Raw genomic sequence first — 72,089 nt, forward strand, 5'->3', positions numbered from 1 at the left:
GACACTCTCCTGCTATTATTTCAAAATCACAACTCCCCAGAGTCATTCAAACTAATTACTTCCCAGTGCTTCTGGGGCCCTACGTATGAGGCAGTGTGTCCACATTAATGGAGCCTGCCTTGGCTAATTTCAAGGCTTCCTCGCAGTGAAGGCTCCCTATTTTGATTTTGTTATTTCGGAAGTTATTATTTCAGGTTTAGTTATTTTGAAATAACTTCTGTGTGTGGACATGCCCCTAGTGGCTTATGAAAGCCTAGGACTGGGTCTCAGGAAAACTCGGTGCAGTTCTTGGCTCTGCCACAAATTTCCTGTGTGACATTAGCCACATCACTTAGCCTGCATTGTGATCTATGTGTGTTGTGTTCCATTCTCCCACACTTTGTCTTGTCTATCTAGCATTCATATGTAGCCCTTTTCAGCAGTAGGCTTCAAAGAGCTATAAAAGAGATCAGTATTATTGGCCTCAGTTGACAGATGGGGAAACTGAGGCACAAGGAGGGGCCCCCAACTTGCCCAAGACTACTCAGCAATAGAACTAGGAATAAAACTCAGGTCTTGCCTCCCCGACCAGTGCTCTCTCCATGAGGACACACTGCCTCATCGACGGTGAAATCTTCAAGGCCTGACATTGCGTTGTGGCACAGTACGTAGCGCAACAGACCTCTGACTTTGGGTTGGGGTCTGGGGTAAGGCTGCAGTAATAACATCCCCCACCTCCCAGGATCTTGCCCCCACTGCTGAGGAGGCTCCCCCGAGAAGCAGTCACCTGCGGTACATCTCCAGTTCAGGATTACGGAAGCAGGCCAGGTAAACCCGTTCTTATCCTTCGTTCCCTGCTGCTGAGCGAGTCACGTGAGGGGAAATTTCTGCTCACCTTCGGGCTGGGGCATTGCTTAAGTGTGTCTGAATGTGTTTATGACGCGAGGTTGCAGGCTAGAAAAGATTTATGAGGCCTGGCCAGGCGCGGGCGTGTTTGTGACATGATTAATGCCGCGTTCCCAGTACTGAATCAACAACAGCCTCCAAATATTGTCTTGGAACTTGCCAAGCTAAATGTGCCGCCCCTACTCATCCCAAGAACAGTAGCTGCTTGTGTACTACTGTATTTCAGCAACTAGCGAGGCATCCCACGACCGACGGGGACAGTGGCATGTGTGAGGGAGAAGATAGAAAAAATGGTGGGCCATCTCAACCTTTGATTTAAAGACTGATGTTGGTCACTTCTTTTTGGAATCTAGCCAGGTCTTGAGCAATCCTGCTTTCAAGGTGTAAGTCCCCCAGGAAGCCAGGGGGCAGGTAAGAGACTGGAGATAAGCAAAAGAGAGAAAGTCAGACCTTTCATTATAAATTAAGGAGCCGCGGCAGACGGAAAGGAAATCTTTATTAAGTGGTAGGCAGACAAAGGTCTATCAAATCATGACTGGAAAAAGTTATTTACTTATTCCCACAATATAAGAACCAGGGTTCACCAAATGAATTGAGTTGGCATCAGGTTTAAAACAAACAAAAGGGAATTTTTCTTCACTCAGTGCATAGTCGATCTGTGGAACTCCCTGCCGGAGGATGTTGTGAAAACTAGGACTTTCACAGGGTTCAAAAAAGAGCTAGATAGATTAATGGAGGTTAGGTCCATCGATGCCTATTAGCCGGGATGGGTAGGAATGGTGTCCCCTAGCCTCTGTTTCTCTGGAAATGGGTGACAAGAGAGGGATCACATGGTGATTACCTATTGTGTTCCCTCCCTTTGGGGCATCTGGTATTGGCCACTGTCAGCAGAAAGGATACTGAGCTAGATGGACCTTTGGTCTGACCCAGTTTGGCTGTTCTGACATGGGAGGTGTGTGCTTAGGGCAGTATGTTTATGGAAAGCAGAGTCACTTTTCTACAAGAGGCTCTCGAAGGCCGCTTGTTCAAACGCAGCACGTGCCTGTCTCCTCGTCCCATTTCCAGGCTCTGAATTAGGGAGCCAGCCAGCTTCACTGAAAGAAGAACCGTTTTCTTCCCCCCTCTCATGACTGCTTGGTCTAATAATAATAGTCGCTAATTCCATTCTTGGGAAAGAATGCCTTGGCAAAGGGAGTGGAGAACATGTCAGCAGATGGTAGCTAAATGGTCCCATGTACAGGAATGAGGGCAGAATAGCAGGCTTCCTTCTCAAACAATATCTTCTTGGAATATCGTTAAAACGGAGAACGGGCTGGACTGGTTTAGAAAAGCGGAGGGACTTCTGAGCATGTGTAAACCCTGCCTACCCATAGGTCACTAAGGGCATGTCTACACTAGGAAACTATTTTGAAATGAGTCCGAGGCAGGCTCCATTCATGTGGACATGCTACCTCGATTTAGAGCCCTAGGAAGCACTGGGGAATAATAAGTTTGACTTATTTTTTGAAATAGCAGCACTAGAGTGTCCGCCCTACCACTATTTTGAAATTGGTGTTTTTCCCCATGGAAAGCAGGAGTGAAGATTTCGAAATAAGCAGCCTGCTACTAGTATGGACCTGCTGCTTGTTATTTCAAGACCAGGGCATACTCTGAGGGTGCGTCTACACAGCACCACAGCTTGAAATGTGAGGCGCAATTTGAGGGGTGCAAATGGCGTCTCTCATTTCAATGCTATTTCGAAATCGCTTATTTATTTCATCATTTGGCGCCGTCTACACCGTGCCAAATTTCAAAATAAATTGCTCTTCCGAAACGCCCCTTACTCCTCGTAGAATGAGGTGTACAGGGGTGTCGGAATCGTGAGCCCGAAAGAACTGGCTTGCTGTGAAGACGTGGAATAGCTATTTCGGGATACTCCGATATCCCAAAATAACATTGCAGTGTAAATATAGCCTAAATGATTGTGTAGTACTTTGGTAGTGGGAACAGCCCCTAGCACAGTAGAGGAACTATGCAGGGCTGGATTAAGATCTTTAGAGCACTGAAAAGATTATGGTGTGTAGACAACCTGTGGAACTCCTTGCCAGAGGAGGCTGGGAAGGCTAGGACTATAATAGAGTTTAAAGAGAAGCTAGATAATTTCATGGAGGTTAGGTCCATAAAAGGCTATTAGCCAGGGGATAGAAATGGTGTCCCTGGCCTCTGTTTGTCAGAGGCTGGAGAAGGATGGCAGGAGACAAATCGCTTGATCATTGTCTTCGGTCCACCCCCTCTGGGGCATATGGTGCTGGCTACTGTCGGCAGACACGATACTGGGCTAGATGGACCTATGGTCTGACCCAGTATGGCCGTTCTTATGTTCTCATGGTGCCCCCCCCCCCCCCATATGTAATTCAAAATAAAAATAATACTATCCAGTAAAATCTCTTTTTTTTTTTTGGTGCACCTGCTTTGCTGGTGCTCTAAACACATGCTTAGTCTGCCTATTGGGTAATCCAGCTCTGGATCTATGCCAGGCCCAGGGCTCCTCGGTGCCCCTCAATATAAATCAATAACAAAACAGGAGTCTTTCAATTAGTCACACGGGCCACTTTCTGGATTTGATCTGAGTCTTGTCTGCAACACTGACGTGCTCAGTATTGTGTCTCCTACCTCATTTGTTTTAAAAAAGCTCCCCTCTTATCCAACCACTTTCAAAGGTCCCAGATGTGCTGAAAAGCAGGAGTGAAGTTGTAAATCGCTTGAAGACAAACCCACATGTAACAAATAGAGGAAAGGCCATTTTTCCTTGGGGGAAAAATGTCCCTACATCCAGGGGACATACTGGGTGTTTTTTGTCCAACCTTAAACACTACAGCTATGTCTACTCTCTCGGCTTCTTGTGGCTTCTTGTTTATTCCTGAAAATAATTGGCAGAACGACGTTGCGCAAGAGGGTTTTTCTTGCGCAAGAAGGCGCAGTGTAGACAGCTCCTTCTGGCGCAAGAGCCTCTTCTGCAAAAACGGTGGTTCATTAGGAATGCAAATGAGGCTTGGCGATATTCCACGCTTCGCCTCATTTGCATACTTCTGACTCAAGAAGCTGCGAGTGTAGACATAGCCAAAGTCAACATCAACATCAGAGTCCTGCTTCCTATTCATTCTCTGAGTCTACTCATTAGCAAAGACTCCCTCCCACCCTTAATGTGAATCCTTTTGAATATTCCTCTTTTTAAATGAACATTCTGAAAGGAAGATGAACTCAGGTAGCTAGAAAATACGCTCGTCACATATTCTAAACTCACCAGGGAGCAAAGATAGGCCTGATGCTGTAAAGCCCCAGCTGCAGATCAGCTGATCTCGGTGGGTCCGCGTCGCGCCAGGCCTCGAGACCGTTGACTTCCTCAGAAACCTTCAGCCCATCACAAGTCAGGACTGCCTTGCCGCATGCAACACAAGGCGCTGCTGCATGAGAGCTTCGTTAAGTTACCCTGGGTAGTTATTGCTCTTGGCCGTCACCTCGCCAGCTGCACGGGAACCCAAGCCACCACTTGATCGAAACATCAAGTCCAGAAACATCACAGAGTTTTGTTTCAATGGGGAAGTTAGTTGTGACTCGTGTGGACCCAGAATTCCGTACTCCACGCGTGGGACAAGCCACGCTAGACAGAAATGGCCCAATTTTCATTGGCAATTGGCCCACGGCACACATGTTGGGTAGCCTGCTGTCCTTTTCATAGTGGCTTAGTCCAGGACAGGGTCTAGGGAGACTCTGCATGCTAATGGCATGTGATGTGTGTGAACGACACATCCTGAGACAACCACAAGATCTGTCCACGCCAGCAGCCTTGTGTGTTATATTCATTACCGCATAGTCCTGTCTTTTCTCTTCTGCAAGAGGCACTGTAGTCACAATCATATGAGAACATAAGAAGGGCCAGATTGGGTCTGACCAAAGGTTCATCTAACCCAATATCCTGTCTTCTGACTTTGGCCAATGCCAGGTGCCCCAGAGGGAGTGAACTGAACAGGGAATCATCAAGTGATCCCTCTCTTGTCATCCATTTCCTCTGACAAACAGAGGCTAGGGACACCATTCCTACCCATGGCTAATAGCCATTGAGGAACCTAGCCTCCATGAATTTATCTAGTTCTTTTTTGAACCCTGTTAAAAGTCTTGGCCTTCACAACTTCCTCTGGCAAGGAGTTCCACAGGTTTACTGTGTGCTGTGTGAAGAAAACTTCCTTTTGTTTGTTTTAAACCTGCTACTATTCCTTTCATTTGAAGACCCCTAGTTCTGGGGTCAGATCTGAGTGTTTGGGTCAGGCCATAAAAGAAATTTAGAGTGGGGATTTCAAAATTCTCAAAACTGGGAGATGTTCAAATCTCTGTCTTCCTACCTACCCCCAATAGACATCCACTCACAAACACACACTCATCTAGATAAAGCGACGAGGAGTCCTGTGGCACTTATAGACTAACAGATTTATTGGAGCATAAGCTTTTGTGGGCAAAGACCCACTTCATCAGATGCATATAGTGGAAATTCCAGAGGAAGGTATAAATATACAGGCATAAGAAAAGATTACCAATCAAGAGTAAGGCTAGAGATAACTCATCTAGATAGTTAGCGAGCTTTCCTCTCTATCGAGCCCTGTGCACACTTTTATTGATCAAATCAGAGCTCCTCACAAAATGTATGACCCAAACAATGAGAAACAAATCCTCTCTCTTTCTTTCTGCTCTTCGTGTAGCATGACCTTGAATGACAGCATTTTTCAACCTCCAACCCCCATGTTCTGTGAGGGTGGCTAGTCTGGGAGAGCTAAATCAAAGCAATGAACTGTTGCCTTAAGTTCAGAGAGTGGTGAAGCATTTGGTCCTTCTTGTGTCTTGCGGCAATGAGTTCCACTGGTTAGGCCCAGTTGCTATGGAAATGCTATCACCCACTTTCCCCCCAGAGTTCCACAGTTTCACACTGCTGGTGGAAGGTAGTAGTCAGGGGAGGCCATGGTTTCAAAAGCCAGTGTGTTGGGCAGAAAGGTCCCATGAAGGGCATGGCACAGTCACTCTCTCTATAATCAGTGAGAAACCACGGGCGGGGAGTAATGCATTAGGGTGGTGTGTTGCAAATCCAAAAGGTGCTGTGTTTTGTGCTTGTTAAATCATTCCACTTTGCTTATTTCCTGATAAAATGAGCAATAGTAATTGATCAGGGAGGATCTAGATTTGGGTCTATCTTTAAGGCTATTTCTTCCCACTATCCTCAACTTATCAAGTAGGGGTTTCAAACTTTGGGTTATGGCTTGTAATGATAAGCCACTGGCTGGCCATGAGACACTTTGGTTACCAGAGTGTCCGCAGTTATGGCCACTGGTAGCTCCCATTGGCTGTGGTTCGCCATTCCTGGCCAATGGGAGCTGCAGAAAGTAGTGGTCCAGCCCATTGGCTGGGAACCGTGGTCACTGCATGTCGCAACCCAAACTTTGAAAACTCCTGATGTATAGTAGAGATACTTTTGCGGGCCGGCATTGTGAGGAAACCATGCAGTAATGCTTTCAGTCTTCTCCGCATGCAGAAAAAGACTTCCGATCCTTGTGCATCTAACTACCAGCGCTAGAATCGTCTGCTTCAGAGCACTCCTTGCAGTTCATCTCTGCTGCCGGGCCTCCAGACCCCTCGACAACGGCTTTAGCAGTCCTTGTGCTGTGACAGCTGCTTCTCATTGGCACGACACATTTTCTGTGGTAATGTGCTTTCCGATGAAAACGTCTTTTGTCAAAACAGACTTTTCTGCTGTGAAAAATAATTGGCTTTTTTTTTTCCAAATGTGTTCTGGAAAAAGGATTTTTTTAAATGAAAAATAAAGTTTCATTTAACGGGAAAACAATCAAGTTGTGACCAGCTCTTCTTACTACACTGGTCAGAATGAACTAAATATTTCCTTGGGCCTACATTCTTACACATAGCTATGAGGCACAACCTCTCCTTTTTGTTAAATCAGGAATCCTGTGGTTCCTTAGCCCTGGCCTATACTAGGACTTTATTTCAAAATACCCCCCCCCCCCCCCGCCCCAGCTTGAATTTATACACTGCCAAGCCCATTATTTCAAAATAATGGATCGCAGAATTTGAAATCTGTACTCCTGCTTTTCATCAGGAGTTACGCTAATTCTGAAATAGTTATTTCAAAATAATGGTAGCGTGGACGCACCGGTGCTGCTTTCTCGAAATAACGACTCCACAGAGTCATTCAAACTAATTACTCCCCAGTGCTTCCTGCGGCTCTAAGTTCGAGGTAGTGTGTCCACATTAAAGGAGCCTGCTTCAGACTAATTTTGAGGCTTCCCCATAGTGTGGACACGCTAGTTCGAATTTGTTAAATAGGGAGTTATTCAGTCGAATTTATGAATTTCTAAATAGTTTCCTAGGGTAGACATGGCCTTAGAGACTAAGAGATTTATTAGGGCATAAGCTTTCATAGGTAGAACCAACTTTATCAGATGAATTGACGTGGAAGTTACAGAGGTGGGGTGTATATATTGCGATAACGAGGATAATAAAGTCAGAGTGGAAGGGGCATTCGGTGTAAATATGTGAATATCAAGAGCTAACTTTTTGACAGGTATCAAGCGTACTTAGAACAGTGGGGGCAGGGCCTCTACATACTTATAGACTCATAGACTCATAGACTCATAGACTTGAAGGTCAGAAGGGACCATTATGATCATCTAGTCTGACCCCTGCACAGTACAGGCCACAGAATCTCACCCACCCCTCCTAGAATAATCCTCTCACCTATATCTCAGATATTGAAGCCTTCAAATACTTTGAAGACCCCAAGATGCAGAGAATCCTCCAGCTGTGATCTGTGCCCCATGCTACAGAGGAAGGCGAAAAACCTCCAGGGCCTCTGCCAATCTACCCTGGAGGAAAATTCCTTCCCGACCCCAAATATTGTGATCAGCTAAACCCTGAGTATGTGGGCAAGACTCACCAGCCAGACACCCAGAAAGTTCTCTAGAATAACTCCTATCATCCCTCCATTGACCTATTTCCCACTGATAATGAATGGTCAATTAGTTACCAAGATCATGTTATCTCATCAAACCATCCCCTTCATAAACCCATCTAGTTTAATCTTGAAACCAGATAGATCTTTTGCCCCCACTACTTCCCTTGGAAGGCTGTTCCAGAACTTCTAATTACGCTAATAATAATTCATTAAAATATACACAGGGTTCACAAAAAGTTATGCACAGAGCCAGAACTGTTCAACATATTCATGAATAATCTGGTAAACACGGTGAGGTGGCAACATTTGCAGAGGATACAAAACTTCTCAAGATAGTGGAGTCCAAAGCAAACGGCAAAGAGTTACAAAGGGATTTCACAAAACTGAGTGGTGGTACAGTATAATGGCAAATGAATTTTAATGGTGAGAAATGCAAAATAATGTACATTGGAAAAATAATCTGAACTCTGCATACAAAATGATGGGGACTAATTTAGCTGTTGCCACTCCAGAGAGAGATCTTGGAGTCATTGTGGATAGTTCTCTGACCACATCCACTCAGTGCGCAGCAGCAGTCAAAAAAGCAAACAGAATGGTGGCAATCGTTAGGAAAGGAAGACAGAAAATATCATATCGCCTCCATATAAATCCACATCACACCCACAGCATGAATTTTGGGTACAGTTCCAGCTACCCCATCTCAAAAAAAGATGTACTGGAATTGGAAAAGGTACAGAAAAGGGCAAAAAATGCTTGGGGATATGAGGAATGATTAATAAGACTGGGACGTTTCAGCTTGGAAAATAAATGATGAATGGGGGGGGGCATATGGTCAAGGTCTATCAAATCAAGACTGGAGTGAAGAAAGTAAATACACTACTATTTACCCCTTCTCTTAACACAAGAATTAGGGGTCACCACATGAAATTAATAGGCTTAAAACAAATAAAAGGAAATATTTCTTCCCGTAACAACACACAGCGGAACTCTTTTCCAGAGGATGTGGTGACTATAAGAGGTTTAAAAAAAGCATTAGATAAGTTGATGGAGGAAGGTTTGTCAATGTCTATTAGCCTGGATAGGCAGGGATTCAAAACCATGCTCAGACGTGTCCCTAGCTTCTGTTTGCCAGAATTGGGAACGGGTGATTTGATGTTTCCCTGTTCTATTCTTCCTGTCCAACACACCTGGCATTGGCCACTGTCAGCAGACAGGACACTGGGCTAGACAGACTGTTGATCTGACCCAGTCTGGCCAGTCTTGTGTTCACTTACACCTGGTATACGTTTCCCTGCTCTGAATTTTATTGTTTGCTCACTCATACCAGTGCACACGCTACAACTCAGACTCCGTCCTGCTGAATCACAGACGGACTACCCCGATACGTTGTCAATAGAGAAGCACGATCTCTCCCAAACCAGAGCATTCGCATATCCTAAAACAAAGAAAACACACTGCCATCAGGTCAGGTTGGCCTGACAGTTCCCATTCTGATGGACTCATAAAAGTGAAAGATGGGTTTCATCTCAAAGCGAGAGGGGGAAAAACAAGCAGATGAAAAGCTTTTTCACCCATTTCCATTGCTGGGTGTTTGTAAACAGTCGTTACTTTGATTTTGCCATTGTCCCATTTGTCCTCCTCTGTGTTCTTCCCACTCCTGAAGTTCACTGTCGTCTCCCGTGAAACAGCCAAGGCACGTGCTAATGGCCACACACATTTTCACAGATTTGTTTAAAAGTATGTTTTTTCTTGGTTAATAGAATCATGGAACCCTAGAACTGGGAGGGACTTTAGAGGTCATCACGTCCAATCCCATGCCCTCGCTGGCAGGACCAAGTTTAACCACCACAGGGCTGTGTTGAACCTTGGATCTCTGTAGTCTACTATGAGAGCCTCTATAGCTTGAGCTATAAAGCCAGCTGGCTTTCAGCTTAGGCTGTAGAGCTCCCTTGTTCTTAGCTCTCACTGTAAGTGGCAAAAATGCCACTATATGGGATAGTGACCCACACTAGGGGTATGTCTAGACTACATTGGTTTTTTCAAAAAAACTGCCCTTTTTTTGAAAAATCGACACCTGAGTCCACACTGCAATCATGTTCTTTCAAAATTAAATCGCAAGAACGTAGGTTTTTTTGACATTCGTAAACTACAAATTACAAGGACGAAGCTGTTTTCGAAAGAGCTCTTTCAAAAAAAGCCATGTGTGGATGCAGAACAGAGACATTTTTCGAAAGAACAGGCAATCAAAAAAAGCACAGGTGCCCTGATGGCCATTCTATGAATAGCAATCAGGGCTTTCTTTGGAGAGAGCATCCATGCAGTCTGGATGCTCTCTTTCGAAAAAGCACATTGCTTTTTCGATCCTGTTTTGAGGTGTGGATGCTCTCTTTTGAAAGAAGCTTGCAGTCTAGATATACCCTAGGTATGTGGGTTACATAAGCACCACCTAGCCCAGGGGTGGCCAACTCGCAGCTCTTCAAAGAAAAAATTGTGGCTCCCGCACCCGCGGCTCAGAGTTCTGAAAAGAGCAGCATCTTTCCGTTTTAGTTCAGACTTCAAAATGGCCACCCTTAAAAGGGCAATGACTGCTCTGATTTTAAAAGGGCTGCAGCCAGGCTTTTTTTTTTTTTTTGCTTGAGTAAATGTGGCAGGCAGATTTTTTTTTCCCTCAACAACTTTTTTTCCTTGGCTCTTCGCACTGTATCCCTATTTTGGCTCTTCATCTGTAATGGGGTGGCCACTCCTGCGCTAAACCATCCCTGAGAGATGTCTATCCAACCTGCTCTTAAATATTTCCAGTGAGGGAGATTCTACAACCTCCCAAGGCAATTTATTCCAGTGTTTCACCGCCTGGACAGTTATGGAATACAGGGCTGAACCAGAGAAGGGGGTAGTTAAGCTCCAGATGTTCACCTCATTGAAGAACTCAACTTTGATTTTTAAGGTTGAGAAATCTCCAGGCAATGCTCCCCCCAACAGTGGCATTTCCCAGCTGGGGCCAGAGCAGGAAATGCCAAAGCCCAAGGAAGGAGATTCTGTGCTGTGCATCTACATGGCAACTGGAACCAGGAATTGCAGCATGAGTAGACACTCTCGAGTGAACAGGGCTGTCTTTAGCCATCTGCGGCTAATGCTGTTGCGTAGGGCACTTTCCCTTACAATTGAATGGTACCCAATGTGGTGCGTGCCTGGGGATATGCAGTCCCCATCCCTCACCCCCTTCCTGCAGTCTCTGTGCCAGCTCCAGCAGCCCCCAACCTCATTCTCCCCCTTCCCAATGGACTGCGCCCAGTCCCCACTCACTAGGAGGCAGCTGACGGAGTGAGCATGGGCCGGAGGACTTCAGAGGAGCAGGGGGTGGCTGACAAGCCGACGACTGGAACAAAGTGGCGGCTTCCCCTTCACAGCGCCACTTCTCTCCGGCTGCCTGCTGCTCCTCCAGAGTCCCATTGGGAATCGAGTGCCCGCTTGAGGCCTGCTGAAGCCAGTTTTGCCACTCACAGGTGTTTGGTTCTTGCCTCCGATAGCAATTGGATCAGGTCCATCATCTATTCCTCCTTGCCAGGGCAGCATTCTTCCCAGCCATGTCGGTGCTAGTGCTGTGTCTAGACCAGCTTCAGATGACTCAAGCAATGGGGATTCCACCCCTTCCCCAGGGAAACTTTTCCATAATCTAACAGATCTCGCTGTTGACAAAGATTTTTCCCCCCGAATGCACAACTTACATTTTCCCGTGCTTAGTTTCCTCCCCCCTTATTATCCCCCTTCAATATTTACTGGGTTCACCCAAGAGGCAGCCAAAACCTCTTTCTTTGTCATCACAGTAATGTGTAAGGGTTTCCTATGAATTCCTTGTAGCTATGTCAGTGAAAAGGGCTTTTTGCTTTGGGAATGGGATTTTCTCTTCCTACACGCCCAGGAGCGGTGGTGAAATTAGCAAAATGAAGCCAAATGTACAGCTTCTGTGTTAACGAGTAACATTTTACCCTGCAAAATGGTGATGGATTGGTATTAGGGAGGTGTGGGTGACAAAGGCAGAGTTCATGTTGGATTCTGCTTTTATATCAGTCGGGAAGAGAACATCTTTGTTTTGTAGGAAGAACAGAAGTTTCCAGAAGTGACCTTGCAAAGAGGCAGACAAACCCCGGGAGGGCAATCTTCAATAGAGAAAGACTGACGATTTTACATGAAATACATCTACAATCATAGTGCACAATTTGCAAATAGTGAATTATTTTCTTGCATTCTATTTACTTCCTTTTTAGAATTTTTAAGTACATCTGTTACTGTAATTAAAAATGAATTGAAAATGAACCATTTAAAAACCATTTAAAAAAAACCACTAGTTAGAGACATTAAAAAAATGAGTAGTCCTTTAGTACTTTAAGGTCTGTCTACACTGTGAGCTAAAGTCGAGTTAAGACACACAACTTCAGATAGGTTAATTGTGGAGCTGAAGTTGAAGTAGCTTAATTTGGCTTTTGGTGCTGCCTACACAGCAGGAAGCTGAAGGAAGAACACTCTTCCTTCAGCTTCCCTTACTCCTCGTAAAATGAGGGCTACAGAAGTAGAAATAAGATGCCTGTTATTTTGAAATAATTTCAAAATAACAGGCTTGCTTGTAGATGTGAGTTATTTCAAAATAAGCGTGCAGTGTAGATACAGCCTTGGAGTCTAACAAATAGTGTATATATAAAACAAATATATATATATACACACACACACACACACACACACACACACGCACGCGCATTCCTTCCAAATGGGGGAGCCAGGACTTAGTTCGAATTAACATTTCACTGCAGCATGTAGCCGCGCGGCAGTGAGTTCGGGCTAGTGAAATTTCAAAATGGTGATCAGACGGGAACATGCAAATAAAGTCCAGGATATTTAAATCCCGGGCTTCATTTGCAACTCAGTTCACCTCATTTGCCTACCTAGCTCGAATTAATGAATTAGTGTAGACATACCCTAAGGTGCCATGGGGCTCCTTGTCACTTCTTCTGTAGTTATTTTGAAATAGTGGCACCAGAGCATCCACACTACCATTATTTCGAAATAGCTATTTCAGAGTTAACATTACTCCTGATGAAAAGCAGGAGTACAGATTTCTAATTAAGGGGCCTGTTATTTCAAAATAACGGGCTTGGCCGTGTGGATGCTTCACTTATAAATTTGTCCAAAGGGGAGTTATTTGTAAATAAAGCCCTAGTGTAGACCAAGGCTAAGGTGCTACCGGACTATTCATTTTTTTTAAAGTTACAGACCAACACGGCTACCACCCTTCTGAGTATTTTGAGGCATGTTTCACTAGGCCTCTTTAGCAAACAAATGGCATTGAACTAACACCATCACATTTTCCATATAATAAAACTCACTGAGAACTTTAGGAAGAGTCCCATTTGAAGACACTAGCTTTTAATTGAGCAAAGTCCTGATGGAGTGGTCTGTCACAGGTAGCGATGGCCAACTGGCTCCATTGTAGTGGTGGTGTGAAGAGCTATAAAGTTTCCCCTGGTTTTCAAAAAACCAGTCTGGCCTGGGAGCTTGGGTGAAATAGAGATTTAGTTAGCCTGGGGCTATGTCTACACTGGCGGGTTCTTGTGCAAGAACACGTTCACACTGCCATGTGCTTTTGTACAAGGGCATCCATGGCCATGTGGACGCTCTCTTGCGCAAGAAAGCTCTGATGGCCATTTTAGCCATAGGGCTTTCTTGCACAAGAAACCCCTGCCGAGCGTCCACACTGCCCTCTTGTGCAAGAACTCCTGCACAAGAGGGCTTAGACTTGTTAGAAAAGAGCGTAGCTCTTGCACAAGAAGCCCTGTCTTCCAACGCCGTACTGTAAATCTTCTTGTGCAAGAGCGGGCGGGCAGTGTGGACGCTCTGCGGGTTCTTGCACAAGAACCCACCAGTGTAGACATAGCCTGGGACTGAAGTCAGATCAGGAAACAAATACAGGCAGAACCAAGTACGGTCTCTGAGCACCTGCTATTGACCACTGTCAGAAGATTGGACCATTGTTCTGACCCAGTGTGGCCATTCTTACGTTTGAGCCCTGGAAGACTGTGTCTAACTTTGGAGCTCTCTTTAGACAGAGGCCTCCTACAACTTTGGACGGCTTAACCTGGAAGGCTGGTTTTACTCCGGAAGGATTGAGTTTAACCTGAAAGCTTAGCCAAGCTCACAACTTGAAGTTGCCATGGAAATTGTATGCAACTTATTGTATTATATGTTTATCTTGGTCATTTAGGGAATGCATGCGCACACACGCACACACACCATATTTTCCCCAATACCTTGGTTGTTTAGGGAACACACACCCCATATTTCTCCAAGTATTGTCAATATCCCTGATGATTTCTCAGAATCTTTGCAATTCATCCCGTCTTAGTCTGACTCACAAGTCACACCTTCTGGATCCAGCGAGACACGATTGCTGTTTCTCATCCCAGCAAAGCTGATGTCACGCTTAAGCAATGCCAGGGTGGCCTCAGAGGCAACAAACTCATTTATCACCATTTGTCTTCAGTTAATCTGCATGCTGTCATTCTATTGGCTGGAATGGATTGATGGTTTGGGAGGGGATGAACACGGGAGCAGTAGATTCCTCTTCATAGCAATCCTGTGAATAGCAGCTTCCGGGGACAGGCAGCGAACTGCTAGGAACCAATCCTGTCCCATTAACATCAACATTACGGGGACTCGGATACTAGCAGTATGTGCTGCTCCGTAGCAGCTCGTTGGGAGGGGAGGGGCTCCCTGCGATCGATCCCTGCCTCGGAACACACATGCCATGGGTTCCAAACACATGGTCCTAATTCTGGCTGAGAAAGGTCAGCTCCCCAGTGGTCCAATGTGAGACCCGCTGCCAAGCCAGCAAGAGCAGAGAAGAGGTCTAATGTCTGTGATGTGGTGCATTTAGAAGACCAAATATCACATTTCACCAGAACAGGCCCCACCCGGGTGAGGGAAAGCAGGTAGGTGCTGGAGAAGCCCCATGGCTCTGGGTTCAGCACACGTGTGGCCAAGGTGCTTGATCCCAGGCCAGTGCTGAAACAGAAAATGGGTTAGCTGGTGGCAGAGCAGAGAAGGACTTTAGCTTTCAGAGGGCTGGCTCAGTCGTTGGAAAGTCCAGCTCCATGTAGTTCATGGTACGGAGCATGATGAGAAACAAGGCATTGAGGTTCTGACACTGTACCCAGTATTCTACAGCAGTACCAGCCAGGTCGTACCTTCAGGACTGGGTAGACCAGTCTCTTCCACAAGGCCTTTCCCTACGGAGTCCTTGGCATGCTGAAAGGAGGCTTTGTAGGAGAAGAAAAAATATATATAGACTCTGTCCCTTGCTGGGTTGTGCACACATGGACGGGACAGAAAACTGGACTGGAAAGAAAGACCACTCGAAGCTGCCTGTGATATAGAGAAATTCAACCAAAGCATAAAATTATCAGAATGGCCATACTAAGTCAGACCCAAGGTCCATCTAGCCCAGTATCCTGTCTTCCAACAGTGGCCAATGCCAGTGTATGTCTACACTGCAGAGCTTTTTCGGGAAAACACCTGTTTTCCCAAAAATACTTCATTTACATCCACACTGCAATCGTGTTCTTTTGAAAAAAAAAATCAAAAGAACAGAGGGGTTTTTCCAGCATTGGTAAACCTCTTTCTATGAGGAAGAAGACTTTTTCTAAAATAGCTCTTTCGGAAAAAGGTGTGTGGGGACGGGAAAGAGCGAGTTCGTTCCAAAGAAGAGGAAAGAGAAAAAGCACAGGTGCCCTGGTGGCCACTCTGCCCATAGTAATCACAGCTGACATGTGAGAGAGCATCCATTCAGTGTGGACGGTATCTTTTGAAAAAGCAGATCACTTTTTCTATGCACTTTTGCTGTGTAGATGCTCTTTTTTGAAAGAAGTTTTCCGGAAGCTCTCTTCCTAAAAAGCTTCTTCCAAAAGAAGCCTGCAGTCTAGCTGCAGCCCTAGGTGTCCCAGAGGGAGGAAACAGAATAGGGAATCGACAGGTGATCTCTCCCTGTCACCCATTGTTGATGGCGTAGGTGACAAGTTGGCTGATGGAAGCGTGGCTTCAGGCCCGGGAGCTGCAGCTACCAGCACGCCTCTGAATTGACAACGGGACAGCGCATTCAGCTACCATAGAGCTGTCACTCATCACATTAAAACTCTGGCCTCTGAAAGCACTCTCAGTCATGTGCATTACTGTCATAAAAACCCTTTGGGGTGACTACCACGCATTGGGGCCTCTCTAGATACTGACCCACACCCTGGCGTGGTAGGAATTGCCAAAAACCCCACTTTGATTGCTAGGGTTGCCTGATGGTTTCAGAAAAAATACCGCAAAAAAACCAAAAAACCCCAAAAGGACCCCGAGACTTGTTAAGCAAAAAAACAAACAAAAACAGCGTGACCCCTTTAAAAATGCGAGGTGAGGCTTTTTGGCTCTAACAGGCTGCCGGCAGCTGCTTGCCATCTTGCCTCCCTGCGTGGGCTGGACAGCTCCCCTGCCCCTGAAGAACCCAGTAAGCACCCGGGATTTTTGGCTTGGAAAAAATCAGAAAGTAACGGACATTTTAGGTGTCCAGTATTTTCTGAGGGTTTTTTTTACCAGACAGAAGGTAAAAATACAGAACTGTCCATTTCGATACCGGCAACCCTATTGATTGCTAAAGCATCGCAGGCCACGGTTCTCCCACCGGCTGCTGTAAACGGCTTGAGAAAAGGAGGGTTTTCATCAACGACAGCAACGGCGAGCCGGTGGACACCGCCGTGCCGACCGCTGTTTCTGAAAACCTCACTGCAGCCCTTGCTGAGTTTGACAGTCATTTGGAGACTGCAAGTGGGCTTCCTCTTGCCCGACGTGTGGAGACATTAGCACCCAACAAGCTGACAAGCCAGAAGAAGACAGTGCCTCTGAAGATGAATGTGAAAACCTCCTCTCAGAGCGGCTGATTTTTTTTTTTTTACAGAATGTGCCAGAATTGAGGCTTCGAGAAAAGTAACAAGGCGCCATGAAGCACTAAGAAGGATGTGCAGGTGGGGGTGGCAAAATGTAGAATGCCGACAACAGTGGGCAAAATCATATTTTTAATGCGGGTCAATATTGTCTCATTGTTTCCTTGTTCTCTTCCGTCTGCCTGTATCAGTTGTCTGGTCTTTTATGTAGGTTGGAAAAGCTTTGGCACAGGGTTCCATGTGTATGTTCCTTGTTTGGAAAGCACCTGGTACACTGGTTCTCAAACTGCAGTTTGGGACCCCCAAATGGGACATGGTTCTGTTTTAATGGGGTCACTAAGGCTGGCTCAGACTTGCTGAGGTGCAAGAACAGAACTGAGCCCTATCTCCTGGGGTCAAAGCCCAAACCCAAAGGACTTCACTTTTGGGCAGCGGGGCCCAGGGTACAGGCCCCCATCTGGCTTTCCTCCTCCCACCTGAGGTGGTCGGGCTTGGGTGGGCTCAGGCATTGGCTCCCCCCTCCTAGGGTGGTGCAGTATATTTTCTTGTCAGGGAGGGGGCCCTGGTACAATGAAGTTTGAGAAGCATTGATTTAGCTCATTGGGGGGTTCTACCCCTTTTCTGAGACTTCCAGGTGCTATGTGAATACAAATCTTCTTATATTTCCGAAAGTTTGTTTGTTTGTTTGTCCCGAAAGATCTCTGAAATGGTAAGAGCTAGAAACACCAAATTTTGCATGGATACTACTGATTTCCTAACTTAAATAACTGGATTGGTTATATCTTGAAATCGGTTCCCCTGGTTCCCCCAGAGCCCCAATTGGGTCCACTGATAATTCTGAAAGATCTCTGAAACAGTAAGAGCTAGAAACACCAAATTTTGCACGGATACTACCGATTTCCTAACTTAAATAACTGGATTGGTTATATCTCAAAATTTGATCCTCCAGTTTCCCCAGAGCCCCAATTGGACCCACTGATAATTCGCTTTTAGTAGCACCTGATCATAGAAACACAACATTTTACACGGATACTACTGATTTCCTAACTTAAATGACTGGACTGATTATATCTCGAAATCAGTTCCCCCAGAGCCTCAATTAGGCCACTAATTAGCTTTTAGTAGCACCGGATCATAGGCATTTGCTAGACTCTTCTGCTACGCATGTCACATACACTGCAACTACGAGATCCTTTCCCTATGATGACAGAAAAAGTACTAGCTATGTTAATTTCTTAAAGTAATATGTAAGAGAAAAGTTTTTCCAATAAAATATGCTATGTTAATGTCATTGACATAGTTCATTCATCACACCTTTTACTATATTTTCCTTGGGTGACACCGGGTACTTCTGCTAGTAATTAATAATACACTGAAAGGTGTGCTGCTTAAACCACGAGATGAGAATCCCCATGACCTTAGCCACAGTTTAACTAAATTGTTTCTGTAAGTCAGAACACACTTGTATACATATACGACTTAAAGACCTTGAGGAATGTATCTACAGAAGATGAGAGTTATTACAGCCTCCAAAGCATCATCTTGGATAAATCAGTGACTGTTAAAAGCTGAAATTAATAAAGAAGTTATAACCCATATTGTAACAAAGCAACGGTTATGCAGAATTTCTCATTTGACCGCAGAATAATTCATAGCTAATAATTGATATGACCATTGGTACACACACGCACATACACACACACACACACACACACGACATGTCTACACCAGGAAATTTCTTCAAAATTACTAAAATCCACTTAACTCTCAATTTAACAAAATTGAAATAGCTTTCCTTTCTCTTCCTCTGACTTCCCTTTCTCTTCATGAAATGAGGGTTATCAGGAGTTGGAGTAAGAAGTCCTCCAGTGCGCCATTATTTCAAAACAAAGGCTTGTAGTGTAGCCGTGCACTATATTATTAATGCGGCTGGGTAGAAGTTCCCATACACAATAAGTTCTTCCGAATGCTTTTTATTGCCTCAGTATGTGAGGAAATACAATGGCTATCTGATTTGCACATCTCAAATGTTTCCTTGAATAGGGCTGATGAGCCAGACTGAAAATATAAGAATGCTTCGAAGCCTCCCTTGTCTCTTAATCCAGATTCCGATCAGACCTTTCTTGAAACATCTCAACAAGTTCCGATCTCCATGCAGGGCAAATCGATCACTGTCAAATTATTAAAAGAAGGACCCTACTTTTCAGCCTGTCTGGATGCAAACAGAAGCAGGAGTGCTGGGAACCATGTAAGAAAAACCTGCTCTTGTGAGCGTTCCAAGATATTCAGCTAGTTGGGATTAGCTTTGGCTGAACATCTGAACTTTTAGGTGTTTATCTAAACTCTGGACCTTTTGAGGTTTAGCTGTAACTTCTTTAAACCCTAGGACTCTGCCAAGAACTGCTTACTACAGTGATCTTTACCCAGACAATTGCACGGGGATTTTCCGTGGGGATAATGGGGACAAACGGTGAGTATTGGGGTTGGTTTTCAAAACTGAGAATGGTCAAGTACAGGGATTCTGAAAATTTCAGCCTTGAGTTCTTTGCCTCTCTACCCACAACGGGACCAGTTAGTACCAGAACCAAGATATACACACCTTGCTATTAGGAACTGGAAGAGAACATTTCTGCAGCAACAGCCCTGTTCAGTAGTGATGTCTTTTAGGATATGTCTATGCAGCCAAAGCTGTGAATTGATGCACATACACAAGTTAACGTAAGTTGACCTGTACTGTCTTCACAGCTGTTGTTATCCACATGACCTGGGAGTCAAACTAGTTCAGGGAGGCTAGCCTATAAAGTGTTTGTCCTCCAAAATACTCATAACACTCCCAGTCTGGTGTCATCTGCAGGCCCTGGACTAAACTAGAACTTTATTTTGAAATAACCCCCTTTAGGTCGAATTTATAAGCAGAATGTCCACACGACCAAGCCCGTTATTTCAAAATAATGGACCGCTTAATTCAAAATCTATCCACCTGCTTTTCATCAGGAGCAACGCAAACTCCAAAATAGCTATTTTGAAATAGTCGTTGTGTGGATGCTCTGGTGCTGCTATTTTGAATAACGACTGTCCAGAGTCATTCGAAGTAATCACTCCCTAGGGCTTCTGGGGTTCTAAGTCTGAGGTAACGCATCCACATTGAATGGAGTCTGCCTCGGACTCATTTCAAGGCTCCCTCATAGTGAGGACATGACATCAGAAGTTAAGTCAAACGTAATAATTTTGAAATCATTTCCCAGTGTAGACATGTCCCAAGTGTTATAAGCATACCTTCCACTCCATTATACCAGTCCTTAATGAAGCTATTTAATTATACTGGACCCTGAACTAATTCCTACATACACTCTCCAAGTCTGATAGTGAACCATGGATAGCTACTCTTTCAGTATGGTCTTCCAACTCTTTGGGCATCCACCTTACAGTAATTCCATCTAGACATCATGTGCCTCATTTGCCTATGAGAACGTCGTATGGTACCATGACAAAAGCCTTATTAAACCCAAGATATCTCACATCTACTGCGTCTCCCCTTTCCCCTACCTCCACTAGTCCAGTAACCCTGTCCAAGAAGAAAATTAGGTTTGACTTGGTTTGTTTTTAACACATTCATGCTATTTCTTTTAATCCTATTCTCCTTTAGATGCTTATCCATTGGTTGTCTAGCAATTTCTTAGAGTTTCTTTCTGGGTATCAAAGTTAGGCTGACCAGTCTGGGTCTTTGTTCCCTTTTGTAAAGATAGGGGTTATGTTCACCTTTCTATAGTCCTCTGGGGTCTGATGATTCCTCCATGAGTTCTTAAAGATAGTTGCTCATGATTCCGAGGTTGGCAAAATACCCAAAGATGAGTTCCATCGGGCTTTGCTGACATGAATACATCTAATATATCTAAATATTCTTTATCCTGTTCTTTCCCTATTTTGGGTTGTCTTCCTTCCCCTTGGTCATGCATATTAATTGTGTTGAGTGTCTGGTCACCATTAACCCTGTAGAGAAGATTGACACAAAACAGGCTTTCAACAACTCAGCCACCTTGATGTCAGCAGCAATTGGTTTTCCTTCCCAGCCAAGTTGAAAGCCTTCACTTTCCTTTGTTTTTTGCTCTTTACTAACTGAGGGCAGGCCTACAGTACAAAGACAGGTAGATCTAAGCTGCGCAACTTGAATTACATTAGTAGGGTAACTCAAATTGACAGCATGTACAACTACTTACCCCTCCCCCCCCCCGGTCCACATTGCAGGGGGTCAACAGAAAACACTCTCCTGCCGACTCCTGTTATTCACCTCATTCTGCTAGACGACTGGAGGTGACAGCAGAGTGATCAGTAGTTGATTAATGTGTCTTTCCTAGACCTTCTAAATCGACTGCCAATTAATCAATTGTTGCAGCGTCAGTCCATCCCATAGTGCAGACAAACCCTTGCAGAGCATCTTATTGCTTATAGGTGCCTTTGCCTTTTTGTGCCTTTGCCTTTTTGACTTTGTACCTATGTGCTGGTGCTATTTTTTTGCACTCCTCCTTAGAAAATTGTCCATGTTTCTATTTTTTGTGGGATTCTTTTATAATTTTCAAGTAATTTTTCTTGTCTTACTGTTTACAGTCCAGCTCCACAAGCCAGACAAAAGTCAGGCAGTGAAGTGAATTACACAAGGCCACACAGCAGGTTATCAGGAAAGCTAAGAGTAGAATCCAACCCTCAAGAGTCCTGAGCTAGTGCCTCATCCATTAGACCAGGCTGTTTTGCTTCTGGCCTTGGGCTTAGAAATTAAAGACTTCTTCTCCCAGCAATATTCTTCTAAGCCACCCAGGAACGCTCCCCCCTTTCCTTTTTCTGCTTTTAACCATTTTGTTCTCCCTCTTCCCAGCCCCCAGCCAAAAGCACTTGGAATCCCCAGGCTTTCATGGGCTGTTCTCACAGGCAGTGGATTTAATTCATGCTCTGGATGGCGTCAGAATGCACATTTCGTGGTTTAATTCCAGATCACCCTTCTCTGTAGAGAGCCCCTTTCTTCCAAAAAAGAGCTGTTCCACAAGATGCCGGCCCCCGACTTCCCTTATGTGAACACTAGAACATCAGGACACAAAGCAGCAGCCACAATGGAAATACCGATGTCAGATGTTTCATAACGTGAGTTCCAACTGTAGTACATTGAGGGTCGGTAATATGGCGTCAGCAGACCCGAATAAAGGCCTGTAACATAAAAACAGCGACAGGCCTGGAATCTAAGAAGCAAGACGTACAGTTCAAAAAAGAGCTAGATAGATTCATGGAGGCTAGGTCCATCAATGGCTATTAGCCATGGGTAGGAATGGTGTCCCTAGCCTCATTTTCTCTAGCGGTGGGTGACAGGGGAGGGATCACATGAGGATTACTTGTTGTGTCCCCTCCCTCTGTGGCATCTGGCATTGGCCACTGTTGGCAGAAAGGACACTGAGCTAGACGGACCATTGGTCTGACCCAATATGGCCGTTGTTATGACTTTGGTTCTGTAACACGGCAGTCAGGAAAGAGCCCCTATTGGTAATTGTACGATTGTGTAAGTTAGGTCGAGCATGGAAGAATCTAGGGATGCACCAGGTACAAGGTTCAAGGACAGGCTATGAATGTAGCAGAACATCTCAAGAAGAAACACCTTGGTACCAACCGACTCCCCAAAAACGAATGTACATACCGACCTAGGTTCAGGACTGGGTCCAAGTTGACAGCATAAAGAATAGTAAGTAAGCCCCACTTCTCCGAAGTGAGGGGTGGTAACTAGGTAACAGAGAGTGGCAACCTGATACGTAAGAAGTGATGTACCTTGTTTGTACCTGTCTATAAAAGGGCACCCCAAAAGGTGAGCGCCGACAAACTTTGGGGGGGGAGGGCATTCTGTGCGCTTTTATGTGTTGGTACATTGCCACGGCTTACAGAACGCGCAGTGGCTTTGCGTTGAGTCTGTCTGCTAACAATTGTTAACGTGTGTCATTTGGCAATAAACCTGCTCTGGTGATTTCGATCCTTATCTGATTTGTGGTCTCTGAGGGCTCTCTCAGGAGTCTGTTGTGTTAACTCAAGTGCACAGGATTAAATCTTTAGACAGGGGAGCACACGCATGCATGCACGCAGCCGAAAGTCTATCATCATTGACAAAGTAGAGGACCTGTCAGGAACCTCTCAGGATGAACCCCGAATACTGACAGAGAATGAACCCTGACTGACGACACCCGCTAATTGGAAACACTCCTGCTCACAGCAAATTCAGTGCTGCTGAGATCGGGAAACCTAGACGCTTCTCTTTGCAAGGGGAGAAGTTTGGTCAGATGAAGATGGGCAGATGTTAAAATTAAAGGTTATTTTGCCTGCTTGGCAGACAGTAAGGCTGCAGCTGTGGTTCAATACAGTCAGTCCTTCCTTCCACCCTCCTCCGAGCACCCCGCTGACAAATTCAGAAGAGTTTGGAGTGGGGACGGGAAAACTATCTCAGAACAAATAAGACCTCCTCCCTGTCTGCTTTTGAACTAAACCTGAACCCAAATTGAACCTTTGCTTCAAGTTGGAGAAACTTTGGATAACTTTCTAAAATAAGCATGATAACCAAAAGGCCATGTTAAGTACTGAGCGTATACCAGCCGCTCTGCATTTCTGAGGGCCCGGGTGGGACTGGAAACAGAAAAACTTCATGATGCTGATTTGTATCACTGTAAACCTGGAGAGCTCTACTAAACTGACAGGCTTGATGTGCTAGGTGCTGTACATGAAGGAAGTAAGACACTTTCCCTGATCCAACAATCTGAACAGACAAGAGAAAAGAAGCGTTTTTTTTCAGGAATGGGAAATTGAGGCACCAAGCAGGTAAAAACTGACTCAAGATCAAACAGGCAGACTGTAGAGGTGTGTCTAGACTACATGCCTCCGTCGACGGAGGCATGTAGATTAGCCAGATCGGCAGAGGGAAATGAAGCCGCAATTAAAATAATCGCGGCTTCATTTAAATTTAAATGGCTGCCCCACTCTGCCGATCAGCTGTTTGTCGGCAGATCGGGGCAGCCTGGACGCGACGCGCCGACAAAGAAGCCTTTCTTGATCGGCACAGGTATGCCTCGTGAAACCAGGTTTACCTGTGCCGATCAAGAAAGGCTTCTTTGTCGGTGCGTCGTGTCCAGACTGCCCCGATCTGCCGACAAACAGCTGATCGGCAGAGCGGGGCAGCCACTTAAATTTAAATGAAGCCGCGATTATTTTAATCGCGGCTTCATTTCCCTCTGCCGATCTGGCTAATCTACATGCCTCCGTCGACGGAGGCATGTAGTCTAGACATACCCTCGGAGGAGGAATTCAACCCCCACATTTTGAGTCAGAAACCGGCAGGTTGGCCACAAGATTTCCTAGGCCAAGAAGCAAGTTTGACATCAGGCTTAAATGAATGCACAAAAGCACTGGAAAATGTGAGACTTTTCTATCCCAGCTTCACAGGCCCAAGAAGTCCATAAAGGATCCTGCAGTTTGTGCTCCTGTGTAAGGAGAATTGGACCCATACAATAGTTATTATTTTGGGTGCCTACTAAAAGGAAGTTTTTCTTCACACAGAGCACAGTCAACCTGTGGAACTCCTTGCCAAAGGATGTTGTGAAGACCAGGACTTTAACAGGGTTGAAAAAAGAATTATATAGATTCATGGAGGATAGGTCCATCAACGGCTATTAGCCAGGATGGGTAGGAAAGATGTCCCTAGCCTCTCTTTGTCAGAGGCTGGGAATGGGTGACAGGAAAGGGATCACTTGATAATTCCCTTTTCTCTTCATTCCCTATGAGGTGTCTGGCTTCGGTCACTGTTGGAAGACAGGACACAGGGCTAGATGGACCTTGGGTCTGACCCAGTCTGGTTGTTCTTATGTTTTGAATCTCCATCAAAATCAGATTGGCTTCAAACGCCTCAAGTTCTCACAGCATCCCTTTGGATGGTTACCCATTTACTGGGAGATGCTTCAGGCAGGAAACATGGCACCTGCCCTCAGTCATCTGCACTGGCTCCTGTTTCATTCATAATCATCCTGGGAGGCAGGCAGAGTTGGAGGAAAGAAACCTTCCTGAGGTACGTTGAGAGGCCTGTGCTCCATGCAGCCCATGCCCTGACTTCCTTGTCCAAACCCTTGGTGCCGTATCACGCTAAGTCCTCCCTGAAACCTGACCCTCTTTTTTTTCCTGGTCCCATGCTTATTACGGCTTGCATTCTCCCCACAGCGCAAGGCCCGGCTTGCTTTCTACACCCTGCAGATTTGGCGCCTGCGGCCCCCGCAGCTCTTCCTGCGACTTGTGAACCAAAAGAGCCAGACTCTGCCCACCCCAGGTCGTGATGCTCCGGAGTCACAGCCAAACCTGAGCACTTCAGCAGGACAAAACCAACCCCAGGTAGTGGCGTTGGGACAACTGTTAGGGGGTGAGGGTGCTGAGTTGTCTCCTTCCCCCCAACACACACACACACACACACACACACACACACACACACACACACTCCTGTTGTCATGCCCCTCTGACAGTTGCCAACTCGCCTGGCCTGGTCCGAGCGGACACCATTCATGGCAATGGAATCCAGTCCATACGGTCTGGACGAGTTGGCAATCCTCACCCCTCGCTGGCCCTAGAAGAGCCAGGGGCAACTGCTGAGCCCGGGGCCAAGACCAGGAGTAGAGCACCCAGCTGGCGGTGGGACTCTGGGTGGCAACAGAGACTGCAGAGCTTCACTTGGACCCTGGGGCCTACAGGGCTGGTGGCTTGGACCCTGGGGCTTTCAGGGACAGTGGATTGGACCCTTGGGACTACAGAGCTGGTAGTTGGACCCTGGGGCCTACAGGGCCAGTGGGCTGTGGATCCTGCAGGGGCATGGCCAGCAGGTGATGGGACAGCAAGGGCCACTGGAGCCTGCAATGCCGGTGGACAGCAGCAAAGCCAGTGGGGCTGGTGGGACTCCACGGGGGCTGCCTGGAGGCTGAAACCCAGGACTGGTGAAGCTGGTGGTGGGTCAGTAGCCAGGCCAGCCTCTAGGTGGAGGCAAGCTGGGTGCAAAACCTGGTGGGGGCTTCAAGCCCGCCCCCACCGCACCCCTCCTTTCTGGGCTTGTGTGACAGGCGTGTGGATGGAGAACCTTGCATGACAGAGACTCAGGGTGGTTTCCCAGTCTTGCAAGACTAGCAAGAGCTGGGAGAGCTACATAGGCCTGGGAAGGGTGGAACAACCCCTGCTGGCTGATTTAGGAGCAACTTTGATTAGCTCCAAAGGCAGCAGTCCCATGGGCCGTATGATGGTACAGTGATCTGAGGGTGGAGACCCAGGAGTCTGGATGTGTTTTGTACTGAGTGGCGGCTGGGAGATATTTCTAGAAATTGTGCAGATAAAACCTCTACACTTCCCCAGAACTCCCCACATCTTTGCCCTGCCGCGCCCATAAAAGCTAGTGGATGTTGGAGGGCTGAATCCTATTAAAATCAATCTGAGTTTCCTGAAGATCTCATCATGTTAAAATAAACAGCCAATACCCTGACGTATGTATTATACGTCTATACCCTCACCATATATACATTTCTATATTATTTATACTGCTCTTGGCCTTGGCTAGGCCTTTTGCTGGAAAGGAGACAGCAGGAAAGTTATTAAGAATCTCCACTCACGTTCAAATACTTCTTTAGTCCAACAAAACAGGCTATTGTTGAACTGGGAAAAGATATTCCATAAATCTCCCAGCGTCAAACACCGTGACGGGAATATGGAAAAAGAGCTCTATCTATTAACTGCTCTTTTAACAGCATTATTTGACCCTTAGAAAAAACAAACAGAGGAAAGAAAAATGTTACAATCCCAGGGAAAAAAAAAAAACCCTGACGCTTATCGAAAGCACATTTGACTAGACGGCCTCCGAGGCATCTATTGTTTAATGGGCTATGCTTGATTTATTGATGATTATGTAGCAAAAAAAATTAATGTAATCATTCCAAGACTGCATGAGGCTCAAGGGGTCGATTTATTAGGCCTCGGTTTCAGGGAGGATCTTTTTTCCTCTCCAGTCAAACAGCCCTGTTTGACCAACAGTGTGAAACCGTTTGACAGACAAGTCCCCCGCTGCTAAGCTATATCTCTCGTTTTCCATAAGTAACAGGCCACATGAGAGCAAGCCTGCAGTTTTAGTTTACACAGCTGTGTGCCGGAGCACAGAGTTCACTACAGTTGTTTAAGGCCTTCTTTCGCAGTGGCAACAAATTCCCCGAGCCGGCTGCTTGTCCACTCCCTGGAAGGACGCGTATGCATATAGGCACACGCATGTGCACATAGACTTCCTTAAGTCATCTCTTCTGAAGCCAGGGAGGGGTACGAGGATGCGTGTCTATGTCTGGGAAAAAAAGGCAGAGCGAATTGTTGTGGGCAGATCAGTATATGGCATTATGTAGCTGGCATCGATGTACCTTGCATCAATTTTCTGATGCGGGCCCGCGGCGGGAGATTGACAGGAGAAATGCTCCCATCGACTTCCCTTACTCCTCACAACAGAGAGGAGTACCAGCACAGATGGGGGTGCCCTCAGCATTTGATTTAGCGGGTCTTTGCTAGACCTGTTAAATCAATCTCCAGAGGATCGAGCGTCAGAGTGTCGATCCTCCGGTAAGTGGAGACAAGACCCGAGTCAGTATCCCACTCCCTCCTCCTGCTGGTGGGAGATGGTCAATCTCTCTTAACTCATCTTATGTCCAAAAAATTCTTTCCATGTGTGTAGAGGCCCAACCAAGAAAAGGAATTCTTCTGTTTAAATACATAGCCAGTGGCTGCCCCACTCCAAAACATCTTACAGTCTAAATAGACAAGAGAGAGGACAGGTGGGGAAGGAAGCAGAGGCACAGATGGGAAAAGAGTTTTCCCAAAAATCACACACACAGCAGGTCAGAGCAGGGGCTAAATCCCCAGCTGCCCAGCCACCATATACTGGTTATTTGAAACCCTGCCTGTCATTTTCCTGCCAGAGTTGTTAGAGATGTGCAAGTTTAGGTATCCAGAGGGCCTCAGCAGGTGTTCTGTATGTCATAGGGATCTCAAAACTGGGATATAGGGGCATGTCTATATTAGGAAACTATTTCAAAATAACTAAAACCGATTTAATAATTCCCAAAATAACAAATTCGAACAAGCGTGTCCTCACTACAGGGAAGCCTCAAAATGAGTCTGAGGCAGTCGCTGTTAATGTGGACACGGTACGTCAACTTAAGAGCCCCAGGAAGCACTGGGGAGTAATTAGTTCAAATGACTCTGGGGAGTCGTTATTTCAAAATGACGACACCGGAGGGTCCGCACTACTGCTATTTTGAAGTAGCTATTTCAAAATTAGCGTTATTCCCCAAGGAAAGCAGGAGTACAGATATCAAAATAAGTGGCCTGTTATTTCAAAATAATGGGCTTAGTAGTGTGGACGCTCTGCTTATTAATTCGACCTAAGCGGCGTTATTTTGAAATAATAATTTGAGCTCCTTGCCCTAGTGTAGACTAGAGCTAAGAGCTTAAAACATAAGAATGGCCATACTGGGTCAGTCCAAAAGTCCATCTAGCCCAGTATCTGGTCTTCCAATAGAGGCCAATGCCAGATGCCCTAGAGAGACTGAACAGAAACAGGGAATCATCAAGTGATCCCTCTCCTGTCACCCATTTCTAGTCCCTGACAAACAGAGGCTAGGGATACCATTCCAACCTATTCTAGCTACTAAGTATTGATGGACCTAACCTCTATGAATTTATCTAGTTCTTTTTTGAACCCTGTTAAAGTCCTGGTCTTCACAACATCCTCTGTCGAGGAGTTCCACAGATTGACTGTGTGCTGCATGAAGAAAATCTTCCTTCTGTTTGTTTTAAACCAGCTACCTATTAATTAGGTAATGGGTTTATTGACCCCCCCTTAATTCTTATGGTATGGGAGCAAGTACATAACTTTTTCTTATTCATTTTTCCCACACCAGTCATGATTGTATAGACCTCTGGCATATCCCCAATGAGTCTCCTCTTTTCTAGGCTGAAAAGTCCCAGTCTCTTTAATCTCTCTTTATATGGCCCCCATTCCAAACCCCTAATCATTTTTGTTGCCCTTTTCTAAACCTTTTCCAATGCCAATATATCTTTTATGAGATGAGGCAATCACATCTGTACGCAGTATTCAAAATGTGGGCGTACCATGGATTTATATAGAGGTAATACAATATTCTCTGTCTTATTCTCTATCTTTTCTTAAATGATTCCTCGCATTCTGTTTGCTTTTGACTGCCATTGCACATTGAGTGGATGTTTTCAGAGAACTGTCCACAATGACTCCAAGACCTCTCTTTGGAGTGGTTATAGTCAAATTAGTCCCCATCATTTTGTATGAAGAGTTGGGATTATTTTTTACAATGTGCATCTCTTTACATTTATCAACCTTAAATTTCATTTGCCACTTGGTTGCCTAAACACCTAATTCTGTGAGGGTATGTCTGCACTGCATGCTTATTTCAAAATAAGCTTTTCCGGAATAGTTATTCCAAAATAACACATCTATGCTGCAGGAAAGCCTCCAAATGAGTCCGAGGTTGGCTTCCCTAATGTAGACGTGCTATCTTGATTTAGAGCCCCAAGAGGCACTGGGGAGGAATAACTTAGAATGGCTCTGTGGAGGGGCTATTTTGAAATACCAGCAGTGGAGCATCTACATACACCTCATTTTGAAATAGCTATTTTGGAATAGGTATTATTCCTTGTAGAATGATGTTTACAGTTTTCGGAATAAGCCGACCATTGTTTCAAAATAACGGAATGGCTGTATAGATGCTCGCATCGTTATTTCAAAATAACACTGGTTATCTCAAAATGACGTTGCGGCGTAGATGCACCCTGAGATCCTTTGGAAACTCTGCACAGTCTGCTTTGAACTAAACTATCCTGAGCAGTTTAGTATCATCTGTAAACGTTGCCACCTCACTGTTTACCCCTTTCTCCAGATTATTTATAAACTAGCCAATTAGCCCGCCATAAAACGGGATTTTCAGGTCTCTCCTCCACATCGGTCTTCTCTCCTGAGCCTCCGGTCTCTCGATCCGTCTCTCTCTCTCCTCCTCCTACTGCCTCCCCCTCTCTCTCAGCTCTCCTCCGCCTTCTGCCTCTCTCTCCGTCTCTTTCTTTCTCTTCTCCCCCTCCTGCCTCTCCCTCTCCCTTTTTCTTCTCCTCTCCCTCCTGCATCTCACTCTCTCTCTCCGCTCTCCTTTGTCTCCATCGGGGATGCACGCACCCGGGTGACTCCAGCTCCCCAACGGCCGATTCCCTCTCCCTGCCCTCCGCCAGCCAGTTCCTCCTCCCGATTTCCCACAGCCAGCCTCGCTGCCCCCAACTCCCACCCCCGACCAGCTTTGCTTCCCACCGGCCACCCCCTCCCCCCGTTCTCCCCTGGCCAGCTACGCTGCCTCTGATCCTCCGCCCTTCCTCCCAGCCAGCCCCGCTCCTCTCCTGGACTGTCCCTCCCTCTCCCGCCCCCGATCAAGTGTGTCCGTTTTTTTTTTTACCCTACCTTAGTGACGTACACGGCCAGGGGGCAGGGCCATTTACGTCACCGCCCTGCCCCCCTTCTCCTCCTGCCGTGGCGCTCGGCTGAGGTCTGTGCCACTCAGCTAGGCCACCGTGGGGGAGCAGGTGGAGCAAGCGGCCGTTTGGGCTCCCCCGTGGCATCACGGCTGAGCGCGGAGCACTCAGCCGAGCCCCATGGCGGAAGGGGAAGTGGGCGGGGCGGTGACATACATGCCCAGGGAGCAGGGCTGTGTATGTCACCACCCTGTTCCCCCCCTTCCCCTCCCATCATGGTGCTCAGCTGAGTTCTGCACCGCTTGGCCAGGCCGCGGCGGGGGAGCAAGCGGCAGCAAGCGGCCGTTTGGGGTCCACGCTCCCCATGCAGCAGGGGGGCGCTCTTGCCGCCACTTGCTCCCCCACAGCGGCCCGGCTGAGCGGCGCAGAACTCAGCCGAGCGCCACAGCGGGAGGCAAGACCACCCCCCAGAGGCAAGACTGTAACGCTACAGCATTACAGACTCACAGACATTGGGCTACTATATATATGATAGGTTGAATAGGATTGGTCCCAGGACGGACCCTTGGGGGACACCAGTAGTTACCGCTCTCCATTCTGAAAACTGACCATTTATTCCTACCCTTTGTTCCCTGTCTTATAAGGAGTTATCAGTCCATGAGAGGATCTTCCCTCTTGTCCCATGACAGCTAACTTTACTTAGAAGCTTTTAGTGAGGCAGCTTGTCAAACGCTTCCTGAAATCTAAGTACACTATATCCACCGGGTCCCACTTATCCACATACTTGTTGGCACCTTTGAAGAACTCTACCGGATGGGTAAGGCATAATTTCCCTTTACAGAAACCATGCTGACTTTCCCCCAACAAATTATTAGTTTCCTAAGTCCTTTGGAGCATTCAGCCCAAAGAGATTAAGTGACTTGCCCAAGGCCATCTGCCCTGCAGGTTCTGTATTCAGGCTCTCACAGGGGCTGTTCTTATTATAGGTGATCAGCACAAGGGGATTTTGCTTTAAGTGGCCTCTCTGAAAAGGTGGGATTTTAAAAAGCGACAATGGGAGTCCACACCACCCTTCCCCTGATAATGTTTCTGAATAGCACTTGAACCACACATGGTGCAGCAGAGAACAGCACGGAGTAGTTTTCTGGGCATTGGTCAGGATTTAGTGGGGGAAGCAGGATATCTACTGCTAGCTTTGCTACTGACTGGGCACCATAGCTATGTAATGCCCAAGGGCAGTCCTCATAGTGCAGGACTCTACCACTTGAGCTGAAAACCAGCTGGCTCTCAGCTAAGGACATAGAGCAGATTCATTATTCCCCCTGTAAATAGCATGGCAAGGATTCCTCTTCCCTGAGCTTTTGGGTGGGCAGGTAGCCTTCTCCCCTTCCCAGAGACTGGGGCTTGTAGCTGGTTTCCGGGGTAGGAAGCCCTACCACTCCTTCTAGGACTCCCTGTCCTTCTGTTTCTAATTCTATGCCTGATATTGATTTGTCTCAAACTCCTGCTCTTTTCTCAGCCTCTCCCTCTCTTTCTAACTGGGGAAGCTTTTAAAGGCTTCCAGCAGGCCTGGAGTGGAATCAGCTGGCCCCAATCTGCCTGGGCCAACTCCCTGCCAGCTGCTCCTAATTCCCTGCTGCCCTCCACCCCTAATCAGCAGGCTTTTTACCCCTTTTGGGCTGTCTTCTCCCCCCCCCCCCCACCTCCACCCGCACTGCTCTGCAGCAGCCCTCTGGACTGCTCTTGTCACAGTGATTTCAGTGTGGGCCAGTGTGTGGTTTACAGACAATTCTGCCTTGACAGCATCCCTGTGCTTCATGGCAAGCCACGCAGGGCCAGATGCACAACAGCTTTAGGCCTCTTTAAAAAAAAAATTCACTGTGATTCAATGCCTGAATTAGACCCTTGCTGAATGGGGAAGGAGGAGACTTTGAATGGGAGCTGCACCAGAAGTAGGGTGCCTGCCCCTGGGAAGGGCTCCCTGCATTGCTCCTGTTGCACTCTGGGTAACCCGTTTCAGGTTCACAGGAGCAGGGAGACTGGATCTTGAGTCTGCCTCCGATTGCGCGAGGGCTGACAGCAGCGGACCCTCCTTTGCTTGCTTGCTCACCTCTCCCCCGAATGCTTTTTGAGAAGTAGCCACACAAGCACCTGAGCAAAGTTGACTATGAACAGGCAGGTACCGAGGAGTTTCGGCACCTTCATTGTTTAAGCGGGAGTTTGGTGCATCCCAGGGACTCCCAAACCAGGGAGGTATGACCCTAAAACAAGGGCTTAGGTTGCAAAGTCCTTTTGCACATTCAGCCCAACGAGATTAAGTGCCTGGCCCACGGTCTCTGGTCCTGCCAAATATAATAGTTAGCTGGCTCTGTCCAGTGGCTAACTGATTCCAGTGTACGTGGGAGCAAAACAAACAGGCTCTTTCCTGTCAGAAGCAGGGAAACGGAGGTGCTCAGTGACTTGATGCGCCTCACCTAGCCAATCTGTGGCCAGCGCAGGGTTAAGACGCAGGACAGTTGGTTTTCCTTGTGTGAAAAATTCTGTCAAAGGTATTTATGGGCTAGGGCCTTGGACAGATTACATGACATCTCACGGTTATTGCACCTCACATATAGCAGTGCATCATGGGAGCCCAGGCCATGGGAAACACGGGTGCTGACCCTGTGGCAGTTTTGGGGTAGGTGCACCCGCAGGGGAAAAAATGGTGGGTGCTGAGCATTTATTCCATGGCATACAGGAGGTGCTGGGGGAGAGGGCAAGGGGAAAGGGAGGGCAGGGCATGCTCTGGGAAGAGGCGGAATGGGGAAGGAAGAAGGGTAGGGGGTGAGGTGGGGCTAGAGAGGGGGCTAGGAGAGGAGGAGTAGGGGTCTTAGGAGAAGGGTGGAGTAAGGATGAAGCAGTTTTAGGTTTGGGGGCTTTTTTCACTGAAAGATTGAAATGTCCCACTGAATGCTGAATTGGTTTTGAAAAAAACCCCACTTCTCTGTCCAAATAGTTGACCACAATTTTTCAACTGCTCTGATATGCTCATCTGCCGTACTCACATTACCCGTTCATAAAAACAGGCAGCCTCCCCTTTTCCCGGTCTGAATTGGGGGTGGGGGAGGGGGTCCCTCTACCTCCCTGGTTCTCAACCTTTGTGGAGTCTGACTTGTCAGTCTGTCAGCCCCACGGTGTGTGGCCAGGCCCCAAATTTCACTTCACTGGATAATGACTTGCTTACCAAATCAGACCTAAAACCACAAAGGTGTCACAGCACAAAACTACAGGTTGACACTCTTTAGTCCGGCTCCCTCAGCTCCTGACCGGTGCCACACCAAAGCATTTGCCAGACCATGGAAGGTCAATATTGTCTACCAGCATTACCAGCACTTCCACGGCTTACTGGGCTTTTAGGCCATGTCTACACTAGGAAACTATTTCAAAATTACTAAATTTGACTTAAGAACTTGCAATTTAACCAGGAAGATAGCGAGGGGGGCAGGAGAGACAGTTGCCGAAGGGGGCCATGCTAGGGCAAGTGCAGGGAGAAAGGGGCAGGTGGGTCTGGGACCGCTCGGCCACGCCGCAGCAGCAGTGGCCACATCAGAGCCCCCCGTCTCCCTGCACCACCCTAGTGTGGCACCCAGGGGCAACTGCCTCCCCCTGGCCGCTATGCCCCTGGATTTAACAAATTCAATTAATGAAATTAATGGGTAGCAGGTTTAAAACTAATAAAAGAAAGTTCTTCTTCACACAGCGTGTAGTCAACCTGTGGAACTCCTTGCCACAGGAGGCTGTGAAGGCTAGGACAATAATAGAGTTTAAAGAGAAGCTAGATAATTTCATGGAGGTTAGGTCCATAAAAGGCTATTAGCCAGGGGATAAAATGGTGTCCTTGGCCTCTGTTTGTCAGAGGCTGGAGAGGGATGGCAGGAGACAAATCGCTTGATCATTGTCTTCGGTCCACCCTCTCTGGGGCACCTGGTGCTGGCCACTGTCGGCAGACAGGCTACTGGGCTAGATGGACCTTTGGTCTGACCCAGTACGGCCGTTCTTATGTTCTTATGTTCTAAATTCGAACTCACGTGTCCTCACTACGGGGAAACATCGAAATTAGTCGGAATATGATTAAGGAACAACCAAGATCAGGACCCTCTGTTGCCTATGAACCCTTCATTTGGCTCTCTTGTCATATGTATGATGAAATGTAGATTTAATTACATGCTCACCGAGTATTTTTCCATAGGACTCTGAGGCTTCTCCTGAGAGGAAACCTTCATTGTGGTGTTTCCTTTCCCTTAAACCACAAAGTTGTGGTGGGGCAGCGGGAGCCCCTCTTTATCCCAGAGCAGGGGCGGCCCATGAGCATAGCCTGACTCAGCAGTCGCCTAGGGCGCCGCCGGCCTGGGGCACCCGATGATGACATCACAGGGTGCTCAGGTGCCCGATGATGACATCATGGCCATTGACGGCTGTTCAGGCAGGGGTGCCGATCGCACCTTCCGCCTGGGGTGCCAGCTGCCGCAGCCGGCCTCAGGCCACTCCTGTCCCAGAGAGCCACACACAACTATGAATGATGAGACACCAAGAGCTACTTTTACTGTTCCCCCAAAGAAAACCAACTCCACATGGACTTCCCCCAGGGAGTATTCATACGGCTGTTAATTTCTTGGCTTCATTTGAAGTGCTTCTACTTCAGGTGAAGCCGGTCAGAAAATGGAAAATATTTTCTGTGGAGAGGGAAAGCATTAAAAATTGTACACAGAAATATGCGGTCTTTTATGAAAATGACAAAATGGGAGGGATTGCACTCAGAAAACAATTCTTTCCAGAAAACCAAACTTGTCATCTTTCTAAAAAAAGCCAAAAACTGATTGTTTTTCATTGAGAAGACAGAACATTTCAAATGTAAAATATTGTTGTGTGGTACAATTTTCCCATTTTCTTTTTCCGTCTTTTTTTTGAGGTGGGGAGGTGGTGGAACATGGAGAGAGAGAAAAAAGGTGATGTTTTTATAGGAGAACACAAGATTTTGCAGGACAAAAATTGTTTTCCTCATGTTCCCCTCACCTACAGCAGTCACTAGGCAAAATACCCATCAGTATTTTACACACCTGCATCATGTCTCTGCTGAATTCTTCACACACTATGGATTGATATATACTCATAGAAATACAGACCTGGATGGTAACGTGAGATGCTATCAAATCCAGCCCCCTGTGCTCAGACAGGGCCTAGTAAACCTACATCCACCGTGATGGGACATTGTCCAGCCTGTTCTTAGTAACCTCCAATCACAACCTCTCTTAGTAACCTATTCCTGGAATTAACTATCTTTATGAATTTAAAAAAACAACAACTAGTTCTGTAGCACCTTAGAGACTAATAAAAAGTGTAGCTGGTATCATGAGCTTTCATGAGCACTTCTTCAGACAAATGGAGTAAGGGCCCAAGGTACAAATAAATAGCAGAGAAACAGAGCGGATAGGGAGGGAAAGAGAAGGAAAAAAAAGGAAAAAAATATTGCCCATTAGGGTACGTCTAGACAGCGGTGCTATTTCTGGACGTGTCCAGTATCTTGAAATAGCGTTTTCCGTGTCTTAACAGCATGCCCGTTATTTCAAAATGCAATCGAAATAACGGGCTTGCTATTCTGATGTCCCAGGACAGCTCATTCCATGCGGATAAAGGGACTGGTTGGAATAGTGGTCTATTTCAAAATATGGCGTGGAGTAGACAGTGCCACATTTCAAAATAAACAATCTCGAAATAAGCTATGCAACTTGCATTGCTCAAATTGCATCGCTTCTTTTGAGCTAGTGCCCTGTGCAGACACACCCTTAACGTGTCCGTTCTAAGAGGATAGTAAGATTGATGATGGGATGGAAGTTGTTGAAATCCCTGTTCAACAACTTCCACCCCACCATCAACCTTAGCCTGGACCAGTCAACACAAAAGATCCACTTCCTTGTCACTACAGTACAATCGACACTTTCTTGACACTACAATAGAATTAAATGGCAGCCACATTTCCACCACCTTATACTGAAAACCTACCGACTGTTACACTTACCTACATGTCTCCAGCTTCCATCCAAGACACATTTCTCAATCCATTGTTTAGCCAGGCCCTAAGATACAACCGGATTTGCTCCAATCTCACAGACAGAGACAAACTCCTACAGGATCTCTATCGGGCATTCTTAAAACTGAAATGCCCACCTGGGAAGTGAAAAAAACAAAACAAAAATCAGATCGACAGAGCTGGACATGTACTCAGGCATCAGCTTCTTCAAGACAGGCCCAACAACGAAAACAACAGGACACCCTAGGTCATCACCTACAGCCCCCAACTTAAACCCCTCCAGTGCATCATTAACAATCTACAATCTATCCTGGAAAACAACCCCTCACTCTCACAGGCCTAGGGGGACAGGCCAATCTCGCCTACAGACAACCGCTGAATCTCAAACAAATTCTTTCCACCAGCCACACATCACAGCTCAGAAACACTCACACAGGAACCCTGCAATAAATCCCGGTGCCACCTCTCTCCACACATCTATACCAGCGATGTCATCACAGGACCTAACCACATTAACCACCACCTCAGAAGTTCATATAACTGCACATCCACCAATGTGATTTATGCCGGCAATGCCCCTCGGCTATAGAGATTGACCAGACTGGACAGTCTCTATGGCACAGGATTAATGGACACAAATCATATATTCAAAATGGTAACACACAGAAACCCATGGAGGCACATGTCAACCTACCCGGGCACTCACTAATGGATCTAAAAGTGACTGTACTTTTACAAAGCAATTTCAAAAACCATCCAGAGAGAGAAGCTGCAGAACTTGGTTTCATTTACAGGTCTGAACAAAGACCTGTCTGGATGGGCTGCTAGATTCCACCCTAAGGACATCAAAAGCCACGCACCGGATACTCTAATTGGCAGCTGTTTTCCTGGTTTTTTTCCTTCCCTTTCCCTCCCTATCTCCTCTCTTTTTCTGGTATTTATTTGTCTGAAGAAGTGGGTGGTGCCCACGAAAGCTCATGATGCCCTCTCCACTTTTTGTTAGTCTTTAACAAATTCTAGAACTGTAGATCCTTACACAGGGATCCCATAGCAGTAGTTTTCCTGCCCTTGCCTCATAATTTCTTAAAAGACCCACATTCTTGAATATCCATATTATACCTTCTAACCATACACACCAAGTCACAGTTTTTGTTTCCTGCACTCAACCATCAGAGCCTTCCCTGCTTATGAACATAAGGATGGCCATACTAGGTCAGCCCAAAGGTCCATCTAACCCAGGCTATGTCTAGACTGCAGGCTTCTTTCGAAAGAGCCTCTTTCGAAAGATCGCGTCTAGACTGCAGGCGGATCTTTCGAAAGAGAAATCCGCTTTTTCGAAAGAGAGCACCCAGCGAGTCTGGATGCTCTCTTTCGAAGACGGCCTCTTTACATTGAAGAACGCCTTCTTTCAAAAGAGGAACTTTCGAAAGAAGGCGTTCTTCCTCGTGAAATGAGGTTTACCGCCATCGAAAGAAAAGCCGCGTTCTTTCGAAATAATTTCGAAAGAATGCGGCTTGAGTTTGGACGCAGGGGAAGTTTTTTCGGGAAAAGGCTACTTTTCCCGAAAAAACCCCTGAGTCTGGACACGGCCCCAGTGTCCTCTTTTCCAACAGTGGCCAATGCCAGGTGCCCCAGAAGGAATGAAAAAAACAGGGAATCATCAAGTGATGCATTCCATCACTTCCAGCTTCTACCAAACTGAGGCAAAGGACACCATTCCTGACCACCTTGGCTTACATCCATTGATGAACCTATTCTCCATGAATTTATCTAGCTCTTTTATTGAACCCTGTGATAGTCCTGGCTCTGGCAATATCCTCTGGCAAGGAGTTCCACCAGTTGATTGTGCATTGTGTGAAGATTTTTGTCATTTTGTTAGTTTGTTTTTTATTTTAATTGTGTGTGTTTGTTTTAAATCTTCTACCTATTAATTTCATTTGCTGACCTCTAGTTCCCGTGTGATGGGAAGGAGTAACTAACATCTTCATTGCTTTTTTTCCACACCTGTCATGATTTTATAGACCCCTATGATGTCCCTCCACTTAGTCGTCTCTTTTCCAAGCTGAAAAATCCCAGTCTTATTAATCTCTCTTCATATGGCAGCCGTTCCAAACCCCTCATCATTTTGTTGCCCTTTTCTGAACTTGTTCCAATGCCAAGACCTCTTGAAACAAAATAGCACAGAGAAGAGCAATTTTCTGATTGCATTTCCTTTTGAAAGGCCAGCCTATCAGCAACTCCAGCTTTCAGTTCAGTGGAAAGTGTTGGTATTTCAAGGACAAGGATGAGGAAGTAGGAAAAAAAAAGAAAAGATGAGCAGTCCCGAGCCAAACTCCCAATGAGGTTTAGCTTGGGCTTGCTTTAAATCAAGTTTCAAAAGCAGTCTTGACTGTTTTATAGCTTTAAACAGACTGTCATCCCCTCCCCCCACCTTCCTCTTTTAAATTGAGGAGGCAAGACCGCAAGGCTAATAAATAGCAACTTAGATAAAACTTTGAGAGAGCTCAGGCTAACTGCGTAAATGGCTGCTGGAAAAGACAAAATGTCCTCCAGGTTTAAGAGCAATCACAAGAAGCAATTCAAACATGATAGGTACTCGGATGGGGGATGCCTTTTGCTTTTTCTAACCCCCTAAAAAGGTTTAACTATGGTGTTTTCCTGTGACAACTTTTACCATCGGCTGGAGAACTGTCCCCAGTCCGGCTTGTCTGCAAAGATCGCTTGGTTTATTATGTGGGTCCACTGGGAAACTGTGATAAGAAACATGGAGGTGAGGATTCTCTAGTGATAAAGATACTGGACTAAATTATTAGACCCACATGCTAGGCTCTGTGGTGTTATTTCAATTATGTTGGTGTGACGTAGTGGGGGTGCCTTGCTAGGGCTGTGGCAAACTCTGCTGTCTGGTCATTATGCAAAGGCGGCTCCAAACCTGTCTGACCAGCTACCCCCCACGGGGAGAAACAAAGGAAGGTGGAATGACGCCCCTGGCTGGGGGGCAGGGCTGGAGGAGAGTTAGTTTAGTTTCTGTCTGGGAGCATGGAGGAAGCAGCCTCAGCAACAGGCTGGGGTGTTTAGAAGACGAGACCCCCTTCCCCATATCAAGGGGAGCTGAGCCATCCTAGGCCTGCCCTGTAACCTGATGACATCTGTGCTGTGCTGTATCCTGGAGAAGCAATAAACCACCTCTATTCTACTGGCTGGTGGAGTCTGTTCGTGCCATTTCGGAGGTGCAGGACGCGGGGGACCCCCAACGCGCCGTCACAGTTGGCATCAAGAGGTTTCAACTAAGATCAAGACCCCGCTGCATACACACAAAGTAGCAGACCGTCCCTGTCCCAATGTGCTTATGAACTAAATCAGTGAGAGGTCATGAAAAATTTTAATCCCCATTCTACAGATGAAGAATTTTACATAGATGAATTAAAAGAGTTGCCCAAGGTCACACAGGAACACGGTTGCAGAGCAGGTGACTAGATACAAGGTGATTGCCTGGGATGCAGGAGTCCTAATTATACCACAGGAGGGAAGGAGGGAGGGAAGGTCCTTACTCTTCTATGACTTCTTGTGGTCACATCACTTAGCACTTTTAAGCCTCAGTTTTTCCATCTGTGCTATAGGGATAACAGAGGTTTGAGAAAAGTATTTTAGTTTCTAGCCAATATTTCAACAATTACTTTTTCTATTCAGTGGTATATTTTACAGGTGGGGCAGGGGTAGGGGTCAAAAACCTGAGAGTGTGCATTTTCAATGAAAACCCGAACAATTTTTTTTGAAAAACAGAGGGGTAGCCATGTTAGTCTAAATCTGCAAAAGTGGCGAGGAGTCCTGTGGCACCTTATAGACTAACCAAAGCATTAGAGCATAAGCAGCTGACAAAGTGGGTCTTTACCCACGAAAGCTTATGTTCCAACACTTCGGTTAGTCTATAAGGCGCCACAGGACTCCTCGCTGCTTTTGAAAAACAGTAACTTTCTCATGTTTTTTTAAATTTTGTCAAAAATCCACTATTCCTTGAAAGCAAAGGTTAGATGAACAGTTTCTGACCAGGTAAACAAACAAACAAAACTTATCTTCTTTACAGAGTTGCCATGAAGCTTTGATTTCACACGGGTGGATTGTGAAAGGTAAAAGTACTACATCCGTTTACATATAAAATTAAAAAGTGTAATAACCAAGATTTTGCATTTTTAATCAGAGGAGGTGATCTGGTGAACTAGTTAAGCCTGAAATACCATGTAATTGTATTTTACTTTTTTCAGATGAGGAAACTGAGGCAGCGCACAATTAAGGAATGGGCTCACATCTGTGGCAGAGCCAAAACTAGAATTCAGGATCACATGGCTCCCATTGCACTGCTCTCAACCTTAGGGAATGCTGTTTCCCCTTACTTTAAAAAGAAGCAGTTTTCTGCATATAACATCACCTAAGGTGTGGGAAGCGGGGAAAGGGGGAAGAATTGAAACAAAGCAGCTAGCTGTCAAGCAAAGGGAAAATTGAATAAGATCTTCTCGCTCCTAATAGAGGATATGCATGCCCTTTGTGAAGGATTGGAATTAATAATAACACATTTAATAACACAGGCATGAAACACCTTTCTATACAAAGCATTCTGCAAATGTATACTGGTATACAAACTACAAGCTCAGGAACACTTGTATCCATCACTGAAATGCAGCCAGTGCTGGGGAGAAGCACAGCAGTAGCTAGACCGTGCACAGCAACACTAGCACAACAGTTAAGAACAGGAAAGGATAAACACTTCAAGCAAGGGGAGTGACAGCTGGAGTATGGGCATGCGGTCCCACTTCAGAACTCGGCCAGGTTACCAGACTAAAACCCCTCTGTCCAGATTTTGGACCTGATGGCGATTCAACTTCAAAGGGAAGGTTTACTGCTGTCACTGCCACTGAAATCAGACAGAGGGAAATAACTTTAGACTCCTGCCTGGGCTCCGTTGTCCTTTGGGATGGGCTCTGAATGTGTTCCATAACCACACTCTCCCCGTAACGGGCCCTGCATACTTTCATGTCTGTAGCAGCCAGCTGCCCCCACAATAAGAACATTAGAACAGCCATAGTGGGTCAGACCAAAGGTCCGTCTAGCCCAGCATCCTGTCTTTCCACTGTGGCCAATGCCGGATACCCCAGAGCAACGGTTCCCAACTGCCGGGCCACGGACCTCGAGCTGCTGGGCCACGGATCTCAGGCTGCTGGGCCGTGGTGTCTGGAGTACACTGCCCAGTGCCTCCCCTCCCACCACAACTGTTGGGAGAGGCATGTCCTGCCACGTCTCTCAGCCAACCAGCACCGAGCAGGGGCGGCGTGTCTTCCCAGACCCAGAATAGCGCTTTGCTGCACTGCGGGAGGGCTGTGAGGAGCCCGGCATGGCAACCTTAGAGCAGCCACAACCTGGGCAGCAGTGCTCAGCTGCGACTGGGAGACAGCGCAGGCCTAGGTGAAGGGGGCAAGGTGGGCCCTGGGGCTCCAGGGGTGGGGATAGTGCTGGGGGATTTGGGGGTCGGAGGTTCTAAGAGGTGGGGGGCTGACACTGTGAGGCATTGGGCATCCGGAGTAGGGAGCTGGGGGCAGTGCTAGTAGTGGGGGAATTATGGGGGTAGGACTGGCACTTGGGGGTCTGGTGGTGGGGACTTTAAGGAGCAGGGACTGGCATTGGGCACTCAGGGTGGGAGGCTGGCACTGGGGGGTTGGGAGCAGTGGAATCTGGGGTCAGTAGCTGGCACTGGGGAGTAGTGGAGGGGTGAGGGGCTCTAGGGGTTAGCGGTGGCACTATGGCGCTCTGGGGACAGGGATTTTGGTGGACTAGTAACAGTCTATTTGCATATTTGCATATTCATGATTTGTATAATGAATACGCAAATAAACTGTTACCAGTCCGCCAAAAGTTTGTGAATGGGTTTGCCGGTCCCCTGTATAAAAAAGTTTGGGTACCACTGCCCCCGAGGGAATGAACAGAACAGGGAGTCACCAAGTGATCCTTCCCTGTCACCCATTCCCAGCTTCTGATTAAGAGAGGTGAGCGACACCATCCCTACCCATCCTGGTTAATAGCCATTGATGGACCTAACCTCCATGAATCCATCAAGCTCTTTTTTGAACCCTGTTATTGTCCTGGCCTTCACAACATCCTCTGGCAAGGAGTTCCACGGGTTGACTGTGTGCTGCGTGAAGAAGTCCCAGGGTTGGGGATGCCTGGTGATGCTTTCTATTCATGTCGTGCTCTCCGGGTAGAATATAGGGGGCCTATTGGTTATGTATTTCCCACTCTTCTAGAACACATCCCTATTTCAGGGCAAAATCAAGTCCTAGAGTTCGGAGTTAGTGTATGTTGGCCTTGCTCCCACTGACTTCAATAAAGCAAAGCCAATTCACATCAGAAGAGGTCCTGCCCTGAAATCTGGAAAGCAGACCCCAGACATAGAGTGCAGTTTTGCCACAGTCTGAAAAAGCGTCAGACTGAGATGTCGAGAAAAGCTGTCTCCTTTCCCCTGCCTGGGAAAAACCACAGTGTAAACTTTTGCCATAGCTCTGAAATATGGTTCCCATTAGCTCAGAAACACTGCTTATTATCACGCCGATATTCCCCCCTCCCGCCCACTGAATGAGTGTACATCAAATGCTTTTCACACCAGTCGGAGCGGACAGATTTCTCCTCCGAAAATCTTCTATTCCCACTTTTTGCTGCTTTTACTTTGAAGCCACCAAACAGCTTCACAAAACAGGCCACGTTTTAGATCACTCAATATACCATCCTCTGAGCGGGCACCACAGTGCAGTGGTTTGGAATCACAGAACGTGGCTTCACATAAAAACCTGGAGATGGCAGATAAAAGCTGCCCCCCCCAGCACCCCAAAAAACCTAAAGACCAGGAGCTGATTTGGGACATCAGCTGATCCTTTCAAAGGTGTGTCTTACAAAAATCAGCCCATTCATTTTGTGAGGGAAACCACTGATTGCTACAATCAGAACTGGTAAGACAGAGAGTTTTTTCCCTTGGAAGATGTGTAAAAATTTTTTGTTAAAAAAATTAAAAATTGAGAGGTTTTTGTTTTCTGACAAAAAAAACCAAAAAAAAACCCCCAAAAAAACAAAAAAGGAAACCGGACACTTTCTATGAAACTTTCAACTTGGTCAAAAGCCTAATTTTCCATCCAAATACACTGTTCGATGGAAAACGTTCCACCCACTTCCAACAGGAGGACACACCCCACCAGAGCGCCCCCTGCAGGCAGGCTGGGGTATTGGATGGGTTCTTCTACTCCAGCGGCCCTTGTGGTCCACTGCTTATCCTCCGGCCAGGTCTGATTCTGGGGTAGCAAATGCCCAGTCGGACTCCAGATGAGCTGTTCCCCTGCCTCTCTTGAGCTTCTCCTCAGTTCGTCTTCCAGGCTCAGGTTCCAGCCCCTTTTGGGTTACTTGTAAGCCCTTCCCTGCTCTGCACTTTTGGGGAGCAAGAGCTGCAGGTGGCTCACGAGCTGCAGGTTGGCCACAGCTGCCCTAGGAGACCCAAAGATCTGGGCCTCCCTGTGTACAGACAAATAATGAAGAGGCCAGGCACAGTCTCGGTGTCAGACGAGAAGCGGGGTGCGGCCAAAACAGACACATAGGGGAGGGTCAGGGTCAGAGGATGAGGTAACAATAAGTAATGAGTTCAGATATCCCGAATAAGCAATGCCGCATCCAAGGAACATATCCGCTTTTTCTAATTTTTTTTCGAAAGAACCGATGCACTCTTTGCGGGTGTGTCTAGACTACAGGGGTTTTTTTTTAAAGTGGCCTTTTTTGGAAAAAAATTCCCCTGCATCTAGACTGCTGCCACGTTCTTTCAAAAGTAAATTGAAAGAATGCAGCAGTTTTTTCGACCGCAGAAAACCTTGTGTTACGAGGAAGAACGCCTTTTTTCAAAAGCGCTCTTTCGAAAAAAGGCGCTATGGAATACAAACTGTGCTTTTTCGAAAGAGAGTGTCCAGACTGCCTGGGTGCTCTGTTTTGAAAAAGTGGCTTGCTTTTTCGAAAGTACTGGTTGTAGTCTAGACGCTTTTTTTTGAAAGAGGCTTGCTGTCTAGACGTAGCCTCTCATCCCTGGAAACCTCATACTATGAGGAATAAGGGATGGCTCGAAAGAGCCCTTTCTTTTGCAATTTGGCACCGTGTCGATGCGCCACATTTCGAAAGAGCCTCTTTCGAAAATAAATCGAAAAAACATAAGCATACCACAAATTGCATTTTTTTCCCCCGATTTAACAGTGCAGTCTGGACAGAGCCTTAGATTCGCTTAACTTGGGTGTCACTCATTTTATCTCGTGTCCCCTTTGCGTAGTGTGCCACTGCACTTTTTTGGACTTTTCTTTACTTCATTGTTGAAAGACAGCAAATCCAAAATGGCTCACCAGCCACACACAGAACCCCCATGGGCCACAGGGTGTCCTCCTCTGAATTAAGCCCTGCCAGGAACCTAGATGTGACGATAATATAAACAATACAAACGAATCATAATTTTTCACACTAATTGGTTTCAAGCCCAGAAGGCACCATTAGGCTCTTTTCATCGGACTTTTTCCATAATGCAGGGCAAAGAATTTCACCTACATCACCATGCACATACCTATTAGGGGAGCCAACAGCCTACATGGGCCCCATGGACTGGGTGGGATAGGGGAACTGGCTCCAGGAAGGGGGAAGGCCCCCGGTAGAAGGGGTGGGGCTGGGGCAGCCAGTCCAGAGCTCCGTCCGGAGTCTAGCACCTCCCCACCGTTCTCAGAGCTGCACGATGTGCACGGCACTCCAGCAGCGATTTAAAGGGTCCCCACTCCTACTGCAGTAGCTCCTTTGAATCACAGAGTCCCAGGGCAATTTCCCCCTTAACCCCTGCTGTTGGCAGGTCCTTTTCCAGTCCACGATTCCTTCTAAAGTTGTTTTGAAGTCCTGGGAGAATTATTGAGGGACTGATGGCAAGTAAGAAGAAGAGGGCGGGATGTTAGCAAATAATTGCCTGCAGACCTATTCCAGCAGCAACGTAAGACACTGCTGTGATTTAACGGCACTCACTAGGTGCTTCAGAAGAGGCAAAGTCAAGACTCTGTCCATTCCTTGCCTCTCCCCATCCAACTCCTTCTCACGAAGGAAGGAAGCAATCCCGTACCACCCACGCACCCCTCTCTATTCAGGTCTAGGGTACAAAAGGGAGATTTACTCCCCCTGGGTCCCTTAAACAGGCATTTAATCCAAGTCACGATCCAGCACAGCATTACAGGGGAAGCCCCTCTGCGGTTCAGCCCCATATCCATTTCCACAGGGAAATGCCGCTTTGATCTCTGCCGCTTGCCATATCCGGTGTTTCACACTCTGGGACAGGAAGTGCCGTGAGGGACACACATTTCACTGCACCAGGATCAGACCCAGAGCTGACGCTGGAGCCAAGTCCACAATGAACTGACAGCGGTTGTGACATGCACGTTCATCCGCCGAATCATCTGGACCTGGGGATCCTGGGGTGAAATTTCCTTCAGACGGAGAGTCCCTGCAAGCCACTGAAGCAATAAAGAACCTGAAATTATTGTGCGGGGAGAAGGCCTGGGGGTCATGAGAGAAGCACTTAGCAGACCTGGCATGATTGACTGGTTTTCTCTAGCAAAGCCTTTCCAGTCAAATGTTCAATGTAAGATCAGGCTGCTGAGGAGTGGAAGAGGAGCCTCTGGATTCTCGTGCTATGGCTCATCGTGCCAGGCTAGGCATGTTGAAGGCAGCTGACAGGCCAGAGGGAGTGGAGTTTGTTGTCAGAGGTGGCTGGGATGCCCATTTTGCCTGCAAGAGGGTGAGAACCTTGAAGAGTAGGAGGAAGGATTCATGCCGGGGGAAAGAAAGCCCAGAACGATTCTGAGAAGCTGACTGTTATTTAAGAACATAAAAATGGCCAGACTTGGTCAGACCAAAGGCCCATCTTGCCCAGTGCCCTGTCTTCCAACAGTGGCCAATGACAGATGTCCCAGAGGGAGTGAACAGAACAGGGAACCATCAAGTGACCCATCCCCTGTCACCCATTTCAAGTTTCTGACAAACAGAGGCTAGGGACACCATTTTGACCCATCCTGGTGATTAAGTACTGGTGGACCTAACCTCCATAAATGTATCCAGCTCTTTTTTTAACCCTGTTAAAGTCCTGGTCTTCACAAAATCCTCTGGCGAGGAGTTCCACAGGTTGACTGTGCACTGTGTGAGGAAATACTTCCTTTTGTTTGTTTTCAACCTGCTACCTGTTCATTTCATTTGGTGACCCCTAGTTCTTAGGTTATGGGAACAAGTCAATAACTTTTCCTTATTCACTTTCTCCAGACCTGTCATGATTTTATAGACCTCTATCCTATTCTCCCTTCGTCTCCTCTTTTCTAAGCTGAAAAGTCCCCGTCTTTTTATAGTAATAACTTTTTGCCTTACAGTAATAACTAGAGACTCTCCCAAGAGCCAGATGCTGCACATACCCTTAGCGAAAGACAGCCCCTGCCCCAAAGGGACAATGAATAAGAAGGGGAACACAGGGAGGGTGACTCACCCAGAGTCCCGTGGAAGAGATGTGACAGAGCTGAGATAGAAGCCGGATTCTTTAGTGTCAATGCAATGGGCTACCCACTAGCAACACAGGCCTCCACAGTGCTGCAGCTCAATTAACATCTGACTTTGCCCCTGTCCTGAAATCAGATTCTCTGAGGTTTGCAGTTGCTTGGTTACGGAGCCTCTCCTTACCCATTGCCCCCACTCCATTGACTGACTGCCCTGCTTTGGGGTGACCCCATCCCCTCCTGCCCTTCCCTGGTCCTCCCTTGCATCTCCGCTTCTTCCGTTCTTTCGGGGAATGGCGGCGGGGCCCATCTTTGCTTTCTTGTGTCCCCCGGGCCTCCTCCCAGACTGGATGTGCCCCAGAACATGCAGAAATGGAGGACAGGGATTTGGCTCAGCCATAAGACCTGTTGAAACACAGGGGCACACAGGCTGGGGGCACTCCGCCCTGTTCACTCCATTCTCCCCTCCCTCCGTCACGTACTCTCTCCCACCATGCATTGTCACCAGGATGGAGAGGATCCTGATTTGGCCTTCAGTTTGGTTGGAAACTGGACAACAACCCTCGATTCGGATTCCCCCCTCCAGCATAGTCGGAGCTACATTTTCTGAGAACCATGCAGACTGTGAGGTGCTACATCCCCATTGGTTGGCCACCTGGGTAGACAAGAGGGTCCTTATTCTTGAGGATTAAGGACAAGTTAGAAAAGCGATGCTTGAAACACCAACCTTCTTGCCCGCCTGATTTCAAGTGGCGCGCAAAGGAGGAAGGCCTGGGTAAAAAAAAAACAAAAAAACAACCAACTACACAGACACAGACAGGGACGCATTCTGGGTGGACTTGAAGACAAACAGGAAGAGAGCTGCCCGCCCAGAGGCAGACTTGAAGAAGGTCTCTGTGTAGCTCAAAAGCGTGTCTCTTTCACCAGTAGAAGTTGCTCCAATAAAAGGTATTACCTCACCTGCCTCGTTTCTCTCAGGCCCGGCAGATTAACAGAATCAATCTTCGGTGCTGTCAGGTTGCAAATTTTATTTTTATGATTATGATATTCGTCATGCGCACAAGCCTTCGTTACATTTCCAGTCAGACGGGGAATGAACACGTCCACTCAAGCCTGACCTCTGTCATAGACCCCTCTGCCGAGACAGTTGTGGGCGAGCAGAAACAGAGCAGAATTCGTTATGAAGCCTCAGCGCGCTCTCTCTCGCTTGCTCGCTCGTTTGGTTAGTCCCCACCTGTTTAGTCTTCATGGAAATACTGGCTTTAATACTTTCCTGTCTGGCAGAGAAACGGCCCTGTTCTTTTTCGGGCAGCTGAAAAGTGAACTGACAGCAAAAGTACAGGGTTCCCGGGAGAGAGCACTACTCTGGAAGGCCAAGAGAAGCCGGTCTCTCTGTGGAACCCCAGCTTTGCATGGGAGGGGGGCAGTGGAAGTGGTGGAGACCACAGACAGCGCCCTGAAAATGCGAGTGTGCCTTGTGGAGCTGCTGAGCCCTTCCCCACCGTTTGCTTTCCGCCCTAGTGCTGACATGTGAAACGTGCCACGCTGGGCCGGTTTTGACTTTTTACATCCTTCTCTGGATCGTCTCGTGCAATCAGTACTTCCCTCTCCGACGGGCACTCAGCACAAGACTTGTTATTTATTTATGAATTTAGCCCATTTTTACCCCGCCCCTCTATTTAAAATATTCGAGGCGGCTTACAGCAGTTTTTTAAAACCACAGTATATAAATCTATATAAAAAAACCTACTTATGGTCCTCCAGAAAATGCTGCTCGATGGACTTCACTTGGCAGGGGGTCGAAATGGTTTTACATGACATGGTCATGGCCATAGGGACGGTTCCGCTCAGTCAGACCCAGGCCTGCGCTAAATCAGAGCTGGGAACATGCTTGTGTAACTGCCACCAGGTGGATTTGAACCTGGGATCTCTGGAGCTTAGTATTGGAGCCTCTGCCCTCAGAGCTAAAAGTGAGCTGGCTCCCAGCCCATGCTGTAAAGGTCTCTTGATCTTAGCTGTTGCTGTGATCTAGGTGCCACTGCATGGGACAGTGAACCACACTAAGGCTATGTCTAGACTGCATCCCTTTTTCGTAAAAGGGATGTAAATTAGACGTATCGCAATTGCTAATGAAACGGGGATTCAAATCTCCCCCGCTTCATTAGCATAAAAATGGCTGCCGCTTTTTTTCCGCACGGAGCTTTGTCGGAAAAAAGCGCCAGTCTAGACGCTGATCTTGCGGAAAATAAAGCCTCATAGAAATAAAGGATAAGGGATCTTCCGGAAAAGGCTTTATTTTCCGCAAGATCAGCGTCTAGACTGGAGCTTTTTTCCGACAAAGCTCCGTGCGGAAAAAAAGCGGCAGCCATTTTTATGCTAATGAAGCAGGGGAGATTTAAATCCCCGCTTCATTAGCAATTGTGATACATCTAATTTACATCCCTTTTACAAAAAAGGGATGTAGTCTAGACGTAGCCTAGGTGTGTGGGTTACACTTGCACTAAACACAAGAGTGTATCTTGCATAACAACACCAACGCCTTTGACGGGAGACTAACTCCACTTGCAAAGATCTTGTGTCCATGCAGGGAACTGTGAGCAAAATAGTCTCTGAGGTTTGCAGCTACGTGGCCGGATGAGGGGGTTCTGCTAGTCCCTCCAAGCCAAACACCTTCTGAGTGTGGTGTTTTGTCCCATGTAGAGACACGGAGACTGCATACAGGTTAAGAACATAACAATGGCCAGACTGGGTGAGACCATAGGTCCATCCAGCCCAGTATCCTGTCTGCCGATAGTGGCCAATGCCAGGTGCCCCAGAGGGAGTGAACCGAACAGGTAATGATCAAGCGATCTCTCTCCTGCCATCCATCTCCATCCTCTGACAAACAGAGGCTAGGGAAACCTTTCCTTACCCATCCTGGCTAATAGCCATTAATGGACTTAACCTCCATTAATTTATCTAGCTCTTTTATAAACCCTGTTATAGTCCCAGCCTTCACAACTTCCTGAGGCAAGGAGTTCCACAGGTTGGCTGTGCGCTGTCCATTAATTTCATTTCGTTAGCTGCAGGCCAGCTGGCTTTTTGCTCCTGCACTAGGCTCCAGAGGTACCAGGTTCAGTTCTAACCTATGTAAGAAAAAAAAGGAGCTAGATAAATTCATGGAGGTTAGGTCCATCAATGGCTATTAGCCAGGATGGGTAGGAATGGTGTCCCTAGCCTCTGTTTGTCTAGAAATGGGTGCCAGGAGAGGGATCATGTGAGGATTACCTGTTGTGTTTGCTCTCTCTGGGGCACCTGGTATTGGCCACTGTTGGCAGATAGGATACTGGGCTAGATGGACCGTTGGTCTGACTCAGTCTGGCCATTCTTATGACCACACATGACTGGGATCTGATGGCATAATAAATGGTAGAAGCTGTCTAGGGGTGTGTCTAGACAGCATTCTTCTGTCGGAATAAGCTACTCAATTTGTGCAATACTAGTTGTTGCTTATTCCGAATCTAAATGGAAAGAGCTTATTTTGAAATTAGGCACTGTCTACATAGTGCCAAATTGCAAAATAAAGTACTATTCCAACAAATCCCTTAACCCTTGTGGAACGGAATAGCACATCTGCTATTTCAAAAAATAGCGGGCACTTTTAAAGATACGGGCCGTGTCTAGACTGCATCCCTTTTCCATAAAAGGGATGCAAATTAGACATATAGTAATTGCAAATGAAGCAGGGATTTAAATCCCCCCCACTTCATTTGCATTAAAATGACTGCCGCTTTTTTCCGGCTCGGAGCTTTGCCAGCAAAAAGCACCAGTCTAGACACGGATCTTTCAGAAAATAAAGCCCTTTCTGAAAGATCCCTTATTCCTTATTTTAAGAGGAATAAGGGATCTTTCGGAAAAGGCTTTATTTTCCGAAAGATCCGCATCTAGACTGGCGCTTTTTTCCTGCAAAGCTCCGAGCCGGAAAAAAGAAGCAGCCATTTTTATGCTAATGAAGCAGGGGAGATTTATATCCCCGCTTCATTTGCAATTACAATATGTCTAATTTGCATCCCTTTTCCGGAAAAGGGATGCAGTCTAGACACAGCCACAGTGTTGCTATTTTGGGATAGTTCCGGTCATCCTGAAAGAGCAACGCCCTCTAGACATACCTTAGGATTTGGGCAGCAGCAGACCTCCAAGGACAACTTAAATTCTGCTGAATGCATCGCTGCAGTTTCAATTACAGCCAGTCTTCCCTTTGGGCCTTTGCCCCACCATCATGACGAGAAGGGTTGGAGGGAAATGGTGCTTCTGAAGGTACCATGGTTTAGATAAGAAATCAAACCAAATTCCCGACTGAAGGTCTTCTCCTCCCAAGAACAGGCATTCTCTCTACACCGCCCAGCCTGATTACAGTAGCAGAAGATGTTCTTGCAGTTGCAACTGTAAATCCACCAACCCGCTTGCAGAGATCTCCTCACCATTAACTTCAGGGTAAGTTGTGCCTGCATGCGGCCTGCAGGAGTCAATTCACCCTCACGTGGTGTCCCGGGCTGCATGTGGTAGAACAGCTGCTACGTCCCACCTAACAGGTGGCTACATTTCAGAGCTGGGGAGTCTGGGAGCGGCTGAGCCGGAAAGCGGCGCACACATGCGAGGTATTCCCGTTACATGAGTTTTTGCTGGATCAGCTTGACAGAGGAGGCCCTGAAGTTTAAGTAGCAAAGCAGGAGCCTGGGAAATGTGATTGTGTGGGGGTTTAGTCCCTTCACGGGTCCCTGTTGGCCTCTCAACCACTTTGCTGAGGGAACGGCGTGTTCTCCTTCAGCGGAGACTGTTTGCATAGAAACATGACCAAAAAATAGATCGCTGTGCTTCTAAAAACAGGTGGCTCTTTCCTATTTATCACCAGCAAAGTTTATCCCCCTTCTCCAAGGACTTAAGTCACAGGCAGCTAGAAAAGCAATTTTATCCGGTTATTCCCAGACCTTATTTTTAGCCACGGTGCTTATTTTCTTTTCTGCAAGAGAGTTAATAAAATGACAGGGAAATAAAGCAAGAAAGCCGTCATATTGAGCTGAGTCCAAATGGCTGTGGAAAAATAAAAGTAACCTATCAAGCCGTTTATTGCTACCGTATTTCAGTCAGTACTTAGCTTCACTCAGGTTGGCTGTGTCTAGATTGCACCCTTTTTCCGTAAAAGGGATGCAAATTAGACACAGCGCAATTGCAAATGAAGCAGGGATTTAAATCTTCCCCGCTTCATTAGCATAAACATGGCTGCCGCTTTTTTCCGGCTCGGGGCTTTGTCGGCAAAAAGCGCCAATCTAGATAAATAAAGCCTTTTCCGAAAGATCCCTTATTCCTGATTTTAAGAGGATTTAAATCTCCGCTTCATTTGCAATTGCGCTGTGTCTAATTTGCATCCCTTTTATGGAAAAGGGGTACAATCTAGACACAGACATTGTGTCTATACAGATGCTGGTGCTAGCATAGAAAAATTGGCTCATAGAGAGATCAGGGACAGATTGTGCTCGGTGCTGTACATATATCGCACCGATAGACAGAACTGAACCTGTGATCGCTGGAGCTTAGTGAACGAGTCTCCACCAGTTGAGCTAAAAGCCAACTGGCTCTCAATTAAGGCTGTAGAGCAAACTCATTCTCTACCTCTCTAGAAGGGAGCTAAGTGCCACTCCATGGGGCAGTACACCGTACCGTAAGTCTGTGGGATACACATAGTAACATTTCCCTACCAATTTTGTTTAATGTTGGGCAACACCCTTAGCTCACTTTCAGTGACACCTGTGTACACATATGGCCCCACTGAAATCTGTGGGCCTACAAGAGAGCTAAGGGGATACCTAACACGAGCACTCTCTGTGAGTCTGAAGATACTACTGGACTCCATTGGAATGGGAATCAATTGCTCCTCAATAGATTTAGATTCCAAGATCAGAAAGGATCGTGGAGTCTGACCTCTCATCTAACACAGAGCATAAGACTTTGCTGGGTTAATTCCTGATTTAGCTGGATGCTAGGAGCTGTTACAAACTGCTATCTTAAAAGTCTCTGGTGTACATTCTATGTCAGGATGGGCCACCAATCCTTCCCGGCTCACTGTCCCTCGCAAGGCTGCATCTGGGATCAGTAGGGGTATGTCTACACTACCCCGCTATTTCGAAATAGCGGGGTAATGTAGGCATACCGCAATTGCAAATGAAGCCCGGGATTTGAATTTCATTTGCATAAGCCGGGCGCCGCCATTTTTAAATCCCCGCTGGTTCGAACCCCGTGCCGCGCAGCTACACGCGGCATGAACTAGGTAGTTCGAACTAGGCTTCCTAGTTTGAACTACCGTTGCTCCTCCACGAAGAACGAGGAGTAACGGTAGTTCCACGAGGAGTAACGGTAGTTCGAACTAGGAAGCCTATTTCGAACTACCTAGTTCGTGCCGCGTGTAGCCGCGCTGCACGGAGTTCGAACCAGCGGAGATTTAAAAATGGCGGCGCCCGGCTTATGCAAATGAAGCCCGGGAAATTCAAATCCCGGGCTTCATTTGCAATTGCGGTATGCCTACATTACCCCGCTATTTCGAAATAGCGGGGTAGTGTAGACATAACCTAGCAGAATTGAAGACAAAATGGAGTGAGGGTTACAGGGATGCCGAAATAGCGGGCCACTTTATATCCATTCCTGGTACTTTCCAAGCTGGAGCAGGGATATACAGTGCCATTTGTCAGAATAATGTGTTATCCTGAAATCGCGTCCCGCGCTGCCCACACAAGAAGCCCGTTATTTCGAAATACATTCAAAATAACGGGCGTCTTCTTCCGGCTTCCTGTGAGCCTCGTTGCACGAGGAATAAGGAAGACGCTGGGACCGCACGCTATTTCGAAATGTGGCCCTGCGTAGACAGCGCCACCTTTCGAAACAGGCTACCTCAACATAAGCAACACAATTTGCGTAGCTCAAATTGTGTCGCTCATTTTGAGTGACGTGCGACTGCATGGACCCACCGACGGGTAAATATTCCACCGTCACGTTTTCCCAACGCGTTCTTCTGGAAGCCTGAATACGCTCTCGGACTCACAGACATGGCTGGCGATTCTGGCGACAAGGCTGAATAAAATACAGATTGGCTCCTCTCTTGCTACTTCTCGGCTCGGCAGTGTCCGAAGAGCAACAGTCCCTGTCTGCCAATGCTCCGTCCGACTCTGAAGAAGCCCCGGGAGCAATGAATTGGTTGTTGTTTCTCTGAGGACACCATTTCAGCTACCACAGGGGCCTAATGAAAGAGGCCGGGATCGTTGGTTTAGAATGCTGGAAGACGCTTCCAGGAATTTTGGGCCTCCTTTTAGTGCATTGCGGTTCTCCCAGGAAGACTAGCCAGAGACCCATGCCTCTGCCCTCCAACCCCATGCAGGCCTGGGCCCTATATTTATGCTCCCAGCATGCTTTGCTGGGAGAGATGTCCTTGCCTCTAATCCACCCAGTGCAAGGATGGAAGGCAGAAGGAGGCAGGGCAGAGGGAACTAATGAAGAGTGGGGATTAGCAAGGAAAAGGGAAAAAGAAGGCTTGTGTTAGTTGGCACAGAGAGCCTGTGATATCAGGGTGATGTCAGCCCAGCAGGTGGTCACTTTTTCCAGCTCAGCTCCAAACCATGTGAGCCTTGTTTGTATTTACTTTTCCTCTCCTCCTCAGTCTAGTGCCTTGTGAGCGCTGCCTGTGAATCACTCAGCAGGAACCCTCTCGGCCCTCACACTGGCCTGGGGAATGCCTGGCAGGGAGAGAGTCAAAACACACACACACGCAGCGGCCCTGCTGCTCTGCAGGGTTCACAGGGAGAGATGTCACAACCTTTCTCTTGGCACCATTTGTCATGAGAACATTAGAGCAGCCAGACTGGGTCAGACCAAAGGTCCATCTAGCTCAATGCCCTGTCTGCTGACCGTGGCCGATGCCAGGTGCCCCAGAGGGAGGGAACAGAACAGCGAATCCTCACGTGATCCTTACCCTGACACCCGTTCACAGCTTCTGACAAACAGAGTCTAGGGACACCATTCCTACCCATCCTGGATAATAGCCATGGATGGACCTAACCTCCATGAATTTATCTAGCTCTTTTTTGTACCCTGTTAAAGTCCTGGTCTTCCTTACATCCTCTGGCGAGGAGTTCCACAGGTTGACTGTGCGCTGTGTAAAGAAAAAAAAAACTTCCTTTTGTTTGTTTTAAACCTGCTGCCTATGCATTTCATTTGGTGACCCCTAGTTCTTATAGGAACAATAACTTTTCCCTTTCACTTTCTCCAGATCTGTCATGATTGTATAGACCTCTATCCTATCCCCCATTGGCCATCTCTTTTCTAAGCTGAAAAGTCCCAGTCTTTTTAATCTCTCTTCATATGGCAGCCGTTCCAAACCCCTCATCATTTTTGTTGCCCTTTTCTGAACCTTTTCCAATGTCGAGATATCTTTTGTTTTGAACGGAGGTGACCAAATCCAACTTTACACCAGCTATGCCCCATTCCTCTCTTGGCACTAGCCAGGCAACACCACTTTGGAGATCTTCTCCTCCATCTTCACTCGGATTCATGGAACATCCTACCTTCTCTCCTATATTCGCTCCTCTCCCCAACAGCACCCGCCTCCACCCTCCTGGTCTTATGGATCTGTGACTGAGGGTGCATCTAGACAGCATTCTTCTTTCGGAATAACCTACACAATTCGTGCTCCGCAAGTTGTGTCGTTTATTCTGAGTCTAAGTCGAAAGAGCTTATTTTGAAATTTGGCCCATAAGACACAGCGCCAGATTTCAAAATAAGGCACTATTCCAACAAATCCCTTAACACTCGTGGAATGAGGGTTACAGGCATGCCAGAATCATGGGCGTTTTTGAAGACGCGGCCTTGCTATTTCGGGATACTTCTGGTATCCTGAAATAGCAATGTAGTCTAGATGTACCCTCTCTTGAGTGCCTTGTTCTCACTTCCCCCACATGCCCCAAACCTACTGCTGCTTTCTCCATAAGCCTTACGAACCTCGTGTTTTTCTTTCCGTTGACATGGTGGAGGCTTTAATCCAAGCTCTGAGACCTTCCCATCTGAAGCCTGCTCCTCATTGGCTTCTCTGGTATGTACGTTATCCCCCAAAAGTCCATCTAAAACACAGTCCTTGACATCATCCACTGCCTCATTCCCCCTCATCCCACTATTTTAATTCCTTCCACTTTGCCCACCCCATGAAATTCAAACTTCTCAGCCTCACTCTTTTGGGTCCAGAGGGAAAAAGATCTTCCTCTCCCAAGGGGCACAAGTAAGGTTGCCAAGGGTAACCTTAATGCCGGCATCTCCAAACTTGGGAGCGATTGAGCCCAGGCCACAGAATCAGTCACCTCAGTCAGTAGCAGAAGCACAACTTGACCATCTGACCATTCCCACGGAGCAGGAGGGTCGACTTTTGCCTGTATTCCACCTGGAGGTTCCGTGTGCGGAACAAGACGGTGCCGAGGGAAGAGATTTTAGCAGCAGCCTGTTGCTAGCGTTCCTGAGGTGGGGTATGGTGATGTCCAGCAGCTTGGACTTTGGCCTCGTCTGAACAGATTTTCATGGTGACTACAGACGTCCTCTCCCGGCCCCTCCCACCCTGCCCTTCCTTGTTAAACATTAAGCTTCTCACAGACTAAATAGCAGGCTTCTAACATACTTTTGCTATGCTATTTCCTGGAGTCCCTCCTTTTTTTTGAGAGAGAAAAATTCAAATGCAATTACATACCTCTATCTCCTAAGAGGAAGGATTAACTACAACAGCTGTTAGCCAGAGTAGACTGTTCTCCCATGTGCACCAGCCACTAGGCGAGGATGCAAAACCTCCTGAAACACCTGCCCGAGAAGCCTCAAATTGCGGTGTGTTGCCACTAACTGTGAATGAGGGAGCTCCTTAACCCCTTCCTGACTGCAGGGTATTATCTGCCCCATCATTCTGTCCTCTTAAGGATCTATGGTTCTCTTAGTGGGATGTAGGGACTTGTTCAAAGCCACAGAATCATTCACCCCAGACACGCAACTTTGAACGTATGGTCTCCTGGTTCCCCACTCAGTGTGGCTTCCATCTGACCAGACGGCATTTCCGTGGAACACGAGAGTCAACTTTTGCCCGGATGTGCTGAACAAGACGGCGCTGGGGGCAGAGATGTGAGCATGCACCCGTTGCTAGCGTTCCTGAGTAAATCAAACATGGTGCATGGTGGTGTCCGGCAGCTTGGGCTTTGGCCTTGTCTGAACAGATTTTCATGGGGGGCCACTGAAGTCATCTCCCGGCCCCTCCCACCTTGGACTTTCCTGGTGAATGTCAAAGCTTCTGCTGCAAATCATGGAGGGCCTACAGCGCTTCCAACATGGCTGGGAATATATACAATGGAAAGGCTTAAATATGGGAGGTTTCCATACTCCACCCATGGATTCGTCTACCTGCCAGCCATGCAGAGGTAAATGCCAGGCCGGACTTCTTATAACTAGAGAAAGGATAAGAGAAGAAGTTCACTGGAATCTTTACCATGCAGATGAGGGGTGCAGCAGGTTTCGATGGTGATCTCGGGGAGGGAGTCAGACTAGATGATCATAATGGTCCCTTCTGACCTTAAAGTCTATGAGTCTATGAGTTGGGGTGCAGGAGGGGCTGGGGTGCCAGAGGCAGGCTCTGGCTGGGAGGCGCTTACCTAAGTTTCTCCTGGCCAGCACCCCCAAAGCAGGCTGGGCTCCCCGCCTCCTGCAGCCCCAGATCACTTCGAGCTGCAGGCTGGTCGCTCCCTGTGGTTCTCAGCTCTGGCAGGGGGAAGAGGCTTGCTGCCCCCATGCTCCAGGACAATCTCTCCTCTCCTATTGGCGGCGTGCCTGAGGGTCCCGGCAGGGTGGTCCGTGGACTGGATCCGGTGTCTTCGTGGGCCAGATCCAGCCCCTAGGCTGTATTTTGCCCAGCTCTGCTGTGGATGGATGCTGGCGTGACAGAAATACATCGATCCCACTTACATTTTTCTCAGCGTTCAGTTTCACCCGTGCTAGGCCCCCCTTTTTATAGCGGTTGCTGCAGCACATCAATGGAAACAGTATCTTAGTCCTTCTAGGGTCCTGGCATAGTCACCTGCCTGTCCTCAGGGAGCAGAAGGGGGAAGGGAAGACACTGAGCCAACTAAGGATGCCATCAATGAACCAGACGGTTAGGTGGCGTTTCAGGCCACAGACAATGCACGGAATGGCCCAAGCATGGCCCCAGATAATTCCTTCGCTCCTGGTTTGCTTCTGCACCTGCTATGCCAGCGCCATCCATCACCATCCAGCCAGAGAGCAATGGACACAGCAGCAGAGTTGGCATAAGGACATAAGAACAGCCAGACTGGGTCAGACCAAAGGTCCATCTAGCCCAGTGTCCTGTCTGCCGACAGTGGCAAAGCCAGGTGCCCCAGAGGGAGAAAACACAGCAGCTAATCCTCGCATAATCCCTTCCCTGTCACTTATTTCCAGACAAGCAGAGACTAGGGTCACCATTCCTACCTTTCCTGGCTAATAGACATCGATGGACCTAACCTCCATGAATCTATCAAGCTCTTTTTTGAGCCCTGTCAAAGTCCTGGCCTTCACCACATCCTCTGGCAAGGAGTTCCACAGGTTGACTGTGTGCTGAGTGAAGAAAAACTTCCTTTTGTTTGTTTTCAACCTGTTGCCTATTCATTTTGAAGACAGGACAATCAGCAAGACAGGGCAATCCAACCAAATGTTTCTCTGCTTCCCTTTCTCTTGTGCCTGTCTATGTGGCTGGTAGGTTTCTAAGGCTGCTGTGCAGTGGGATGGGTCGTAGAGCCTGAATGCTCCTTGAGAGCCCTTATCGCACATTCAACTTGAAAGTCGGGGCTATGCAGAGAGGCAGTGGGGTCTGTGAGGAGAAGTGGTGAAGCGGGGAAGGTCCGATTAGAGGGGGTTGGTCCTGCTTTGAGCAGGAGGTTGGACTCGATGACCTCCTGAGATCTCTTCCAAGCCTGATCTTCGATGATCCTCCATGTAGCCCAGCATCCAGTGGGCTCCAGGAACAGCCCTGGGGATGACACACTGGGAGCAAGTATCTGCAGCATGTTGGGAGAACTTCCTGGTTCTTGCCAGCATGTTCCCTCGGCTCCCAGCAGGGTCTCAGTGCTGGCTGAGTGGAGAGCAGGCAGGCTGCAAGCAGAGAGGCTGTTGGCCTGGAATCCTCTTCTGTGTTCCTTACAGGTAGGACAAAAAGGGCTTCTAGAGCCCCCTGAGAGGAGTTGAAAGGAGAGAAGAGGGGCTTGGTTGTTGCGGGGTTTCGTTAGGGCATGTCTGCGCTAGGGAACTATTTTGAAAATCCAGCCGTTTACTACTGCTATCAGACAATGGAAATACTCTGCCAGCTCTAGCAGGCAAAGACTGGACTGTAATATTAAAGGCAACCTTTCTAAAAACAGGCTGTGGAGATTGAACATCAGAACAGCCACACTGGTTCAAACCAAAGGTCCATCTCGCCCAGTGTCCTGTCTCCCCACAGTGGCCAGTGCCAGGTGCCCCAGAGGGAGTGAACCGAACAGGGAATCTCCTGTCATCCATTTCCAGCCCTTGACAAACACAAACTAGGGACACCATTCCTAATAATAATAGCATTAATAAGCATTGCTGGACCTATCCTCCATGAATGTATCTAGCTCTTTTCTGAATCCCGTTAAAGTCCTGATCTTCACAACATCCCCTGGCAAGGAGTTCCACAAGTTGACTGTGCATTGAGAGGAGAAAATCTTCCTTTTGTTTGTTTAAAACCCGCTACCTATTTCTACTAGCTCTTTAATTTATGAACCTATCTCAATTTCTTTCCCTTGACTGAACCCAATCTATGAATTAGCAGAGCCACTTCATAGGTTAGGACGTGGCCGCAGAAGTCTGTATGAAGAACATTACGCAGGCAGTTAATTGCTCAAGGAGGGGCCCTTATTAGAACATTCAACAAACAGGATCTGCTGGCTTCTATTTTCTTTAGCCAATGTTATTTAAACGAGACAATGGGGAGATTTCCCCCACACCCCAAATGATGAGAGACGAAATTCCTTTCTGCCTCTGTTCTCATGTTTGGGTATGACTCAGATGGCTAAGGTGTCCCCTCCCTGCTTTCAGCTTTGCAGCCCAAAATTGCTAGGAAAGAAAAGAAATTGAATTCTGGAGCGACGGTCTGGGAGGGACATCATGCACAAGCAGAGGAGGAAGGATCTGAAGCCAGTGGTAAGAGGTCTTGTTTCATTTGTAACATTTTTTTGGCTATTTGTCTTTCTCGTTTCATGTGTTTTCTTCTGGTTTTTCTCTCTCCTCCACCTATCTGGCATTATTTTTTTCTTTCCCCCTTGATGAATTGCTCTCCCGTGAATTCCCTTCTCGGCACAAACTTTTTTTTTTTCCATTCTTGCACTTCTCATTGCTTCAAAGACCATTTCCATCTCTGACTCTGTCCCTCCCGCAACCTCTCAAACGATCCTTTTTTAAAATAATGTTTAAGACATCTTTTCTTCTCCTCCTCATAGAATCACAGAACCCTAGGGCTGTAAGAGTCACCAAGTCCAGTACCATGCCCAAAACAGGACCAACCCCAAGTCAATCATCCCAGCCAGGGCTTTGTCAAGCCAGGACTTCAAAACCTCTAGGGATGGAGATTCTACCCCCTCCCTAGGAAACCCGTTCCAGAGCTTCACCCTCCTCTGAGGGAAATCGTTTTTCCTAATATCCAACTAGACCTCCCCCACTGCAATTAGAGACCATTGCTCCTCATTCTGTTATCTGCCAGCTCTGAGAACAGCCTCTCCCCATCCTCTTTGGAACCCCCCATTCAGGGAGTTGAAAGCTGCTACCGAATCCCCCCTCACTCTTAATGGTCTCAAGTTGCAGTGGGGGAGGTCTAGGTTGGATATTAGGACAAACTATGTCCCGAGGAGGGTGGGGAAGCACTGGGATGGGTTCCCTAGGGAGAGGGTGGAATCTCCATCCCTAGAGGTTTTGAAGTCCCGGCTTGACCAAGCCCTGGCTGGGATGATTGAGTTGGGTTGGTCCTGCTTTGGGCAGAGGGCTGGACTCGATGACACCTGAGGTCAATTCCAGCCCTAGGATTCTATCATTCTATGTGTTTCGTACCTTGGTGATACTGGTCAGCAGGCCGCACTCAGGTCTGTTGGTGTAGGAGGTAGACTAAGGATGGGCTGAGAATTTTCAGTCTCCAGGGCTGTCATTCTCTAGGGCCAGGTCTACACTAGAGAAGAAAGTCGACTTAAGATACACAACTCCAACTACATTCATTATGTAGCTGGAGTCCAAGTATCTTAAATTGTGTTTCGGCATTATACACCTAATGGAAGGTCAATGGGAGCACGTGTTCCTGTCGATTTCCCTTACTCCTCGTGAGGAGCAAGAGTACCGGCACCAAAGGGAAGCCCCTCTCAGTTCCAATTAGACTAGACTCACTAATTCTAACCCCCAAAGATCGACAGTGGCAACTTCTATCTTCTCCGTGGTATAGATAAGCCCTAGGTGACATTCTCACCCTGTGCTATGCAGAAGATCATAGAATAATAGAATCATAGAATACTAGGACTGGAAGGGACCTCGAGAGGTCATCGAGTCCAGTCCCCTGCCCTCATGGCAGGACCAAGTACTAACTAGAGCATCCCTGATAGACATTTATCTAACCTGCTCTTAAATATCTCCAGAGATGGAGATTCCACAACCTCCCTGTGCAATTTATTCCAGTGTTTGACCACCCTGACAGTTAGGAACTTTTTCCTAATGTCCAACCTAAACCTCCCTTGCTGCAGTTTAAGCCCATTGCTTCTTGTTCTATTCTCAGAGACCAAGATGAAACAAGTTTTCTCCTTCCTCCTCATGACACCCCTTTAGATACCTGAAAATTGCTCTCATGTCCCCGCTCAGTCTTCTCTTTTCTAAAGTAAACAAACCCAGTTCTTTCAGCCTTCCTTCATAGCTCATGCTCTCTAGACCTTTAATCATTCTTGTTGCTCTTCTCTGGACCCTCTCCAGTTTCTCCACCTCTTTCTTGAAATGCGGTGCCCAGAACTGGACACAATACTCCAACTGAGGCCTAACCAGCGCAGAGTAGAGTGGAAGAATGACTAGATTAGTGGATCTCAAACTTTTTGATCCATGGACCATCTGGCTCAACTCAAATCTTTCCAGGGACTACCAGTCGCTAATGAAAAGGAACCGTTAATTCCATAATTACGCCCAAGCCATTTTGCTAGTGCTGCAGCTATAGAGAATTGTTTAATTGAACTGTCTCGTGTTAGTTTATCAAACTTCATTTTAAATAAAGTAAAATAATTTATGGTCAGCAAAAAACGATTCAATGGTTTCTTTATATATGGCAAGGGTAGGGAACCTTTTTTGGGTCAGGGGCCGAGTTCAAACTGTGGACCACGTGGGAGGCAGCCACAGACCAACAGTGGTCTGGGGACCCCACTGTGAGAAACACTGGACTAGATGTTCACGAAGGCTCCTTCTTGCTTAGGAGCCATGAATCTATTCTAACACCTTTCATCAGTTCTAGTTCCAGCCCCTTTCCTCTTTTCACCCGGGTATGAATTGGGAGTAACTACCTTAATCAACAAACAGGCAAAAGTTGTGTGTAGTGAGAGAAAACCCAGGTACAAAGGGAGAAGATGGATCGTCTCCCACTTTGATAACAGATTTGCCTTGGGAAAGCCAAGCTGTAGAGCTCGCAGAAGGGAGAGTGTTTTTAAAAATATGCCTGTGTAAACATTTCCCGAAGGCCATGATGCTTAGTGAATTTGTAAAGGACCAACTTTGTTTTAACCAGAGACTGGGGATGCAGCTGAACATGATGATTTTCACGGGCTTTTTTTTTTTTTTTTTTCAATCTGAAAGTAAACTTTCCTTTGACAAGCACTCGATCCAGCCAGAGCAACTTGGGAGAACAATGAGTCACACAGGCACAAAGGCCTGATACTTAAAACAATTGCCGTGTTCATATCCTGAATTGATTTCCTGTGATGATTTCCCTCGGATGGCTTCAGTCAAAAAGAATCATACCAAATAAAAGAGGAAGACCCGTCCTTCCCTGGTTCTCCGGATAGGCCCTTCGGTTCCGAGTCTTGATAGAGGAGATGCACACACAGAGGAATGAGCGTAAGACTCAAAGAACAACTCAGGATATGACTGCAGGTTTTTACGAGAGACTCAAAGTAGATGAGCTACCAGCATATTAGGGTGCATTAGGAAAAGCATTGCCAGCAGATCTAAAGTGATTGTTCCCCTTTATTTGGCACTGGTGAGGTCGCATCTGGAGTATTGTATCCAGTTCTGCTCCCCCCCCCACTACAGAAAGGATGTGGACGCATCGGTGACAGTCTAGTGGAGGGCAACCATAATGAAATCCATATATATATAGTGAGTGTGTCCGTCTGCGAGTTCGTTTGTTCAAGAACTCCTCCTAAACGGTAAGAGGTAGGGCCACCAAACTGGGCAGGCAGCTTCCTCTTGCCCTAACTTCAAGCAAGGGTGGGGTCTGGTTGTGCCAGGACAACTGGAAGCTTCGGGAAAAGGACTGATTTCCATAACGTGCAAAGGGAGGGGCTGCTGTTTGGAGGGAGGCGAGAGCGGCCACTGGGGGCAGCGAGCCCGCAGGGGAGAGCTATCCTGCAGAATGACCACTGGGAGCAGCCGCACCACCGAGGGAGTGGCTGGCAGGAGTGGAGCTTCCCCATCTTGCCTGCCACCAGAAAAGGTCAGTGGGTTTCATGCCCCATCCCTGCCCTGGGAGTGAGTAGGAGGGAGGGAAAGAGCCCTCTCCTGCCTGGGCTAGTCCAGGGGAGAGGAAGACAGCCCCCCCTCCCAGAAGGGGCCAAGAGGGAAGGAGAAACCGTCTCCGGACAGGATGGAGGAAGAGAGGTCCCCCTGGGCTGGGCTGGTGGGGGGAAGGAGAGAACCCCCTGGTGGCCCCCGGAGACAAGCTGGTGGCTGGGGTGCTCAGTCCCCACTGCCTTGGGATGCCCCTGGAGAGAAGCCAGCAGCCACTCTTGGCCCTTGCCCTGAGCTCCTCCTCACCCCCAACCCTTCTCTCACGCCCTCAGCCTCCTGCCCTGATCTCCTGCCCTCCCCCCCCCCATACCCCTCAAGGATCCGGGCAATGCTGGGTAAGTCTGCTGGCAGGCTCTCAAGGACGAGCTGGCAGGGGGGGTGTTCCGAATGGCTGTCATGAGCCATAAAACCCATGTCTCCGTGAGGTCGATGGTTTGTGGGAGGTGGCAGAGCGATGGGTGTCCATCCCCAGGCTCGCCTTTGGAAGGTGTGGCGCGGTTTCCTTTGAGGGCGAGGAGTAGGAGGTCCGCTCGGGAGTTCTTGCTTTGTGGAAAGGGTTCACCCATAGGAAGCAGGATTTGGTCTGGTGTTGTTTTGTTTTTTTTCCTGTGAGTGTGCGGCAATTGCCTTCTTTCACCCGCAGGGTTGCTGTCGTTCCGCCAAGCGATGCCCGGGATGGGGTACGCAGCATGCGGTGAGGTGCAGCCGTGTGGATTATCACAGCTATTTTGTATTGTTGTAATATTTAGGGGCACCTACGAAGAACAGGGCCTCACGGGGGCTAAGAGGCTAGCGCAGCGGCTTTCAAACTTTTTTTTCACATCACCCACTTGAAGAAAATAGTTGATGCCGCAACCCAACATCATTTGACTGGAGTGTGGGCTCTGGGGTGAGGTTGAGGAGGGGAGCTTTGGGGTGCAAGAGGGGGCCCCAGCTTTGGGGGGGATCAGGGCTGGGGCGGGGGGGGCTTACCTCCAGCAGCTCCCAGTCAGTGGTGCAGCGGAGGGAGAGGGGGGACAGGCTAAGGCAGCTTCCTGCCTCTCTTGGCCCTGCAGACCCTGCTGCGCCCCAGAAGCAGATGGTAGCAGGTTCCAAGCCAATGGGAAGGTGGAGCTAGTGTTCAGGGCAGGGGCAGTGCGCAGAGCCCTGTGTGCTCCACCCCCCCACCTAGGAACCGGGCCTCCTGCAGGCTGCTTCTGGGCACAGCACAGTCTGCGGTGCCAGGACAGGCAGGAAGCTGCCTTAGCCCGCTGTCCCCCCACCCCTCCGCTGCTCACCTGCTCCCCCTGCAGCAAGGAGACCCAGAACCCAACATCACACCCCTCAGTGCTGGGTTGCAACCCCTAGTTCGAAAACCGCTGAGCTAGAGAGACCATTTCTGTGGCCTTGCTTTCTTCTTTTGCCATTTGCTTACTGTCAATGAAACTGAAAGACAGCAGGGCTGCGTCTAGATTGGCAAGGTTTTGCTCAAATACTTTTAACGGAAAAGTTTTTCCGTTAAAAGTATTTGCGCACGAGAGCGTCTATCCTGGCATGTGCCTTTGCGCAAAAGATTTGCTTTTGCGCAAAAGCATCCATGCCCAGTGTAGACACTCTCTTGTGCAAGAAAGCTCCGATGGCCATTTTAGCCATCGGGCTTTCTTGCGCAAGAAATTAAGGTGGCTGTCTACACTGGCCCTCTTGCTCAAGAATACTTCCGCAAGAGGGCTTATCCCTGAGAGGAGCGTCGGAGTATTTGTGCAAGAACCACTGATTTTGTACATTACCAAGTCAGTGTTCTTGCGCAAATACAAGCGGCCAGTGTAGACAGGCGGCAAGATTTTGCACAAAAGCGACCGCTTTTGCGCAAAGTCATGCCAGTCTAGACGCAGCCCCTATGTAAAACAGATGAAAGGGATGACTCTTTCCCACAAAGCACAATAAGCCTGTGGAACTCATTGCCACAAGATAGCTCTGACACCAAGGAGTTTTGCAGGGTTCAGATAAGGGTTGGGTGTTTGTAAAGGAAAATAGAAGATCCAGAGTTGCTGGGTTTGAAGCATTTAAAAAGCCAAGAATCTTGGAAGGGATGTAAATCCTCAGTCTTCAGGTCATAATCCAATCTCTACCTTTTGAAGGTCAAACCAGGTTGTGACTCACCACCGCAGCGCCTCCTGCTGGTCACTTGGGGAATCAGCTCCTCAGCCTCGGAGCACTGGCTGCTGGCCGGTGTCTCGCTCTCTGTTGCCTGCCACCTCCATGGGTTCAGGCCCACAGTGCCCTTCCCTCATGGGACTGCCCCAGCCCCCTACACCCTCCTTGCCTCAGTGACTCATAATCAAGCCCCTGCCACAGGGGCAAACTTCAGTCTAAAATGGCCACTCATCATTGGCAATGAGAGTGGACCTGCTGCCTTCACCTGCCCTGGCTGTCTCCCTCCAGTCCTTGTATCTCAGGCCTTGAAGCAAGGCCCCAGCCTGGAAGCTTGTCTGGCCAGAGCTCCCCAGGTCTGCCTGCTTTTTCCCTGCTCTGCTCTGTCTCAGGTTACCCTTTCCAGCCCACCAGCAACTGGAGCGAGAGTCTCCTCTTCAGGCGCCCCCATTAATACTACTCTGGCTGGGCCCTAATTGGCTGCTATTTGCCTCCGCTGCTGGTTCCAATGTCTCAGCCCTCTCCCAGGGCTGGGTTTAACCCTTGTTAGGCCAGTGCAGGGCAGCTGCCCCATCACAAGTGTGAAGAAAAACCTTTTCCTGGCAGCAGATTGTTCCACAGCTGCCTCCTGCACGGCCTTCCACACCTTCTTCTGAAGATGGTATTGGCCATTGTTGGACACAGGATACCGAGAGAAGAGACCATTGGTCTAATCCAGGGGTGGCCAACCCGTTACAGACAAAGAGCCAAAATAGTGGCGGATACAGCGCAAAGAGCCGAGGGAAAAAAAAGTTGTTGTGCCAAAAAAAAAAAAAAAAAAAACCCAGTTTGCCCTTTTAAGGCGGCCATTTTGAAGGTGACCATTTTGAAGTCTGCACGGGATGCCGTGACTCCGGCTCTGTCTCTTTCACACAGAAACATGCTGCCCCTTTAAGAGCTGCGAGCCGTAGGTACGGGAGCCACGGGTTGGCCACTCCTGGTCTAATCCAATCTGGCAGTTCTCACATCCCTGTATTTCCATCCCATTGAGCCAGCCTTTGGGCTCCAGGCATGGTAGACCTGTGTGCCTGGCCCATGTGGCCTCACGTTTTCAGTGAGGTCACTAGGCTCCCAAAATACAAGCCTCCCATCTTTGCCCTTTGCCACACCCTGAAGGGCGAACCCACAGTCTTGGGAAGTGTAGCAAGCCCCCTCCCCCTTCGTTCATAAAATGCCACCAGCTCCAGCGACTTCAGGCCTGTTTTCAATTAGGAAAAGGAAAAGTGATCTCGAGTTCTTTCTCAGCAATGGCAGCCAATGCGGGAAGGTGGTAGCGCTCCCTCAAGCCCCTATTCATACATGGGCTCTCATAAATCCGGGCCCAGAAAAAGAAAACCGCCATGGCCATAGAATAACCTTGTAAAAGGGTTTAAAGGAGAAATGAAATGCTGGAGATCAGAAGCAACTATTTACATGTGTGTACTTCGCACGAACATCAGGAAGTCGTATTTTTAAAGAGGCCATGAACCAATTTGCTGAGGACATTTTTTTTGGTAATACAGGTTGCTGCACCTCTATAAACCAGAACTCTCTGGATCAGAGAGTCCTGGTGCACTGAAGGGGTGGGGACCGGGAGCCCAGTGCCATGAATGGGGCAGGGGGAGTTACATGTCCCACCCGGGGCTGTTGGGATGGGGAACTGGTGCACAGCTCAGCCCATGGGGAAGGGTAGGGCAGGGGGTGGGGCTGGCAGGAGGTGGGCCAGAAATGATCTCCCCTCATCCAGCAAACTCCCTCATCCGGGACCAGTCAGGTCCTGAGGGTGCCAGACCAGGGAGGTCCAACCTGTAGATGAGACGGATTCTCAATAAGAAATTAACTCTCCGTGGTCTCTGAGGCACTTTGGACTGTGGCAGTTTGCTATCTCACTTCATGACAGGAAGGCCAAGATTTTCATTAAAAAAGACTGCCTGAAATCAAGATCCAAGAATGATACAAGGTCTGGAAAACACAGCTTGTTACGAAAGGCTGAAGACTCTCAATCTCGTTTATCCAAGGGAAGGTTAAAATGTGACTTGATTACAGCCCTTTAGTACCCACGTGGGTAAGGGAGTTTTGATCGACCGCTCTTTAATTTAGCGCCAAAAGGCATAATGGGGCCCAATGGGGAAAGCGGATGCGAAACACATTCAGATTAGAAAGAAACAGCACATATTTGACAGTAAGGGCAGTTAACAACTGGAGTCTAATCACTTGAAGCCTTTAAATCAAGACTGGATGTCTTCCTGAAAGAGATGCCACGGCTCAACCCAAAATTATGGGCTTGATGCAGAAATTATTGTGTGAGGTTCTCTGGTCTGTGGTATTCTGAAGCTCATTAGACTAGACGCCCTAGTGGTTCCTTCTGCCCATGAAAACTCCGATTTAATGAAATCCTTATTTAGGTGTCTCATTTAAATGACTTGATTTTCCAAAGTGCTGAGCTCGAGAACAGAATGCGTGGCTGACCTTTTCATTTCAGTGAATCCACCCATCCGTCCCCCGTCCCCCACAAAGGGTTGGTTTCAATATTTTTTAAATGTATTACAACAAAGCAAAAAAAACCCTGATTTTTTTCCTGGTCAAATGAAGCATTTTGCATGTGGATGGAAAGGAGGTTTGTGTGTTGAAAATGTCATTTTGAAATGACACCGTTTGTTTCAACGTTTTGGTTTGTCTGCTTTACCAAAGGAGATGCTTTCACATTTCTAAGGGGTTTGCTTTGTTTGGGGGGTTATGTGGGGGAGTTTGGGGGCTTTGCTTTGTGATAATATTATTCATTGATTTTGTCCTGAATTCACAGAGTTTCTGTGCTCCCCAAAATGCCTTTTTTGGGGGAAATTTACTATTCCCCGGGGGAGGGCGGAATCACCCAAATTTCCTGAACACCTAGTAGCTTCCACAACTGAACAATTTTTTTAAAATTGGAAATTCAGGTAATTTATTAAGATGACTGGCTAAGGGTGTGGGGGACGGTCTTTGGCACCTATGCTTGAGAATTTTGGCTTTAGTTCATAGTGTGGGTTATAAGATTTCCCTCTAAGACCCAGGGTCCACATGATGATACTTTCTAACACCAACTTGTTGACTTCAGTAGGAACAAACGGAGCTCGGGTTAATTAAGAATCATCTCACTTTTATAGAGGCACTTAGGCCAAGATTTCCCTAAGTGATCTGTGAATTTTGGGTGTCCCACAGGAGACATTTTAAAGGGACCTGATTTTAGAGCACCAATGCTCTGCACATTCGGTGTTAGGCTTGAGACATCTCAAAGGTGTCTCACGCTTAACAAAGAAACATTGGTGCCCCCAAAACTACTTATTCCACCAGTGTGGGCGCAGGAGGAGGCTGCCTATAACCCTAGAGGTTAACTGATGAGCCCAGGTACCATGTACATGATTATATTTTCACATCCCTTTGGGGCTTCCTCTCCATCTTGTTACAACCATGATCTCCCAGGATTACCTGGCAAAGGCTAGTGCATGGCGAAAGTGGCGAAAAATACGCTCACATATTGAGATAAATACAACTTTGACTCATCCTCGTGGGTCTAAAGGATGAACTGGAAGGCAATTAAATGTCTGGTTGCACAGGCTCAGATGGGAGGTCCCACATACAAGGGGTGACCGGATGGAGAACATGGAGGAAAGCATGTATTTCTTTATGCAATGCACAGTCAACCTGTGGAACTCCCTGCCAGAGGATGTTGTGAAGACCAGAACTTTAACAAGGTTGGAAAAAGAACTAGATAACTTCATGGAGGATCAGTCCGTCAATACTTATTAGCCAAATGGGGCAGGAATGGTGTCCCAAGCTTGTTTGTCAGGGGCTGGGAATGGATAACAGGAGAGGGATCACTTGATGATTCCCTGATTTTGTAAAGGGGTTGCTCAGGGTACGGCTACACTGCGGGGGGAGGTGTTTCGAGAGGAGATATGCAAATCGCGCTCTCATTTGCATATCTTCTTCTGAGTCTTTTCCTGGAAGAGGCTTTTCCAATATTTGGCTCGTCTACACGGGGCCAAATATCAGAAAAAAAACCTCTTTCAAAAGCCTCCTTATGCCTCATCCAACGAGGTTGATAGGGGGTTTCAAAAAAGGGTTTTTTTTCCCAACATTTGGCCCCATGTAGACAAGCCAAATATTGGAAAAACCTCTTCCGGGAAAAGAATTGGAAGAAGATATGCAAATGAGAGCGTGATTTGCATACCACCTTTAGAGAGAAAAAAACGCAGTGTAGTCGTGCCCTCAGTGCACCAAATATCAGTCTTAGCGGATCACAACCTGGGACCTTGCTGCTTAAATTCCATCACAGCATAGTGTGGGGAGGAGGGGAAATTCTCACCAGCTGCAAGCACGGGAGGGGGCGGAGCCTGGCTCCATCCCATAATACTCTGGGCAACTCCATCCATCATGACCACTTCACTGCGGAAAGCCCGCAGCGGTCAATGAAAAGAACCTCTGGTGGAGTCTACTCTGCTGTGTATCAGGCCCCGGGCCAGGCGGGTGGGGCTGCCGAGGGCTTTGTAGCCACTTCTGCAAAGACTGGATTTGGTCCCTTTCACTGGGGTGTGCCTCACCATGGCTGTTGCAGCTTCAGCAGGCACAGCTGAGGGAAGGGTCCGGATTCGTCCGCCCCCCGCGCTCCCCCGCTGGAGTGAGGAATGCCGCAAACTGGGCATTTTCCCCTCGCTCCCTGATGAAGGGGAACAGCCAGCGATGTTCCCGTACGAATGAGGGGGAGGAAATTCAGCACCCCTACCCTCCCAAAAGGGCAGTTATGGGGAGGAGGGGAAAGGCTTGGGTCTGGAACAGTCCTGGGCAAGTAGAGTCCTGGCCCCATTCGGCCTCTTTCACCTACACTGTGCTGCCTTGAAACGGCTTTAAAAGAAGCAATTCCATTCGAGGCACATCCCATTGACCAGGTCCAATCAAACCCTGCCCTTGCTTTAAGTTATGAGAAGAGGAAGCTGCCTGCCAAAATTGGAGGTCCTCGCCCTTACTGCGTAGGAGGAGTTCTTGAACAAATAGACAGAGAGACTCTCTCAAACAGGCTGTGTCTAGACTACACCTCTTTCTCCACAGAGAGATGTAGATTAGGCACATCGAAATTGCTACGGAAGAAGGGATTTAAATATCCTGCACTTCATTAGCATAAACATGGCCACCGCTTTTTTTCCGAAACGGAGTTTTTTCGAAAAAAAACGGCAGTCTGGACGCGGATTTTTCTAAAATAAACCCTTTTTCGAAAGATCCTGTAAACCACAGTTTTGAGGAATATAGGATCTGTCGAAGAAGGGTTTATTTTTGAAAGATCCACATCTAGACTGCCATTTTGTTTAAAAAAACCCTCAGTTTCGAAAAAAGCGGCAGCCATGTTTATTCTAGCGAAGCGCGGGGTATTTAAATCCCTGCTTCATTAGCAATTTCGACGTGCCTAATCTATATCTCTCTGTCAACAGAGAGGTGTAGTCAGAGAGGCGTAGTCTAGATGTACCCATAGATAGTAGATAATCCCCCTTATTGGATGGGGAATTCAGACTTGCACGGGGAATTCCAATGTAGGTGGGATAAGTGACTTGCCCAAGGTTAGGAAGCGTGGGATAATGCAGAGAATTGAATGCGGATCTACGGGGACTCCAGCACGTTGCTTAACCACTAGGCTGTGCTAAGTGGCTTAGATACCTTTGAAAATGCCAGCCTTATGCCCTCAGAGACAAATTAGCCAGTCTGTGAGGGAGTCTGTGTAGAAAGAGAAAAACAACAACCTGCCTGTGCGGTGAAGTTTCAAGTGGATTTCTTTCCGCTGGCTAAGAGATTTTTCAAGGCAGCGCAGTGTATGGCTCGTTATCCAGATTAATGTGATTACCCTCATTTTTCAATAAATATACCGTGTCAGAATTTATAGCCTCACTGTTCTTTTCGTGGAACGCTCCCCCTACCATGCCAGGGTCGTGCATTAGAATGACAGCAGCAGCCGGGGGAGGTAAATTCGCCGCTCCCTGTTGTCAAGTTTCGCTCGCGCGCCAGGC

General features: G+C 47.5%; 1 long non-coding RNA gene across 1 annotated transcript; it reads right to left on the bottom strand.

Annotated features, from left to right (window-relative positions):
* Window positions 1–26,832: 26,832 nt before the first annotated feature.
* Window positions 26,833–34,893, bottom strand: LOC142826868 (uncharacterized). The gene is made up of 2 exons (XR_012901138.2): window positions 34,623–34,893; window positions 26,833–27,217 (listed from the first exon to the last, which is right to left on the bottom strand). It is a non-coding gene; the product is annotated as an uncharacterized LOC142826868 (long non-coding RNA).
* Window positions 34,894–72,089: the final 37,196 nt, after the last annotated feature.

The sequence above is a fragment of the Pelodiscus sinensis genome, chromosome 2 (assembly GCF_052426305.1).
Source record: "Pelodiscus sinensis isolate ZL-2025 chromosome 2, ASM5242630v1, whole genome shotgun sequence".
In the NCBI taxonomy this organism is placed as follows: domain Eukaryota; kingdom Metazoa; phylum Chordata; order Testudines; family Trionychidae; genus Pelodiscus; species Pelodiscus sinensis.